The 70635-nt window shown below is 44.7% G+C and overlaps 5 protein-coding genes across 5 annotated transcripts; all 5 read left to right on the plus strand.

Moving 5' to 3' along the window:
• Positions 1-473: 473 nt before the first annotated feature.
• On the plus strand, positions 474-4116 carry LOC132591962 (vitelline membrane outer layer protein 1-like). The gene is made up of 3 exons (XM_060273297.1): positions 474-644; positions 1974-2071; positions 3825-4116. The coding sequence occupies exons 1-3, from the start codon at positions 474-476 to the stop codon at positions 4114-4116; spliced, it is 561 nt and encodes a 186-aa protein (XP_060129280.1).
• Positions 4117-17705: 13589 nt separating this feature from the next.
• Positions 17706-20855, plus strand: LOC118085376 (vitelline membrane outer layer protein 1-like). Its single transcript, XM_035115967.2, has 3 exons — positions 17706-17876; positions 19327-19424; positions 20564-20855. Exons 1-3 carry the CDS (start codon positions 17706-17708, stop codon positions 20853-20855), a joined length of 561 nt encoding a protein of 186 aa, XP_034971858.2.
• Positions 20856-31739: 10884 nt separating this feature from the next.
• Positions 31740-36807, plus strand: LOC132592038 (vitelline membrane outer layer protein 1-like). The gene is made up of 3 exons (XM_060274005.1): positions 31740-31910; positions 33026-33123; positions 36510-36807. Exons 1-3 carry the CDS (start codon positions 31740-31742, stop codon positions 36805-36807), a joined length of 567 nt encoding a protein of 188 aa, XP_060129988.1.
• Positions 36808-50151: 13344 nt separating this feature from the next.
• On the plus strand, positions 50152-56022 carry LOC132592039 (vitelline membrane outer layer protein 1-like). The gene is made up of 3 exons (XM_060274006.1): positions 50152-50322; positions 51860-51954; positions 55728-56022. The coding sequence occupies exons 1-3, from the start codon at positions 50152-50154 to the stop codon at positions 56020-56022; spliced, it is 561 nt and encodes a 186-aa protein (XP_060129989.1).
• Positions 56023-56376: 354 nt separating this feature from the next.
• LOC132592040 (vitelline membrane outer layer protein 1-like) lies at positions 56377-67353 on the plus strand. The gene is made up of 3 exons (XM_060274007.1): positions 56377-56381; positions 65795-65926; positions 67062-67353. Exons 1-3 carry the CDS (start codon positions 56377-56379, stop codon positions 67351-67353), a joined length of 429 nt encoding a protein of 142 aa, XP_060129990.1.
• Positions 67354-70635: the final 3282 nt, after the last annotated feature.

Genomic DNA, 70635 nt, shown 5'->3' on the forward strand with positions numbered 1-70635 from the left:
GGTTCTGAGATGAACTGCGAGTGAAGCCTATTCCCCCCTGTCCTTGGGGGGCGGGGATTTGCAAGGATAATTACCCTCAAACATCCTTGTTTTTCCTTCGCCAACAGTCTCCCATTGCCATGGGGTCTGCTTCCACTAAGACAGAACGGAACTGGAAGCCGCACATTTTAGTTACTTAGCTTATATAAGCCAATTCCTGCCACCCTGCCTTGCCTTTCTGTTTGAGGAATTGATCTAGCCCCAATGTCCGGCAACTCTGAGTTGTTTATTGAAATCAGAAGTGTAGTCAGAAAAGCCATTAATTGATTTTACTCATCAAACAGAAGTGATCACACTTCCCTTCAGGGGGAAACACAAGATTTGGGAAGATTTTGAGCAGAGGAGAGAGAACCACAATTTCTGGGGAATAAATTCTCAAGGCTGTTATTCTTCCATTCAGTTTTTGCAGCTCGATCTGGTGCAGTCCACCTTCCATGGATCTCTCTATCAGTGCTGTGGTCTTCCTGTTCCTCACCTACCACCTCTGTGAGGCAGGTGGTCGAAGCTATAATTCAATCCTCATGGTGCCCAATGGCGGGAAGTGGGGAGAATGGGGAAAAATTCAAATCTGTCCCTCAGGATATGCATTCGGATTCGCATTGAAGGTAAAGGCTTCTCTATATCTTCTTTTTGATACCCTGACCCCAAGGAGTAGTATAATAGTATAGTATAGTATAATATAATTAATATAATATAATATAATATAATATATATATTTCAAGTTGCTTCCCATCTTTCTTTCAGGGGCTGCTCTTGATGATAGGGGGAGGTACTCTGTACTCTCTCCCCCTTACAATATATATTTCAAGTTGATTGCCATCTTTCTTTCTGAACCTATTGCCTGTATATTGCTGCCTGCAAGGTTCTTTGAAGTGTTGACTGCCATGCTTAAAGATTTAATAGCTCTAAAAAGTCTCCATGCCACTTTGTCTATCCACAATGGAGAGGCTTAGAGCAAATTGGATTTTACATAAAAGAAAACTACCATGAATCTGGATGGTCTAGAGCAGGCATCCCCAAACTTCGGCCCTCCAGATGTTTTGGACTACAATTCCCATCATCCCTGACCACTGGTCCTGTTAGCTAGGGATCATGGGAGTTGTAGGCCAAAACATCTGGAGGGCCGCAGTTTGGGGATGCCTGGTCTAGAGGAAAAAAGGGACAAGGATACAGACAAGTTTGGAGTGCAATGAGCTGGCAATATTGTGGTCAGGTTTATCTCCCTGAAAGGTGAGCGCCCAATTGGCAAATGCAGACTAAACTGTTAGTGTGAAAGCAATCTTGGTCAGTTCTGGTGCTTTCTAGGAGGGTTGCCATACATCCAGATTTTCCCTGAAATGTCCAGGATTTCAACAACTTTCCCCAAAAAAGCTCAACAAGTTTTTGTGTCCGGGTTTCACTTCTTGAAATAATATGGCAACCCTAACTTCACAAACTGGAGGAAACCTGCTGTGGAATATGAAGACATAAGAGAGGGATGGAGGGTGCCTCAGCCAGTCATTATCAAGATCAATTTTTTCTTATTAAATTTGCTTACTTGGGGCCATTGGACTGGTTGCACCAAAAAGCTACTGTCTTTTGGTGCAGCTGGGAATGTAAACCTTAATCCATAACCAGTTAATACTTGTACACAAGTAGGGGCCTGTAAGCTACGGTATTACTTTGGAAAATTTAGACTGCAGACGCAGTCTGAATGGGAGTGTTGTCAGAGTCCAAGTTCGGTTAACTACAATAACAACCCCCCTTTTGTATCATACATAATATCTTTTTTCTGTTTTGTTTTCTACATGGGTACGATTTCTTGTTTCTTCAGTTTTGTGTCTGGTCTTACTCTGTACACTTGTAATTTTTTTATTTTTCAATAAAGGATATAAAACAGAATCATAGCTTGCAAAAACAGCTTTATTGCAGTCTCTTTCTCTCTTTTCCACCAGGTACAGGGAAAACAAGGTATGTCTACTGATGATACTTCCCTCAATGGCATCCGTCTCCATTGCAGTAGGGGTGACGTTGTACAATCTACCGTCGGACCGTGAGCATCTTCTTGGCTTTTCTCTGTTTTGTTTGGAAAGTGATGGTGTGAGGGGCTGGCTGAAATCTATTATGCTTCAGCACCAGGGCAGGATAATATCAGGTCAGGGTCTATCAGCCTCATTCTCAGCTCTCGGAGCCTAAGGATACCAACTCTAGGTTGCCTTCCGAATTTTAGAGGGACCCAAGCCCCACATAACAAAGAGGAAAGAGACTGCAACAACAGAGTACAAAGGTCAGGAAAAGCAGAGTTTCTTCCTGAGGACCAGACATCCCAAGGAAAGAGAGAGCAAGAGGAAACCGCCATCTATCCTGAGAGTGGGGAACCTCAAGTCCAGGGGTCAAATGTGGTCCCCTAGGCTTCTCTGTCTGGTCCTCATGAATATCTGTGACTGTTACAGATATCCCAGCTCCTTTGATGACCACACAATTGTTTTGGTACCAGAGATGCTCTGTAACATATTCAAGCAAGACCCCAGCCCCCAGTCTCCAATGCAACACAGAAGACAATTGCTAGGGCTGGTTAGATGTCCTCATGCCACCCCATTTTGTCTATCTTGGATAGACGATAAATCTACTTGTCAGAGCATTTCGGCTTTGAAACCCCAACCACCTCAGTGGTGGACTGGTGGTAGAAAGCAAAAAAGATATCACATACTGTTGTATAATATTAATATTAATAGTACAGATAACTACAATATATATATAAGAGAACTACAATACAGTGGTACCCCACAAGACGAATGCCTCATGCAACGAAAAACTCACAAGATGAAAGCGTTTTGCATTGCGCGAGGCGTCTCGCAAGACGAAGTTTCCTATGACCGCGCTTCACAAGATGCAGGGCCGTCTTGAGCAGATCGCGCGCCCTGGTGCTGAGGGGCTGAGATCGCTTCGCCGCCCGCCCCGCCCTCGCAGGGCGCAATTGGTTTCTGTGCGGCTTTGCCAGCCCCGTGCCATGCTGCACTGCGCCACCGGGGGTCTACGAAGAGCCGGCCCTGACAAGATGAATAGGAACGCATTAACTAAATGGGTAGACGGGGTAAACCAAGAAAATTTTAAACCATGCTTTGCAAGATGAATTTTTTGCTATACAAAGCAACTCACAGAACAAATTATTTTTATCTTGCAAGGTACCACTGTATCTTGTAATCAATTTTAGGCACTTACCAGCATCTGTTTTCATGAAAATTGGGGAATAACCTATACGTTTCAATGACAGATTTTTTTAAAAAAAAATGTTTAAAAGTAGGAACTTTTCACATAGAGATTTACCAAGCAAGACCTCAATATTTACAAGGAACCAAATTAGATTTCAAATTACCTCATCATACCACAACTTTTTAACACCCCTCAAATCAGGATTTTTAAAGATGGAAAATTCAACACGCCCTAATATTAGGGTTTAAAACCCCTTTAAAGATTCTTTAGCTCCATCCCTAGATTGTTCCAGGGGCAGATTGGGAGGGTGTGGTGTGGGTGACCCCTGGGTGGCACAGGGCAAATCCACCTAATCCAGGGCTCACAACACACAGCCCTTCTTATAAGCTGAGGTTTGGGAGACATACTATACCTGATGAGGTCTACAAAAGACACCTTTAAAAAAATCTAAGGAGGCAACTGCCCTCTTGACTTTCGTGTGGAAAGCAATTCATTCCAATTTAGGTCATATTTCCAGAGGAGGCAGACATTACCACATTGTCTCTTTTCTTTTCTTTTCTTTTCTTTTCTTTTCTTTTCTTTTCTTCTTGCAGGTTGGGAGAGTGGACAAAGATTAAGGAATGCCCCAAGGACTACCTGGTTTCCTTCGCTCTCAGAGTGGAAGACGATCAAGGGATGTCTGATGATACGGCAGCCAACAACATCCAGTTCAACTGTGGAGATGGGACTGGACTGGAGGGCGAGGGACTGGACTTCGGTACTTACGGCCCGTCGAGCAAGCGCTGCAAAACTGGTTCCATCTGCGGGATCCAAACAAAGGTGGAGATAGGTTCAAGTAATGATGAAACAGCACTTAATGATGTCAGGTTCTTCTGCTGTGACTGAATCACCTGGGCTTCATCCTGCTACAACACAGCTGCCTGTTTTCTAATGGTTTGTTGGCATGAAACTTAACCAACAATAAATGTTAACGAAAGAGTTGCGTGTACCTTTTGAAGCTTTGTCCCTTCCTGATCTCGATTCCTTAGGCCTGCATGAATTGGTTTTGGATAGGAGGCCAATGCGAAGTTAAAGAGGGTACCATCCTAGAGCCGTAGTGTGATATCTTTAGCCCATTGATCTAGCCAGGCCCACCAGCCTCTCAATTTGTCCCATGAGGTTTCTTTGGACAAATCACACCCACTTGCCAATCACCAGCCATCTCAGGCACAGAGATCTCTCATGACTGATCTAAGAACCATGCGGTGAGATTTGAGGATTTGAAGGAATCTTTGCACCAAGCATAGCAGCCAACTCCTTTGCCTCCCCCATAAACTATTTGAGGGGGTCATGCCTCCACCCCCCCCAAGTTGATGGGCATTGCCATTTGAATGGTGTGCATTACATGATCAATTATGTGGGGCAGAGCTTACCTGCCTCACCCAAAATTGTATTCAAGTCGGCACCCCTGGCACCAAGCGCCACCAAGAGCCCAAAGTGCAAGCAGAGTCTTATCCCGAATTTTAGCACTCTGCCCAACAGTGCTAAGCTCAGAGATACCTGTAAGCCTCGGGCTGCTATTTGAGAGTAGAAGGCAACATTTCCACATATTCCTACTCCAGACAAATTTATTGAAAGATATAATGAAGTTCATTTATGAATCACCGGAATACCAAATCTTGTAACAATATAGACTATGTATGTTATTTTCTCTTACAGAATTCCTTTTGAGTATTTCTCTCATACACAAGTACAGGAGAGACATCTTTCTATAATACTTTGGTTGATTGCCTATTCTGTTCTTTCACCAATGAAAAGGAAATGAAATAAAATTAAGAATAGGTGTGTCCCCTCTTATCAGCTGTGAGAGGAGCAGGAAGAGGAGATACAGGCAGCATGTATGTCAGAGTGTGTGTGAGCAAACAAACGAGGGGTGGCAAGGTGAAACATTCACCTCTTGTGGTCATGGCAGACAGAAGTGGGTTAGGAGGAGCTGCTTCTCATAGTGCTCAGCCCTAGGAAGATGCAGAGGTCACCTGGTTAAGAGGCGGGAAAGGCCTCAGAATGCAGCAAGCCGGAAGTTTGCACAACTGCTTACTAAAATGAAATGAAGAGGTGGGGGAAGAGATGTTGCCAAAAGAGAACCGGGGCCTAGGAGGCCCTCTAAGAAACATAGGAGTGCTCCCTAAAATGCACTAATGTTTGGTTGTAATTACTTTGTGCTGCTCTGGGCAAACACATTTAATCAATAAAATAGAAATCTCAGTAGAAGCAGCCCCCCATCATTAAAAAGCATAGAATCATAGAGTTGGAAGAGACCACAAGGGCCATCCAGTCCAACCCCCTGCCAAGCAGGAAACACCATCAAAGCATTCTTGACATATGGCTGTCAAGCCTCTGCTTAAAGACCTCCAAAGAAGGAGACTCCACCACACTCCTTGGTAGCAAATTCCACTGCTGAACAGCTTTTACTGTCAGGAAGTTCTTCCTAAAGTTTAGGTGGAATCTTCTTTCTTGAAGTTTGAATCCATTGCTCCGTGTCCGCTTCTCTGGAGCAGCAGAAAACAATCTTTCTCCCTCCTCCATATGACATCCTTTCATATATTTGAACATGGCTATCATATCACCCCTTAACCTTCTCTTCTCCAGGCTAAACATACCCAGTTCCCTAAGCCGTTCCTCATAAGGCATCATTTCCAGGCCTTTGACCATTTTGGATGCCCTCCTCTGGACACGTTCCAGCTTGTCAGTATCCTTCTTGAACTGCGGTGCCCAGAACTCGGCACAGTACTCCAGGTGAGGTCTGACCAGAGCAGAATACAGTGGTACTATTACTTCCCTTGATCTAGATGCTATACTCCTATTGATGCAGCCCAGAATTGCTTTGGCTTTTTTAGCTGCTGCATCACACTGTTGACTCATGTCAAGTCTGTGGTCTACCAAGACTCCTAGGTCCTTTTCACATGTACTGCTCTCAAGCCAGGTGTCACCCATCCTGTATTTGTGCCTTTCATTTTTTTTGCCCAAGTGTAGTACCTTACATTTCTCCTTGTTAAAATTCATCTTGTTTGCTTTGGCCCAGCTGTCTAATCTGTTAAGGTCATTTTGAAGTGTGAACCTGTCCTCTGGGGTATTAGCCACCCCTCCCAATTTGGTGTCGTCTGCAAACTTGCCCAGGATGCCCTCAAGCCCATCATCCAAGTCATTGATAAAGATGTTGAATAAGACTGGGCCCAAGACAGCAACTGTTTCAATAGTGAAGCATAAGACAATATGAAGTTGAATATACAACATCACTAAAAAGTATACAGCCACATCTAAAACGCTGAGGATTCAAAGGTTCACTTTTAAAACATCGGACAATAATGACCACAAAGTTGGCACCAGGGGGGCCTTTCCAGGGAAGGCATTTCAGAACCAGGCTGACACCATCTATGAGACCCTCTATCCAGGAGCACTGGAAGAGAGCCTCTGATGGTGATTTTGGGGTCCAGGTAAGTACACCTGGGAGGAGGTGATCCTTGAGGTAAGCTGCTCCCAGGCCATTTAAGGAGTAGACAATAAATCACTAGTGCAATATAGTGAAATGGTCCACAAGCCCTTTAAGAGTCTTGATACCCTATGTGGAACTTTCTGTGGTCTTTTCAAAGTTACCCCACCTATAACTCACTGCAGTTAGTCTAACAGGAAGATCATGGATAATGGACACAAGACTACCTCCAGCCCGGTAAGGTTATAGTGTATCAGATTAAGCTGATAAAAATTCATTTGCCTGGATGATTCATTTAAGCAAACAATGGGTGAAATGGACAGTTCAGCAATTTGTTTCAGTGCTTACCTTCAAGCAGCAGTTAGTTTCAGCAGTTAGCTTTGGTAGTTGGATTTTCCAGTTTTGCGTGTTCAGACCCAGAGACCTCGCAGCTAAATAAATTGACACTTGACTCAAATTTCAGTTCGGTTTTTGGCAGAATTTAAGCCATGACTTTATTGATTACAGAAAGAGAGTGGTTGCATAGGCTCTGGTTCGACTAGCTCACTGCACTCTTGCAGGCAGTGCTGACCCAGGTCCCCAGCATTGGTCAACAAAGGTGAACACCCGGATAGGCAAAAAGCCAGGAACAGACTATGTTCACCACCCAGATGTCCCCCTGGACTCAGGCACGGGCACAACCCACTCTCAGGGGTTGACCAAACCATTTGAGTCCCTGGATTCCTTTAACGGAATACCTTTCACATGGGGATGGCGAGAGCGTTCTCCCATCCCTATCACCTGAACCAGTGCCTATCCACCACACAAGCACCCGCGCTTGCCGCCAACCACTCACACCTGTAACTAATCCATTAACCCCACTGACACAGAGGTCAGCCACAAATCATTCCCAATCACACTCACACATTTATTAGCAAAAATATGTAGAAGATAAAGAAATAATAGAGTGTATTCTTTTTAGAAACAGCAGTGTGAAATTCATCTAGTCCCACCCCATGCAATGCATGATGTAGGGCTCAAACCCATGACCTTGGGATTAAAAGTCTCATGCTCTCCTCTACGCCAGGCATGTACAACATGTCAATCATGAGCCCCCAGTTGACCGCGGGGTTGTTTCTGGTCAATCACAGGGCCTTTCTCTGCAACCTCAGATGCAGCAGCTCAGGTGCAGGAGGCGGGCTTAGTGTAGTTTTCCTTCATGGGAAAGGGGGTGGCTGCCGGAGACAGATGGAGGCACGAGGAGGAGCCGCGTGGGAAGCCTCCCTTTGACGGGGGAGGGGGGGAGAGTGATCGCATGCTGGTTTGGGGGTGGGGGTAGGAGAAGCTTTGCATGGGACAGCTCCGCAGCCCAATGGGTTTGAGGGGGGGAGAGAGAGAGAGCGCTGCTGGGGGGGGGAGAAAGGGCTGCTTTGGGGCGAGAGAAAGACAGATAGGTGCCAGCCCACCCTGCATCCATCCCTGCCCCCATGGGGGAAGCAGCCAATACCCGCCTGCCCACTGTGCACCCAACTCTTGGTGATAGAGCACTGCCTGTTTTTGATAATGGATCATAGAGCAGCAAGTTGCCAAATCCTGTTCTAACGCAAAGTGCACAGTACTGGTCTTTGGCACTGACATGATGTCCTCACCCTTCCGATAGCCCTCCCCCCTCCCACAGGTAAATGGGTTCTGGTTGTGGAGGCACTTCCTAAAAGGCTGCTGGTAATGGGGGGTGAAGAAGGGACAGGACAAAGAAGATTTCATAGCCTTCCCAATGCTCTGCTTTGTGATGGCTCAGAGAAGGTGTTGCTCAGGACAGAGAGTTCATACACTTCATTGTCCTGCCCCCTTTAAATCCCCTGCTCACATTCATATTTCATCACTCGGCTTAAGGAAGCTCTCATTCTGCCTGGCAGCTGAGAGACAGTAAGTAGAACTACATTGCTCTGCTCTAAGAAGTTTGGTAAGGGAAGACAAGGGTTGCAACATGGCCAGAATTTCAGAGGCCTGATCAGTAGTCAGTAACCAGTGGGGATCCAGTCAAGCATTTGTGTTAGTGGTATTAGGCCCTTGTTTTTGTGAAAAGTGTACCCCGCTTTTCACAAAAGATTTCAGGGTATTTAACGATGCATTCATTTTGAAGTGTTGCAAATGTATGGCAGCATTCCCCAACCTTATGATCTCTAGATATTCGGGACTACAATTCCCATCAGCTGGAACCACCACCATGTTGGCTGGCTGGGGATGGATGGGATTTGCAGCCAGAGCACATGGAATTCACCAGGGTGGGAAAGGTTGGCCTAAGGGATACTGCAAGGCTATGAAATATATCTACTCCCCTGTGTTGTCTTATCCCTCTCCCACCAACATTAGCCTTTAGTAAGCCCAGCAGAATACTGGTGCCTGCAGAAGCTCACTGGTATCTCCCACTGTGCCCTGCAAAGCCATGGGAAAGAGGACCAGTTCATCCCTTAGGAGCAGTTTCCAACTGTTTTTCAAACTGGTGCTCTGGTGTGGAATTAATAATGCTGTGAGTTTGCTATAATAAATTCCAAGATGCTGAAGGATGGGTTGGTGGGAAGGTAGTTGGCTCTGCTAAGAGCCTACGGCATTAGGCAGAGACAGAAATAAGGAAAACTCACCCACCTTCAGTTAGGCACAAGTCTTTAGGTTTATGCACACATTACACTGGGGAGAGGTGTATCCTTTCTCTACACTTATACAAGTGCTTGTGTGAAAGAGTGTACACTGATTGATTTGTACACCTCACCTACGGTATCTGAAGAAGTGTGCATGCACACAAAAGTTCATACCAATGACAAACTTTGTTGGTCTCTAAGGTGCTACTGGAAGGAATTTTTCTATTTTACTTTGATTTTGTTTCAATGGCTGACCAACATGGCTACCTACCTGTAACAGATACACAGAATTACACTTACAGGAATGCACTGAGGGGACACCCCTTGAGGTGAAAAATGAGAGCTGGTTGGAGCAAAAAGACAAATGTAGAGGAAGTACTTTCCTCCTTTTATTTATTTTTGCTTTCTACTTGCTAGTACACATCTGCCAAATAAATTGTGATGATGGCAAGCAGCAGAGTGGAGTCTCCTGTCAATTCTATTTAAATGTTATACATGTCTTCACTTTAAATTATTTTACTTTATTGAGCCGATTGGAAGTATGCTGATTGGAAGTATGCATCTGTTTCAAGTTAAATAACTGCTTTGCCACTCACCACGGCCTGATTATCGGACCAGAAACAGAGCTGCCAGTCTTTGAACTCCATGGTCCAGATGTGCACTGCCACTACAATGGGGGAAAACTCAAGAAAGGTTAAATCATGGGTAATGGCTGCCAGTGCTCAGGCCACCACTGAGCGTGCCAACAGCCATGGAAATGAAGCCCCAAACCCAACGACCAACACGTCCGAATGGACCTGGAAATCGAATTGCAGATTCAAAGTATCCTGCCACAAGGATACGCCATTGAACTCCCTCAGGAATTCAAGCCACATCTCGATATCTGCCCTGACCTCACTGGGCAACTGTACTCGAGGATGGGGTGACCGCAGGCCTGTAGAGAGTCTGATTAAGCGTGCACAAAAGGGGCGACCAGGGGCTACCACCCTGCATGCGAAATTCAAATGGCCCAACAGGGACTGAATCTGCCGCAGAGTAACTTTTTCCCATGGCAAAAATCCATAATGCTGTCACACAAAGCCACCAATTTTACTTCAGGCAAAGCGGAAGTTACTGCAACAGTATCCAACTGAATTCCAAGGTAAGACAACCTCGTGACTGGGCCTTCAGTTTTATCAGCTGCCAATGGAACACCTAACTCCTCAGTTAGGTCGTTAAAAGCATGCAATAGTAGCAAGCATTCATCCGAATCGGCTGCAGAACGTAGTAAATAGTCATCGAGGTAATGGGTCACGCTCCTAAAACTTGTCTTGGTACGCAAGGCCCAGTCCAAAAATGTACTGAAGGCTTCAAAGGCTGCACAGGATATAGAGCAGCCCAGAGGCATAGCCTTATCCACATAATACGCTCCATCTAACTGGAGCCCAAGCAACTTAAAATCATGCGGATGCACAGGAAGTAAGCGATAGCAGCTTCCACATCACACTTTGCCAAAAGTGCACCTTTCCCAAAACTCCTTATCAACTTAACTGCTTGGTCAAAAGTGGCATACTTGACAGAACACAACTCAAGAGGGATAGCATCATTTACTGATGAACCCTGTGTGTAAGATTAATAATGAATTAAGCAAAATTCCCCACGGGCCTTTTAAAGGGGAAAAGAAATCCGGGTAGGGAAGGCACTCAAATGGACCAGCTATCCTACCCAAAGCCAGTTCCTTCCTGATCTTTTGCTTTGCAACATCAGGCATCTTTGCGGAAGGGATTTTGAGCAGAAGGGATCCTGGTGGCCTGACATAGAAAACTCTCATTGTAGCTTATAGCTGCCGCCTCACTGGCCAATGCAAAAGTCTTTTGCACCAAAGATTGATAAATTCAAATTTAGGTGCAAACTTCTCTTGGGGTAAGCTGCAGAAATAACCCCAGCAAATACTTGAAAAGCATCAAGCCACTTCTCAAAGGTTCTCTCCATTTTAAGGGAGCTGGCCTTGCCCGATGCAACCTGCTTGTCCTTGTCTGGAAATTCAGTAGGGGGAAGGAGTTTGAAAATATCCACATAACGACAGTTGAGTATCCTATTTCACATCCTGGATGGCAAATGTGCACCTGGAATAATATCCCTGACAGCATTGGTCAAAACTTTAACGTCTTTGACCAGTTCACCATCAATGCATTCGAGAGGAAGGCCATACCTGGCCCTGTGCGTGATGGCTCTACGCTGCCATGCCCACCTGGGCAGGCCCGAAGCCCCCTCACCATGACCCCAATACAGACCCAGAACCACGTCTGAATCGTCATCGGAGGTCTGAGAAGATGTACCAGTAGAAGAGGAGGAATCACCATCTCTGTGCCTCTTGGCCCTGTGTGTGGAGCGATGACTCCTCTGCTGCTTGCCGCCAGATGAAGGGACTCTAGGCACTGGGAGATCCTCCTCTGAAGACTGGATGCTGAGCGCCTCCCTCGAAGGAGGCGACTGAGCCTGCCCAGAACTAAAAACATGTGAGGAGCTTGGCTGGGAAGATCCCTCACATGCTGTGCAAATTAAGGCCCTGAACTCCCAGACCCCGGGGGTGCCAACTGCAAACGAGGCAGACCAGACCGGAAGGCCCGTTGTATCATGGCCCCCATACTCCTAGTACGACTCACTAGGGCTAGCTGGGACTGGGATCCTGGAAGGCTGAAATTAGGAGAGCAAGGCCCCGGAAGGGTCATAAGCCTCACTCCCTTCACTCACATCTGAAGGACCATGAGCCTCAAAAACAGTGGAAGACGTGGAGGGGCTGGACTGAGAATCAGGCTGCCTCCCAAATTACTAAACCAAAGACTCAAGTTCCGGATTAAATCTTGACATGGCCGCAGGGTCTGAACCAATATCAGTCATGATTGCACCCAAGCGATCCAGCATATGCTGAGGAACCGCTGGGGCCGGCGCTGAATGCAATGACTGAGATGGGCCTCTAATCACCCATTTTGAAGGGAGAGCAGGACTGGGATTCCTCTTAATAGGCATCTTGATCCCTTCTTTACTAAGCTGGGGGGGGGTTTACTGAAACGTACACACAATAATAAAAGCACTCTGGTGATCAAGGTGGCACTCCCGCCAAAACAAGATGGTGCTCTTACCAAACAACCAGCTGGGGATAAACCTCCCCCAACTCAGAAAGGAGGACAAAATGGCGATCGGGCTTAAAGGGGGGGGGGTTCCCTAGGAAATTTCCCACCAGCCCCGGAGCAGAACGGGCAATGGAAAATTTGCTAATCTATCAGAGAGGGAACTCTCAAAAACGATACCCAAAGCGACCAGCTGGACAGAACAGCCCAGACAATGAAACCCACAAATCACCCGATAAATTCAAACCCCCGAAGCTGCAGCCCCAGCCAGAACTGAGAATAAAAAGCTGTTGTGCAAAGAGCAAAGGCAAAGTTAAGCAGGTAGCGCTTATGGGGCAAAATCCCCGTGGGGCGAAAGCCCCTCCAGGGGGAAAGGAAGGGAACTAATAATAATTAACAAAGGAGGGGAAGAAAACAATTGGAAGGAATTAAGGGAAAGAAGGGATAAGGGAAAGAAATGGCCAGGACGATCCGTTAAAGGCAAGTCTCTCTCGGCTGCACAGAGGACACATAGAATCATAGAATAGAATAGAATCATAGAATCATAGAGTTGGAAGAGACCACGAGGGCCATCCAGTCCAACTCCCTGCCAAGCAGGAAACACCATCAAAGCATTCCTGACAGATGGCTGTCAAGCCTCCGCTTAAAGACCTCCAAAGAAGGAGACTCCACCACACTCCTTGGCAGCAAATTCCACTGCCAAACAGCTCTTACTGTCAGGAAGTTCTTCCTGATGTTTAGGTGGAATTTTCTTTCTTGTAGTTTGAATCCGTTGCTCCGTGTCCGCTTCTCTGGAGCAGCAGAAAACAACCTTTCTCCCTCCTTTATATGACATCCTTTTATATATTTGAACATGGTTATCATATCACCCCTTAACCTTCGCTTCTCCAGGCTAAACATACCCAGCTCCCTAAGCCGTTCCTCATAAGGCATCGTTTCCAGGCCTTTGACCATTTTGGTTGCCCTCTTCTGGACACGTTCCAGCTTATCAGTATCCTTCTTGAACTGTGGTGCCCAGAACTGGACACAATACTCCAGGTGAGGTCTGACCAGAGCAGAATACAGTGGTACTATTACTTCCCTTGATCTAGATGCTATACTCCTATTGATGCAGCCCAGAATTGCATTGGCTTTTTTAGCTGCTGCATCACACTGCTGACTCATGTCAAGTTTGTGGTCAACCAAAACTCCTAGATCCTTTTCACATGTACTGCTCTCAAGCCAGGTGTCTCCCATCCTGTATTTGTGCCTTTCATTTTTTTGCCCAAGTGTAGTACTTTACATTTCTCCTTGTTAAAATTCATCTTGTTTGCTTTGGCCCAGTTGTCTAATCTGTTAAGGTCATTCTGAAGTGTGATCCTGTCCTCTGGGGTGTTAGCCACCCCTCCCAATTTGGTGTCATCTGCAAACTTGCTCAGGATTCCCTCAAGCCCATCATCCAAGTCATTGATAAAGATGTTGAACAAGACTGGGCCCAAGACAGAACCCTGTGGCACCCCACTAGTCACTACTCTCCAGGATGAGGAGGAGCCATTGATGAGCACCCTTTGGGTTCGGTCAGTAAGCCAGCTACAAATCCACTGAATGGTAGCATTGTCTAGCCCACATTTTACCAGCTTCTTTACAAGAATATCATGGGGCACCTTGTCAAAGGCCTTGCTGAAATCAAGATAGGCTACATCCACAGCGTTCCCTTCATCTACCAGGCTTGTAATTCTGTCAAAAAATGAGATCAGATTAGTCTGACATGACTTATTTTTCAGGAACCCATGCTGACTTTTAGTGATCACAGAGTTTCTTTCTAGGTGCTCACAGACTGTTTGCTTAATGATCTGCTCTAGAATCTTTCCTGGTATTGATGTCAGGCTGACTGGGCGGTAATTGTTTGGGTCCTCTCTTTTCCCCTTTTTGAAAATAGGGACAACATTTGCCCTCCTCCAGTCTGCTGGAACTTCGCCTGTTCTCCAGGAATTTTCAAAGATTATTGCCAGTGGTTCTGAAATCACCTCTGCCAGTTCTTTTAATACTCTTGGATGTAGTTCATCTGGCCCTGGAGACTTGAATACATCTAAACTAGCCAAGTATTCTTGACACGCTGTTAGCTTGTTCCGAATGCACAGGCCGAAAGAGGAAGGTCTGGGTCATGTGGATGGGTATATATAGGTCCCTCGATCCGTTTGGACCCATTGGCCAGATTGAACCCAACATCGAGGGACCTACCAATCAGGTGTTGTGACTGACCAATCTTACCCACCCACAACATAGGAGGTCGGTCTCCAGGTCTCACCGCAACATGTGCCCTCTTTTAGGGAAGACACGATTTCTAGCGTCAATAATCCGTTTTAGAAATTAAAGGTCATGGATGTACTCAAATGTAGAACACTCCCTCGAGCAATGGGACTTCCTTTCCTCTGTTTGCATCCTCTGCAGAACCTCAAAATGTGCTCCAAAGGGTTGGGGAACCCCACAGAGCTGATTTTTAGATTGTGTGTGTGAGGAGCTGGCAGAGGAAGAAAAGAAACGATAAGTCCCATGGTACAAACAGATTTCTGATGTCCATGTGAATGGATCATTGTTTCATTATCCTCCACCTTTGTTTTTAAATTCCCAAACTTTGCTTCCAGAATGTCCATCCATATATTCATATGCTCCTGTTTAGACATCAATTGCAGAGACATTTCTTCCTTCAAAGCATTCACTAAAGCTGTCCACTGGAGTGCTTTTCATTCAGAGTAGGAACCATGTTTTTCAGGTCTGCTTCCCTGTTGGGATGTGCCCTTAAGTGACTTCCATTCAAAGAAAAGTAGTGGGCAATGTTGCTTTCATTCGTTGAAGTGGTGCTTGCTGAATTTCCACACCTACCCTGTTTCTCATATTTTAAGACATACCCATAAAATAAGCCATAGCAGGATTTTTAAGCATTCAAGGAATATAAGCCATACCCCGAAAATAAGACATAGTGATAGGCGCAGCAGCAATGCCGGCTGCGGCAGGAGGAGGAGGAAAAAATAAGACATCCCTTGAAAATAAGCCATAGTGTGTTTTTTTGAGGAAAAAATACATATAAGACATGTCTTATAATATGAGAAACACGGTAAAGGCGCAAAGTGTGGTATATCTTGGCCCATTTTTATGGCTAGTAGGGATAGTCATTTCTGCATCAGGATAGGAAGCGCTTGCCTCATGCCACCATCTCCCCACTCCCCTTAAACATTTTTAAAGACTTTGCAGCTCAACATTGGCCTTTCTTCCTCATGATTGTTTGTATCATCCAACAGGTCTTTGCAGGTCTCTAATAAACCTCACAGTGTGAGGCATCCTGTAAAAGTCTGAAGGGTAGAATCATAGAGGTGGAAGAGACCACAAGGGCCATCCAGTCCAACCCCCTGCCAAGCAAGAAACACCATCAAAGCATTCCTGACAGATGGCTGTCAAGCCTCCGCTTAAAGACCTCCAAAGAAGGAGACTCCACCACACTCCTTGGCAGCACATTCCACTGTCGAACAGCTCTTACTGTCAGGAAGTTCTTCATAATGTTTAGGTGGAATCTTCTTTCTTGTAGCTTGAGTCCATTGCTCCGTGTCCGCTTCTCTGGAGCAGCAGAAAAGAACCTTTCACCCTCTTCTATATGACATCCTTTAATATATTTGAACATGGCCATCATATCAGCCCTTAACTTTCTCTTCTCCAGGCTAAACATACCCAGCTCCCTAAGCTGTTCCTCATAAGGCATTGTTTCCAGGCCTTTGACCATTTTGGTTGCCCTCCTCTGGACACGTTCCAGCTTGTCAGTATCCTTCTTGAACTGAGGTCCCCAGAACTGGACACAGTATTCCAGGTGAGGTCTGACCAGAGCGGAATACAGTGGTACTATTACTTCCATTGATCTAGATGCTATACTCCTATTGATGCAGCCCAGAATTGCACTGGCTTTTTTAGCTGCTGCATCACACCGTTGACTCATGTCAAGTTTGTGGTCTACCAAGACTCCTAGATCCTTTTCACATGTACTGCTCTCATGCCAGGTGTCTCCCATCCTGTATTTGTGCCTTTCATATATATTTTTTTGCGCAAGTGTAGTACTTTACATTTCTCCCTGTTAAAATTCATCTAATTTACTTTGGCCCAGTTTTCTAATCTGTTAAGGTCATTTTGACGTGTGATCCTGTTCTCTGGGGTATTAGCCACCCCTCCCAATTTGGTGTCATCTGCAGCTGAGGGTGAAATTCTGCAGTTCTGGTATTCTGTGGACATATCTACATCACAAAGTTATATCAGATTTCTGATTTTTTGGCCTTGAAATGATGTCCTCACCCTTCTGCCAGGTCTCTCCACTCCCTCTGGGAAATGGCTTCTGCTTGTGCAGGAACTTTGTAGAAGCCACTGGTAAGAGAGGTGAGGAAAGCACAGGACCAGGAAAACTTCACTGCCCTCTCCATCTGCTCTGTTCCGTGATGGATCAGTGGAGCATGGGAGTTGCATTGCTTAGGACAGAGAGTTGCTACATTTCCTTGTCCTGAACCCTTTAAATTCCCTGTTCACAGTCATGTCTCTTCACTCACTAAAACAGAATTGGAGGGAGTTTGCATAGGAGAGACATTTTAGCAAGGGCAAAGGGTGGGTAAGAAATGCACATTTTATTAGTTTTTTCAATAATATTTTTATTAGTTTTCATTTACAATCCAATAATAGCCTCATTATAACAATACCATTTTATAATACAATTATTAATATCAATCCTTCAAATATCGAATTATATAATTTAGATAAAGTAGCCTCCCATGTGCTAGAATTGATGGCTTGATTATTTGCTTTATTTCTGAATTCCAAAATCTTATTAATTTTCATTGCATTCCAGTCATAATAATAATAATTCCCTTATACAACAACTGCAATATTAATAATTTCTATTCTCTTCTTGTTGACACATTAAATGATTTATAAAAGTACAAGTGAGGAACTCAAACTGTAAGATATTATATTATTTTATTATTATCTTTCTGTTTGGGGTGGGACAAATGTTTTGTCAGGGTGGGTAGTAGTGGGTTGTAGCATAACTGTTTCTTGTTTTGTTTCTACTTTTATTATTTTGTTAAGTTATTGTATAGTTTGTATTTGCTTTTAAATGGGAATGGGTCAGGGCTGCCTGGGGGAAACACAAGATTCAGGAAGATTTTGAGCAGAGGAGAGAGAACCACAATTTCTGGGGAATAAATTCTCAATGCTGTTATTCTTCCATTCAGTTTTTGCAGCTCGATCTGGTGCAGTCCACCTTCCATGGATCTCTCTACCAGTGCTGTGGTCTTCCTGTTCCTCACCTACCATCTCTGTGAGGCAGGTGGTCGAAGCTATAATTCAATCCTCCTGGTGCCCAATGGCGGGGAGTGGGGAAAATGGGGGAAAATTGAATACTGTCCTTCAGGATATGCATACGGATTCTCATTGAAGGTAAAGGCTTATCTATATCTTCTTTTTGATACCCTGATCCCAAGGAGTAGTATAATATAATATAATATAATATAATATAATATAATATAATATAATATAATAGTATAGTATAGTATAGTATAGTATAGTATAGTATAGTATAGTATAATTAATATAATACAATATAATATAATATATATATTACAAGTTGCTTCCCATCTTTCTTTCTGAATGCATTGCATGTATGTTGCTGCCTGCAAGGTTCTTTGAAGTGTTGTCTATCCACAATGGAGAGGCTTAGAGCGAATTGGATTTTACATAAAAGAAAATTACCATGAATCTGGATGGTCTAGAGGAAAAAAGGGACAAGGATACAGACAAGTTTGGAGTGCAATTAGCTGGCAATATTGTGGTCAGGTTTATCTCCCAGAAAGGTGAGCGCCCAATTGGCAAATGCAGACTAAACTGTTAGTGTGAAAGCAATCTTGGTCAGTTCTGGTGCTTTCTAGGAGGGTTGCCATACATCCAGATTTTCCCTGACATGTCCAGGATTTCAACAACTTTCCCCAAAAAAAAGCTCAACAAGTTTTTGTGTCCGGGTTTCACTTCTTGAAATAATATGGCAACCCTAACTTCACAAACGGAAGAGTCCAAGTTACAGGTAGGTAGCCGTGTTGGTCTGGATCGAAGTAAAATAAAAAAATTCCTTCAGTAGCACCTTAAAGACCAACTAAGTTTTTATTTTGGTATGAGCTTTCGTGTGCATGCACACTTCTTCAGTGAAATGGAAGTTTCCAGGCACTTATGTAGAGAAGGGGTGGGGAGGGGTGGGGATGGGGAGGGGGGATCACTCAGAAGGGTGGTGGAAATGGGTGATTGACTGACTGATAGCTGTTGATGACCGGAAACGACTGCAAATGGTTTTGTATGAAAAAGCAAGGGTTGAGATGGCTGAAGATCGCTTATCATGTATAATGAGATAAGAATCCGATATCTCTGTTCAAACCAGGTCCCTCCATGGTTTTGAGCTTGGTGATAAGTTGCAATTCAGCAACTTCTCTTTCCAGTCTATTTCTGAAATTCTTTTGTAGTAAGACAGCTACTTTGAGATCTTGTATAGAATGTCCTGGGAGATTGAAGTGTTCTCCTACTGGTTTTTCTGTCTTCTGGTTCCTGATGTCAGATTTATGTCCATTTATCCTTTGGCGTAGGGTTTGGCCTGTTTGTCCAATATAGAGAGCTGAAGGGTCCAAGTTCGGTTAACTACAATAACAACCCCCCTTTTGTATCATACATAATATCTTTTTTCTGTTTTGTTTTCTACATGGGTACTATTTCCTGTTTCTTCGGTTTTGTGTCTGGTCTTACTCTGTACACTTGTAATTTTTTTATTTTTTAATAAAGAATATAAAACAGAGTCCCAGCTTGCAAAAACAGCTTTATTGCAGTCTCTTTCTCTCTTTTCCACCAGGTACAGGGAAAACAAGGTGGTACTACTGATGATACTTCCCTCAATGGCATCCGTCTCCATTGCAGTAAAGGTGAAGTTGTACAATCTACCGTCGGACCGTGAGCATCTTCTAAACTTTTCTCTTTTTTGGTTGGAAAGTGATGGTGTGAGGGGCTAGCTGAAATCTATTATGCTTCAGCACCAGGGCAGGATAATGTCAGGTCAGGGTCTATCAGCCTCATTCTCTGCTCTCGGAGCCTAAGGATACCAACTCTAGGTTGCCTTCTGAATTTTAGAGGGACCAAAGCCCCACATAACAAAGAGGAAAGAGACTGCAACAACCAAGTACAAAGGTCAGGAAAAGCAGAGTTTCTTCCTGAGGACCACACATCCCAAGGAAAGAGAGAGCAAGAGGAAACCACCATCTATCCTGAGAGTGGGGAACCTCAAGTCCAGGGGTCAAATGTGGTCCCCTAACTTCTCTGTCTGGTCCTCATGAATATCTGTGACTTTTAGGGGTCAGGACCTCAGGCAGGAAGGAGAGGCAGGCTGAGCAAAAAAGCTGTATGAAAAGGCCAAGACCTACCTAACCAGTGGCTGTGCCTTCCTGAGAGAAAGTTGAAGCTCTCCTTCCTGCTGGGGGCACTGGCTTAAAAAATCAATGCCTCCACTCAACAGCTGTTTAGCAGAGACCTTGATCCTGTGGGGTGCAGATGCTGCTTTGCCAGTGGCTTTCTTGCAGGAAAGTCACTACCACTTAAGTGAGTGGATCCCATTCTGGGTTGGTGCTGGTCACTCAACTTCATGAAGGAGTAGCAACACCCCACAGAATCAGGTCGTTCTGCTTAATATCTGTTAGGCAGGGGAGTAAATCCTGCATAGCACTGATGCACCCTGACCTTAAACAAACCCCATTCTTAACAGAATATTAGGGTTTAAAATCCCTTTAAAGATTATTTAGCTCCATCCCTAGATTGTTTCAGGGGCAGATTGGGAGGGTGTGGTGTGGGTGACCCCTGGGTGACACAGGGCAAATCCACCTAATCCAGGGGTCACAACACACAGCCCTTCTTAGAAGATGAGGTTTGGGAGACATACTATACCTGATGAGGTCTACAAAAGACGCCTTTAAAAAATCTAAGGAGGCAACTGCCCTCTTGACTTTCGTGTGGAGAGCAATTCATTCTGATTTGGATCATATTTCCAGAGGAGGCAGACCTTACCACGTTGTCTCTTTTCTTTTCTTTTCTTCTTGCAGGTTGGGAGAGTGGACAAAGATTCAGGATTGCCCCAAGGACTACCTGGTTTCCTTCGCTCTGAGAGTGGAAGCCAATCAAAAGATTGGTGATGATACGGCAGCCAACAACATCCAGTTCAACTGTGGAGATGGGACTGGACTGGAGGGCAAGGGACTGGACTTCGGTACTTACGGCCCGTGGAGCAAGCGCTGCACCGCTGGTTCCATCTGCGGGATCCAAACAAAGGTGGAGATAGGTTCAAGTAATGATGAAACAGCACTTAATGATGTCAGGTTCTTCTGCTGTGACTGAATCACCTGGGCTTCATCCTGCTACAACACAGCTGCCTGTGTTCTAATGGTTTGTTGGCATGAAACTTAACCAACAATAAATCTTAACAAAAGAGTTGTGTGTACCTTTTGGAGCTTTGTCCCTTCCTGATCTCGATTCCTTAGGCCTGCATGAATTGGTTTTGGATAGGAGGCCAATGCAATGTTAAAGAGGGTACCATCCTAGAGCCGTAGTGTGATATCTTTAGTTCATTGAACTAACCAGGCCCCCCAGCCTCTCAATTTGTCCCATGAGGTTTCTTTGGACAAATCACACCCACTTGCCAATCACCAGCCATCTCAGGCACAGAGATCTCTCATGACTGATCTAAGCACCATGCGGTGAGATTTGAGGATTTGAAGGAATCTTAGCACCAAGCATAGCAGCCAACTCCGAGGGGCCGTGGTCCTTTGCCTCCCCCATAAACTATTTGAGGGGGTCATGCCTCCACCCCCCAAGTTGATGGGCATTGCCATTTGAATGGTGTGCATCATGTGATCAATTATGTGGGGCAGAGCTTACCTGCCTCCCCCCATATTGTATTCAAGTCGGCACCCCTGGCACCAAGCGCCACCAAGAGCCCAAAGTGCAAGCAGAGTCTTATCCCGAATTTTAGCACTCTGCCCAACAGTGCTAAGCTCAGAGATACTTGTAAGCCTCGGGCTGCTATTTGAGAGTAGAAGGCAACATGTGCACATATTCCTACTCCAGACAAATTTATTGAAAGATATAATGAAGTTCATTTATGAATCACCGGAATACCAAATCTTGTAACAATATAGACTATGTATGTTATTTTCTCTTACAGAATTCCTTTTGAGTATTTCTCTCATACACAAGTACAGGAGAGACATCTTTCTATAATACTTTCGTGGACTGCCTGTTCTGTTCTTTCACCAATGAAAATGAAATGAAATAAAATTAAGAATAGGTGTGTCCCTTCTTATCAGCTGTGAGAGGAGCAGGAAGAGGAGATACAGGCAGCATGTATGTCAGAGTGTGTGTGAGCAAACAAACAAGGGGTGGCAAGGTGAAACATTCACCTCTTGTGGTCATGGCAGACAGAAGTGGGTTAGGAGGAGCTGCTTCTCATAGTGCTCAGCCCTAGGAAGATGCAGAGGTCACCTGGCTAAGAGGAGGGAAAGGCCTCAGAATGCAGCAAGCCGGAAGTTTGCACAACTGCTTACTAAAATGAAATGAAGAGGTGGGGGAAGAGATGTTGCCAAAAGAGAACCGGGGCCTAGGAGGCCCTCTAAGAAACATAGGAGTGCTCCCTAAAATGCACTAATGGCTGGTTGTAATTACTTTGTGCTGCTCTGGGCAAACACATTTAATCAATAAAATAGAAATCTCAGTAGAAGCAGCCCCCCATCATTAAAAAGCATAGAATCATAGAATCATAGAGTTGGAAGAGACCACGAGGGCCATCCAGTCCAACCCCCTGCCAAGCAGGAAACACCATCAAAGCATTCTTGACATATTGCTGTCAAGCCTCTGCTTAAAGACCTCCAAAGAAGGAGACTCCACCACACTCCTTGGTAGCAAATTCCACTGCCGAACAGCTCTTTCTGTCAGGAAGTTCTTCCTAATGTTTAGGTGGAATCTTCTTTCTTGAAGTTTGAATCCATTGCTCCGTGTCCGCTTCTCTGGAGCAGCAGAAAACAATCTTTCTCCCTCCTCCATATGACATCCTTTCATAGATTTGAACATGGCTATCATATCACCCCTTAACCTTCTCTTCTCCAGGCTAAACATACCCAGTTCCCTAAGCCGTTCCTCATAAGGCATCGTTTCCAGGCCTTTGACCATTTTGGTTGCCCTCCTCTGGACACGTTCCAGCTTGTCAGTATCCTTCTTGAACTGTGGTGCCCAGAACTCGGCACAGTACTCCAGGTGAGGTCTGACCAGAGCAGAATACAGTGGTACTATTACTTCTCTAGATCTAGATGCTATACTCCTATTGATGCAGCCCAGAATTGCTTTGGCTTTTTTAGCTGCTGCATCACACTGCTGTGTCGGAGAACCAGCCGACTCTTAGGTGCGAGGAAATCATGAGACGAGAGTCAAGAGTTTCAGATTGAGAGCATGAGCAGAGTGCGCTGACTGCCTCTCAGCCTCAGCTCCTTTATTAAGGATCCTTTCCTCGTAAAAAACATTAACCTTTTAACCTATACATGACTCATGCAAACAAGGAAGATGTGTAAACCGACAGGCTGGCGCCAGTGGTCCTGTGGTAAATCACTTGATTGATTACCCCCCAATAAACCTGTGCCTTACACAGAGAACTCCATTTGTACATTCCCACAGAGTATTTCCTGTGTACATTCCCACAGAGTATTTCCTGTGTACATTCCCACATCACCTCTTTCTTTTTATTTTTAAGCAACAGGGTTAATCAACTCATCGGAAGCCTCGATAGGGAGTCGCTGATACCTCGCAACGAAGGCTCCACGTGAAATTCCACGTGAAATTCCAGTGGAGGGGCGTGCAGCCTGAAACCAGGTCATGCATTGACCAAAGAGGGAGGGTAAACATTGAATGCAGCAACATAACATAACCAAGCCACAGGCTAATCCTATAAGCGTCAAAAGTGTTTTCCTGATCCAGGCACCGTTAGGCAACCAAGACAGCAGCCATTCCCATGGATCAAAACCCACGGCAGGTTGCAAGGGCCGTGCAGCCACCAAGTTCTCCATTTCTTGTATAATATGAGTAATGTCAGGACCATTATCTTGCACATACATGCAACAATGACTATGTATTAAGGCACATACGCCTCTTTTCGAGGCTAAAATCACATCCTGTAATTCTGTATTGATCAATTTCATGCCTTTAACTGTGTCGTTGAACAAAGCCTCTGTCCAGTTAGCTAAGTGATGCAAATCTCTATAATTCATTTTGCTACTCCTAATAATGGCAAAATACTACAAGCTATCTGAGTATCAATATATTGTGTTATAGGGGCATTGACTTCGTGTTTATTGCGCAAGCGGGTGTGAGGAAGAGCATCTAACTTATACACCAGTGGTATCACTACCCCTAGAGTGCAAGTCCCTGAAAAAGCAGAGGGAATCTCTTTCTATTCTTTCTTACCACACAAAAGCCACAGATTTGATTGTAACACGCATGTGGATCTCCAACTCTTCTTCATCCAATCAAACCATGAATGAAAATCACGGCATGTAGCCTGTTGGTAATATGTCATGTATCTGGTAACATTATTAATTGTTACCTTGGGCCTGCCGCTTTGGGTAGTGACGTTAAGAAAACAAGAGCTACCATTAACATATAAGTCCAATTACAATAAGGATAAGGACCTAAAAATCTGCTACTATCGTGATTAAAACGAAAACATCGTGGAGCTACTTCTAATAATGATAATATAACAGGGGGTGAACTAATACGATTATCTCTCATATTATTACTAATTCTAAAAGAATCATTAATAGGAATACCATGCAGTAATATACCCAAATGGTGTGACTGCGGGGGAATATGTAAGCAAATCCAACAATCAGAATAGTTAAGCAATTTCGCAAACTGAGAAATATCCTGTACATAGGTATTATTATTCCATATGGAATGATAAGAGTCAGGTCTTTGATACTTCTGTAAAATGGCAGCACGCCTAGAGCGATTATGGCTTGCAGATCGAATAAATGGAAGGTGATCTTAACGGAGTGCAGCCATATTTAGAACACGATGCCGCCAGGTGCAATGATGTTTCAGACCGGGTGACAGGTGCTGTCCTCCAGAAAGAGTGTAGAAAGGTCTGCCTCCTCCCTTTGCGGCATCTGCGACTGAATGGGCTGAAGAAGAAGCTGTAGATGATTGCCAGGGTCGTACACAGCGTGCTGGCACCCACAGAGGGTCCCCATCGATGGCATACCCACGTCCCCAGGTAATCAGCGGTACAGGGCCACGCCATGCTGGATCCGGAAGTTTCCTGAAAGACACAAGGGGACGAGGCAGCTCCTCCTCTTTTCTAAAATGTAATTCTGCTGGAGGAAGCTGCTTATAATGTGGATATAAAAGATTAAAAAGCACTTGATGCACAATATAAGATATTTCAGCAATAGGAGCGTTCTTTCCACTTAGTTGTGGAAAAAGCAGAGATTTAAAAGTTGAATACGCTCGCTCAACAATTGCTTGTCCTGTAGAATTAAAAGGAATACCATGAGTTAATTTCACATTCCACAATTTACAGAAATCAGAAAATCGCTTAGAAATATACGCAGGGCCATTATCCGTTTTGATGCTGCTAGGCTTTCCCATGACTGAAAAACAGCGCAGAGTGTGCTGTATTACGTGCCTGGCTGTCTCCCCTTTTAAGGGCGTCGCCCAGTTGAAGCCCGAAGACGTGTCCACCGTGAGGTGCAGTCTTGAAAAAAGAGGCTAACAACGGGGTGAGAGTGACATCCATTTGCCAAATTGAGAGAGGGGCAATCCCTCTGGGATTGACAGCATCAAAAGGAAACATGGTAGGGGCTTTAGAACAAGAAAAACATTGCGAGATAATGTCTCGTGCCTGAGAAATTGGCATTTGAAAAGACTTGGCTAGAACCTTGGCAGATTGATGAAAGGTGGCATGGCTCAGCAGAGGGTCAGAAAACAAAGAAAAGACCTGCTCTTGCTTCAAAGCGAGAGACAATTGCAACAAAATCATCATCCAGAGTAGGGTAATGTATGCCACTGACAAGAATGTTAGAAATCTGGAGACATACTGAATACAAACAATCAGGTTAAACTTCACATTCAGAAACAGATCAAATGCCAAAATCACCACAGCCAATTCAGAACGCTGAGCGGATTTCTGCTCCGTAGTAAATCTTGTTTTCCAGGCCCCCTCCTCCCTCCACACAACCACCCCCCTCGTCTTTGTCCCATCTGTGAAGAGGGTGAGAGCAAAGGGGATAGGGGAGGGGGAGCACAGGGAACGGAGGGAATAGGAGACAGAGGAAAGAAAAATCAATGCCACAGCACATTGTCTTCCCTTGATAACAACGTCCATAACAGCTGCTGGAGAAGTATAGACATTTCGCAGTGGTGCATGGGGCAGGTGTAGCCATTCAACAAGACAAACGCGAGACTGAAAAAATTCTGCAGGCCTGTAGAGAACAGCTGTGGGCAGCAATTTTGTGGCAAAAACAGCCAATGACAATAGTCCTGTGGAATCCAGGCGATCCACCATAGATTTTTGCAAATGGTGATAAATCGTTGCCAGGGCTGATTCGTTGCCAGGCATATCCTGGGTTACCGGTGTGATGTCTGCCGATTGCTTGTGTCCTTTCAGGGCATTGTACAAAGGTGATAGTACACACATTGGTAAGTCTATGTATGATTTTGCCCAATTCGAATGTCCTAACAGCAGTTGTAAATCCACCAGCCAGAGTACAGCTGGAAAATGCAGCTGTGGTATCAGGGGGGGGTGCTGCTTGTTGCGTATCCTTGTGTTCCAGGTATGTGATAGGCAGGGTGCGTTGAATTTTTTCCGGGGCGATTTTAAGCCCTGCAGAGGTGAGATCCTCTGTCAGCTGGTGCACCCATGTTTCAGGAATGTCTTTAGCGGCAAGCAATTTTGCTGTGTGGGATTCAGAGCCGATTGATTGACAGGCTTTTAACATGTCGGCTATTGCCACATTAGGTGTAGCTACCAGCGGGCGCAAAGCTTGTTTACAGTCATCATTGGCATTATCAAAGGCTAATTGTCTGATGATTACTTCTTGCGCTGCTGTATCTTGAACCTGGCGTCTAAGGGTATTGTACAGTCTATCTATGAAAGCGCCATAAGGTTCAGTGGGTCCTTGCTGCACGCTCCCCCATTGCCCCCCTTTTTCTAACTTCACAGGAGGGACAGACATCAAAGCCTCCTGGGCAGCTGAATTTGTGGCGTCCCAGTACTGAGGATCCAGAGCCAATTGCTGCGCAGTTGTTAAAAAATTCCCAGCTCCTGTGAGACCATCCAGGACGTCTGCAGGAGTTAACAGGACAGGGGGAGGTGCGCCTGCTACCAGAGCTGCAAAGGCATTGGCATGTGCTGCCAGTGTAGCATTATTCAAATTTGTTTGGATATCATGGACCCAGCGTTGACAAGCCCAGGTCCAACTTTGCATAAAAACCATCATTTGATTTGGTTTGAGCACTGTTCTAGCCAGTAATTTAATATCCTCTGGCAATAATTGCTGTTGAAAAATAGTGCCAAAGAGACCAAGAGTATACGGGGAATGCAATCCATTGTCTCTTACTGACTGATACAATTCTTTGATGTATCGGAGTTCAAATTGCTCGTGCCGTGGTGCCCCGCCCCCGGGTACAATCACAGGATAAGCAGCTGACATTTCAGTAGAATCAAAAGCCAGCACAGGAGCTGCTGCTTTAAGAGATTCCTGGAGCTTTGTAGTATTCCCCCCCTCCTGCTTCACAGTGGGCCTGGTACTTTGAAATGCAGGCAAAACCTGAGAGACATAAGCTGGAGGGGGTGGGGTGGCAGACAAAGAGAGTTGCTGTTTTCCTGGCGGAGTTAAATTAGGTGGGTCCGGACCAGGGGGCATGGGGGCAGGCAATGCTGGATAAACAGAAGGCTTCAGTGGGGGAGGCGTGCATGCGGGCGGTGCAGAGGGGAGGCTTGAAGCAGCTGCCAGAAAGATATTCTTTGGCGTCACTAGTGCCAAGCATGCTCTTATTTTTCCCCACGTAATTAAGACACGTACTCCAATGCTGGGATGAGCATGAAAATGTTCACCAAGTTTGTCCCAAAAATCTAATTCCCAAGTTCCATCCTCCGGAAACCATGGACAGTGCTCATTAGCAGTATGAATAAAAGCAATAAGATCGTCTTCTGAGGCATGCTGATTGTTAGAAGTCAGCAGGTATTTTAAGTCTTTAAGAAAACGTTTCTGTGGCACAGAAAGCGAAGTGCCCATTGTAAATGCAGGAAGAGAAAGATAAGCAATAGCTGGGAGCCAACTCACCGGGGATCCTAAGATGAGGTAGACGTCTGAACCCTTGCCGGGCGGGTGAGTAGCTGATGCAGGACCACGACGTGCGTCCTTTCAACAATGGCGTAGAACTTTTTAGCCTCACACGGGGCACCACTTGTCGGAGAACCAGCCGACTCTTAGGTGCGAGGAAATCATGAGACGAGAGTCAAGAGTTTCAGATTGAGAGCATGAGCAGAGTGCGCTGACTGCCTCTCAGCCTCAGCTCCTTTATTAAGGATCCTTTCCTCGTAAAAAACATTAACCTTTTAACCTATACATGACTCATGCAAACAAGGAAGATGTGTAAACCGACAGGCTGGCGCCAGTGGTCCTGTGGTAAATCACTTGATTGATTACCCCCCAATAAACCTGTGCCTTACACAGAGAACTCCATTTGTACATTCCCACAGAGTATTTCCTGTGTACATTCCCACAGAGTATTTCCTGTGTACATTCCCACACTGCTGACTCATGTCAAGTCTGTGGTCTACCAAAACTCCTAGGTCCTTTTCACATGTACTGCTCTCAAGCCAGGTGTCACCCATCCTGTATTTGTGCCTTTCATTTTATTTGCCCAAGTGTAGTACCTTACATTTCTCCTTGTTCAAATTCATCATGTTTGCTTTGGCCCACTTATCTAATCTGTTAAGGTCATTTTGAAGTGTGATCCTGTCCTCAGGGGTGTTAGCCACCCCTCCCAATTTGGTGTCGTCTGCAAACTTGCTCAGGATGCCCTCAAGCCCATCATCCAAGTCATTGATAAAGATGTTGAATAAGACTGGGCCCAAGACAGCAACTGTTTCAATAGTGAAGCATAAGACAATATAAAGTTGAATATCCAACATCACTAAAAAAATATACAGCCCTGTATAACCCTGAGGATTCAAAGGTTCAAACATCGGACAATAATGACCACAAAGTTGGCACCAGGGGAGCCTTTCCAGGGGAGGCATTTCAGAACCAGGCTGACACCATCTATGAGACCCTCTATCCAGGAGCACTGGAAGAGAGCCTCTGATGATGATATTGGGGTCCAGGTAAGTACACCTGGGAGGAGGTGATCCTTGAGGTAAGCTGCTCCCAGGCCATTTAAGGACTTTAATCGTCAAGAGCAGTTCCTTTGAACGGGAACCAGACATGACTGGGAGCCAGAGTAGACAATAAATCACTAGTGCAATATTGTGAAATTGTCCACAAGCCCTTTAAGAGTCTTGATACCCCATGTGGAACTTTCTGTGGTCTTTTCAAAGTTACCCCACCTATAACTCACTGCAGTTAGTCTAACAGGAAGATCATGGATAATGGACACAAGACTACCTCCAGCCCGGTAAGGTTATAATGTATCAGATTAAGCTGATAAAAATTCATTTGCCTGGATGATTCATTTAAGCAAACAATGGGTGAAATGGACAGTTCAGCAATTTGTTTCAGTGCTTACCTTCAAGCAGCAGTTAGTTTCAGCAGTTAGCTTTGGTAGTTGGATTTTCCAGTTTTGCATGTTCAGACCCAGAGACTTCGCAGCTAAATAAATTGACACTTGACTCAAATTTCAGTTCGGTTTTTGGCAGAATTTAGGCCATGACTTTATCGATTACAGAAAGTGAGTGGTTGCATAGGCTCTGGTTCGACTAGCTCACTGCACTCTTGCAGGCAGCGCTGACCCGGGTCCCCAGCATAGGTCAACCAAGGTGAACACCCAGATAGGTGAAAAGCCAGGAACAGACTATGTTCGCCACCCAGATGTCCCCCTGGACTCAGGCACGGGCACAACCCACTCTCAGGGGTTGACCAAACCATTTGAGTCCCTGGATTCCTTTAACGGAATACCTTTCACATGGGGATGGCGAGAGCGTTCTCCCATCCCTATCACCTGAACCAGTGCCTATCCACCACACGAGCACCGGCCGGCGCTTGCCGCCAACCACTCACACCTGTAACTAATCCCTTAACCCCGCTGACACAGAGGTCAGCCTCAAATCATTCCCAATCACACTCACACCTTCATTAGCAAAAATATGTAGAAGATAAAGAAATAATAGAGTGTATTCTTTTTAGAAACAGCAGTGTGAAATTCATCTAGTCCCACCCCATGCAATGCATGATGTAGGGCTCAAACCCATGACCTTGAGATTAAAAGTCTCATGCTCTCCTCTACGCCAGGCATGTACAACATGTCAATCATGAGCCCCCAGTTGACCCCGGGGTTGTTTCTGGTCAATCAGCTCTTACTGTCAGGAAGTTCTTCCTAATGTTTAGGTGGAATTTTCTTTCTTGTAGTTTGAATCCATTGCTCCGTGTCCGCCTCTCTGGAGCAGCAGAAAACAATATTTCTCCCTCCTCCATATGACATCCTTTCATATATTTGAACATGGCTATCATATCACCCCTTAACCTTCTCTTCTCCAGGCTAAACATACCCAGCTCCCTAAGCCGTTCCTCATAAGGCAATGTTTCCAGGCCTTTGACCATTTTGGTTGCCCTCTTCTGGACACGTTCCAGCTTAGCAGTATCAGTATTTTTTTTTGCCCAAGTGTAGTACTTTACATTTCTCCCTGTTAAAATTCATCTTGTTTGCTTTGGCCCAGTTGTCTAATCAGTTAAGGTCATTCTGAAGTGTGATCCTGTCCTCTGGGGTGTTAGCCACCCCTCCCAATTTGGTGTCATCTGCAGCTGAGGGTGAAATTCTGCAGTTCTGGTATTCTGTGGACATATCTACACCACAAAGTTATATCAGATTTCTACCAAGTGAACTGTCAGGCTGAGGACCCGCATGTGGCTCCAGAGTGACAGTTTGCCCAACCCTGTTCTAAAGCAAGATGTACGGTCCTGGTCTTTGGCCTTGAAAGGATGTCCTCACCCTTCTGCTAGGTCTCTCCACTCCCCCTGGGAAATGGCTTCTGCTTGTGCAGGAACTTTGTAGAAGCCACTGGTAATAGAGGTGAGGAAAGCACAGGACCAGGAAGACTTCATAGCCTTCTCCATCTGCTCTGCTCTGTGATGGATCAGTGGAGCATGGGAGTTGCGTTGCTCAGGACAGAGAGTTCCTACATTTCCTTGTCCTGAACCCTTTAAATTCCCTGTTCACAGTCATGTCTCTTCACTCAGTTTATGGACTCTCTCCTTCTGCCTGCAGGGTTGCAAGTCTATGAAACAGAATTGGAGGGAGTTTGCATAGGAGAGACATTTTAGCAAGGGCAAAGGGTAGGTAAGAAATGCACATTTTAGTTAGTTTTTTCAATAATATTTTTATTAGTTTTCATTTACAATCCAATAATAGCCTCATTATAACAATACCATTTTATAATACAATTATTAATACCAATCCTTCAAATGTCGAATTATATAATTTAGGTAAAGTAGCCTCCCACGTGCTAGAATTGATGGCTTGTTTATTTGCTTTATTTCTGAATTCCAAAATCTTATTAATTTTCATTGCATTCCAGTCATAATAATAATAATTCCCTTATACAACAACTGCAATATTAATAATTTCTATTCTCTTCTTGTTGACACATTAAATGATTTATAAAAGTACAAGTGAGGAACTCAAACTGTAAGATATTATATTATTTTATTACTGTATTATCTTTCTGTTTGGGGTGGGACAAATGTTTAGTCAGGGTGGGTAGTAGTGGGCTGTAGCATAACTGTTTCTTGTTTTGTTTCTACTTTTATTATTTTGTTAAGTTATTGTATAGTTTGTATTTGCTTTTTAAGGGGAAAGGGTCAGGGCTGCCTGGGAGGGGTTTCCCTCTAGGGGGAAACACAAGATTCAGGAAGATTTTGAGCAGAGGACAGAGAACCACAATTTCTGGGGAATAAATTGTCAAGGCTGCTATTCTTCCATTCAGTTTTTTGCAGCTCGATCTGGTGCAGTCCACCTTCCATGGATCTCTCTACCAGTGCTGTGGTCTTCCTGTACCTCACCTACCGCCTCTGTGAGGCAGGAGATAGGAAGTATAATTCAGTCCTCACGGTGCCCAATGGCGGGAAGTGGGGAGAATGGGGAAAAATTGAATTCTGTCCTTCAGGATATGCATCAGGATTCCTAGTGAAGGTAAAGGCTTCTCTATATCTTCTTTTTGATACCCTGATCCCAAGGAATAGTCTCTCTCTCTCTCTCTCTCTCTCTCTCTCTCTCTCTCTCTCTCTATATATATATATATATATAGTTGATTGCCATCTTTCTTTCTGAACCAGTTCCTGTATATTGCTGCCTGCAAGGTGCTTTGAAGTGTTGACTGCCATGCTTAAAGATTTAATAGCTCTAAAAAGTCTCCATGCCACTTTGTCTATCCACACTGGAGAGGCTTAGAGTGAATTGGATTTTACATAAAAGAAAATTACCATGAATCTGGATGGACTGGCGGAAAAAAGGGACAAGGATACAGACATGTTTGGAGTGCAATGAGCTGGCAATATTGTGGTCAGGTTTATCTCCCTGAAAGGTGAGCGCCCTATTGGCAAATACAGACTAAACTGTTAGTGTGGAAGCAACCTTGATAAGTGCTTTCTAGGAGGCTTGCCATACATCCAGATTTTGGGTGACATGTCCAGGATTTCAACAACTTTCCCCCAAAAGCTCAACAACATTTTCGTGTCCAGATTTCACTTCTTGAAATAATATGGCAACCCTAACTTCATAAACTGGAGGAAACCTGCTGTTGAATATGAAGACATGAGAGAGGGTGCCTTAGCCAGTCATTATCAAGATCAATTTTTTCTTATTAAATTTGCTTACTTCGGGCCATTGGACTGGTTGCACCACAAAGCTACTGTCTTTTGATGCAGCTGGAAATGTAAACCTTAATCCATAACCAGTAATACTTGTACACAAGTAGGGGCCTGTAATTATGAACAGATAACTGCTAATTCAGGTTGCAAGCTAGTAGTTTGGAAAATTCAGACTGCAGACGCAGTCTGAATGTGAGTGTTGTCAGAGTCCTGGTTCAGTTAACTACAATAACAACCCCCCTTTTGTAACATAAAACAATATCTTTTTTCTGTTTTGTTTTCTACATGGGTACTATTTCTTGTTTCTTCGGCTTTGTGTCTGGTCTTACTCTGTACACTTGTAATTTTGTACTTCTTATTTTTCAATAAAGAATATAAAACAGAGTCCCAGCTTGCAAAAACAGCTTTATTGCAGTCTCTTTCTCTGTTTTCCACCAGTATGCTGTACCACAAGGTTTTGATGGTGATGACACCGGCCTCAATGGCATCCGTCTCCTTTGTAGTAGTGGTGAAGTTATACAATCTAGCGTCGGAATGTAAGCATCTTCTTGATTTTTCTCTTTGTTGCTTGGAAAGTGATGGTGTGAGGGGCTGGCTGAAATCTATTATGCTTCAGCACCAGGGCAGGAATATGTCAGGGTCTATCAGCCTCATTCTCAGTTCTCGGAGTCTAAAGATACCAACTCTAGGTTGCCTTCTGAATTTTAGAGGGACCCAAGCCCCACATAACAAAGAGGAAAGAGACTGCAACAACCGAGTACAAAGGTCAGGAAAAGCAGAGTTTCTTCCTGAGGACCACACATCCCAAGGAAAGAGAGAGCAAGAGGAAACCATCATCTATCCTGAGAGTGGGGAACCTCAAGTCCAGGGGTCAAATGTGGTCCCCTAACTTCTCTGTCTGGTCCTCATGAATATCTGTGACTGTTAGGGGTCAGGACCTCAGGCAGGAAGGAGAGGCAGGCTGAGCAAAAAAGCTGTATGAAAAGGCCAAGACCTACCTTTACCAGTGGCTGTGCATTCCTGAGAGAAAGTAGGCACAATACTGAAGCTCTCCTACCTGCCAGAGGAACTGGCCTAAAAGATCAATGCCTCCACTCAACAGCTGTTTAGCAGAGACCTTGATCCTGTGGGGTGCAGGTGCTGCTTTGCCAGTGGCTTTCTTGCAGGAGAGTCACTACCACTTACAGAGCTGGTTACATCATAGACAATTAAATGAACAGTTTAAGGAAGACAGTAAGAAAGGTTTTAGTTATACAGTTTCAAACTTTCAAAAAGAGATAGTCAAGAGTGATACGAAATTACTTTAAAAAAATTTATAATCTCCTACTTTATGGGGAAACGTTAGATGAAGTATGTTTCCGAGCACATTTCAAAGTGTTGGTGCTGACCTTTAAAGCCCTAAACGGCCTTGGTCCAGTATACCTGAAGGAGCATCTCCACCTCCATCGCTCTGCCCGGACACTGAGGTCCAGTGCCGAGGGCCTTCTGATGGTTCCCTCGCTGCCAGAAGTCAAGTTACAGGGAACCAGGCAGAGGGCTTTTTGGTAAGTGGCACCCACCCTCCCACCAGATGTCAAAGAGAAAAACAACTACCAAACTTTTAGAAGACATCTGCTGCCAAGGAGTGTGTTGGAGTCTCCTTCTTTGAAGGTCTTTAAGCAGAGGCTTGACAGCCATCTGTCAGGAATGCTTTGATGGTGTTTCCTGCTGGGCAGGGGGTTGGACTGGTCTCTTCCAACTCTATGATTCTATGATTAATCTTTTTGGATGCAGAGAAGGTCTTTGATAACATATCCTGGGAATTTATTAATGGATATTGGACAATTGTGTATAAGAGGAATTATAGCGATATATTCTAATCGAAAAGCAAAATTAATAGTAAATAATGTAGTAACAGAAAATATTGAGATTACGAAAGGTACAAGACAGGGATGTCCATTGTCACCATTGTTATCCATCTCGGTTCTGGAAGTCTTCCTAAAGACCAGACACCCCCAAACTGCGGCCCTCCAGATGTTCTGGCCTACAACTCCCATGATCCCTAGCTAACAGGACCAGTGGTCAGGGATGATGGGAATTGTAGTCCAAACATCTGGAGCGCCGGAGTTTGGGGATGCCTGCTAAGGACTATAAGGGAAAATGAGAAAATAAAAGGAATTTCAGTGGGCAGAAAAGAGTATAAAGCCTTTGCAGACGACTTGGTATTGACAGTGGAAGACCCATTATGCAGTATTAATGAGGTATTAGAAGAAATTGAACAATTCGGACAAGTTGCAGGTTTTAAATTAAACAAAAAGAAAACTAAAATGTTGGCTAAAAATGTGAAACAAGATTTGGTGGATAGGTTGCAACAACAGACTGGTATAGAAATAGTCAAAAAAGTAAAGTATTTCGGAATTTGGTTAACGTCAAAGAATAGAGATTTATTTCAGAACAATAATACACAGGTGTGGAATGGAATAAAGAGAGATCTGGAAGTATGGGGAAGGATGAAACTATCCCTATGGGGTAGGATATCGGCTATTAAAATGAATGAGCTACCAAAAATGTTATTTTTATTTCAATCAATTCCAATAATCAAGGGGGCAGCGATATTTAAGGAATGGCAAAAAATGATTTCAAGATTTATCTGGTAGGGGAAGAAACCAAGAATTCAATTTAAATTATTAACAGATATTAAAGAAAAAGGGGGCTTTGCCTTGCCAGACTTGAAAATATACTATGAAGCATCATGCATTTGTTAGTTAAAGGAATGGATATTGTTAAAAAATACAGATTTGTTGGACTTAGAAGGTTTTGATAATAGGTTTGGTTGGCACGGATATTTATGGTATAATAAAACAAAGGTTCATAAAGGATTTGGCAACCATACATTCTGAAGATCTCTATTCGAAGTTTGGGATAGGTATAAAAGCCTATTAGAAGGTAAAACACCTTGGTAGTTATTACCCTTGGAAGTTATGAGTGTGAAAAAGATAAATATGAGTGAAAAATGGGTTACATGTGAAAAACTGATAAAAGAGGAAGGAAAAAAATGGAAAATGAAATTGTATGAAGACGTTAAGGAGTACGTAAATGATTGGTTGCACTATCACCAAGTCACTGAAATGTTCAAAGAGAATTTAAAAGAATTGGATTTGATCATAATAAATTAAAATTTGAAATTGAAATACTTAGTAATAGTTGTAAAATATTGTCCAAAATGTATAAAATGCTGTTGGAATGGCACTTGAAAGATGAAGAAGTAAATTTGGTCATGATACATTGGGCCAAAGATTTTGGATATAATATACTGTTAGAGGATTGGGAGAAATTGTGAAAAGGAGTAAAATTTACTGCTTGTAATGTTTGAAAATGATGTATAGTATATAACACCAGTGAAATTAGCCAAAATGTATAAAACAGGTAATAAATGTTGGAAATGTAAGGAAAAAGAAGGAACGTTTTGTCATATGTGGTGGGAATGTAAGAAAGTGAAAAACTTCTGGAAAATGATATATAATGAGATGAAAAAGATGTTAAGATATACATTCATTAAAAAAAACCCCAGCTTTTCTACTTGGTATTGTAGGAGAGGATATTAGAAGACAAGATTTAAAAAAACTGTTTTTGTATGTGAAACAAGAAGAATTACCGAAGATAGAAGAATGGCAGACGAAGTTAATGGACTACACAAAATTGGACAAGATGACAGGGAGAATTCAAAACCGGCGGGACCAATTGGTTATTGTTTATTAAAAGTAATAGTGAATTAGGGGACACAAGGATAAGTTAGGAGGATTGTAAATCTTTAGACGGTTTGATGGAAGTACAAAAAAAAATATCGTACTGTATAAGATATGAATGAATGTTAAAGGATGTCTCCAATTTCGAATTTCCAGAGAGGCAGACATTACCATATTGTCTTTTTGATTTTTTGCAGTTGGGGAGGGTGGGGAGAGGTTAGGAAATGCCCCCGCAAGGCCTACCTGGTTGCCTTCTCTCTGAGAGTGGAACCCGACAAAGGGAAACTACGTGATGATACAGCAGCCAGCAACATCGACTTCAACTGTGGAGATGGGACTAGACTGGAGGGCGACGGATTTGATATCGGTGAATACGGCCCGTGGAGCAAGCGCTGCCCCGCTGGTGCCATCTGCGGGATCCAAACAAAGGTGGAGGGTTTAGTTGCAGGTGATAACACAGGACTTAATGATGTCAAGTTCTTCTGCTGCGACTGAATCACCTGGGCTTCATCCTGCTACAACACAGCTGCCTGTGTTCCAATGGTTTGTTGGCATGAAACTTAACCAACAATAAATCTTAACAAAAGAGTTGTGTGTACCTTTTGGAGCTTTGTCCCTTCCTGATCTCAATTCTTTAATCCTGCATGAATTGGTTTTGGATAGGAGGCCAATGCAATGTCAAAGAGGGTACCATCCTAGAGCCGTAGTGTGATATCTTTAGTTCATTGATCTAACCAGGCCCACCCGTCTCTCAATTTGTCCCATGAGGTTGCTTTGAACAAACCACACCCACTTGCGAATCACCAGCCATCTCAGGCACAGAGATCTCTCATGACTGATCTAAGAACCATGCGGTGAGATTTGAGGATTTGAAGGAATCTTAGCACCAAGCATAGCAGCCAACTCCTAGGGGCCGTGGTCCTTTGCCTCCCCCATAAACTATTTGAGGGGGTCATGCCTCCACCCCCCCACTTGATGGGCATTGCCATTCAAATGGCGTGCATCATGTGATCAATTATGTGGGGTGGAGCTTACCTGCCTCCCCCCATATTGTATTCAAGTCGGCACCCCTGGCACCAAGCACCACCAAGAGCCCAAAGTGCAATATTTTCTATTTCTATTTATTTATTTATTTGGATTTTTATTCTGCTTTTGGCCCCATCCACGCATGGAAGATTGGCCACATTCCAATCTAACCCTTGGGGTGAAATTGCTTCCCTGCTCCTGTCATATAGGGATTGACAAATGGATATATTATGTTATATTCTTCTGAGTCCTGAAGCACAGCAATCAAAACTATGGTTAGAGAGCAGTGGAGCAGTGGATCCATGATCACATCTGTGGTCCCAAAGTCTCAGGTGGCCAGAATAGAAGGCTTCCCCTCTTCCGTTTGCTGCACTGGTAAACGGCTGTTGTAGACGAGTGACCCAGACTGCCACCCTCTTGGCAGAATGTGGCAGCTTTGGATCTAGTGGAATCATTGCCTGGTCTGCACCACCCCAACCTCATTCCTGTAATATCCTGGACTTCATTGTTCCTACTACTGGATACCTTTACTCCTCCAAACAGCAAATCTCAGGAGACAGGATTGCTCTTTCATTTATGATGTCACTGAGCTGGATCCATCTCGCCATTTTTCTAAGTGGAGAAGTTATTAAAAAATGGGGTTTTTAATTTTTTTAAAAAAATATCAGTTTTAAATTCAGACATTTAGAGTTTGATCAAACCTACCCAAGCACTCAGATCAAAGTATTGTGTTAGAGTGGAATGCTTAATCCAGGGATCTCATCGGGAAACCATTAATATTTTTTAAAAAAACTGAAAGAGGACAAACTGGAAGAGACACAGATGCAGAAAGGGAAAGCAACAGAGGGAGGGAGAAAGAAAGAAAGAAAGAATGAAAGAAAGAAAGAAAGAAAGAAAGAGAGAAAGAGAGAGGGGGGGGGGGAAGGTACACATATTCCTACTCCAGACAAATTTATTGAAAGATGGAATGAAGGTCATTTATGAATCACTGGGATACCAAATTTTGTGACAATAAAGACTATGTATGTTATTTTCTCTTTCAGAATTCCTTTTGATTATTTCTCTCATACACAAGTACAGGAGAGACATCTTTCTATAATACTTTCGTTGATTGCCTATTCTGTTCTTTCACCAATGAAAATGAAATAAAATAAAATGAAGAATAAGTGTGTGCCTTCTTATCAGCTGTGAGAGGAGCAGGAAGAGGAGATACAGGGAACATGTACCATATTTTTTTTGCTCCATAAGAGGCACTTTTTTCCTCCTAACAAGGATGGGGAAATGCCTGTGCGTCTTATGAAGTGAAGGGTACCCGCTGCGTGCGGCTCTCGCTCAAGCAAAGCTAGAGCCATGCGCAGTGGGTACAGTACCTTTTTTAAAAAATAAATAAAACAACCTTTATTTAAAATTATTTAGAATTAGAATTATTTAGACAATGCACTCACAAACATACTAAAAAGATAATGACCATACAAACCATTTAAAATATAAAAGATATAACATTGAAAAGAAGAAGAAAAACTGAGAAAAAAATAAAAAAAATCAAACTGATAACCAAAAACAATAACGTAAATAAAACAATATTTGTAATATATCCAAATCATAATTATAACAAAGCTAACATGAAAATCTTAATCATCAGACAGAAGAAATTTTTTATAATGATGACAAATAAAAATAAGCAAATTAAATCTTCATTCAAAAAGTCATTCATGCTTAACCCACTGTTCTTTCCAAGTTCTAGTCTTGTTCACCTTAACCATTTGTTCTGTTAAAAAAAAGCGTGATTACCCTCCCCCCTGCCCTCCGCCCCTGTTGACTTCCAGTCATTCCTATATGTTGATTATAGTTCTTTCTTCTGATGCATACTTAATTCACTTTTTTCCTTTCCTCTAATTTCCTTGCCCTTCATACCTCTGCCACAAGATTCGCTTATCCTACCCTATTTTTCATATATGATTCAAAGGATTCCCAATTTTTACCCGCTTTTTCCCTTCCCAATCCTTTAGAAATCCCATTTTGAATAGCCAAATTTTTATATCCCACTAATTTCATCTGCCAATCTTTAGGCACAGTACCTAAGCGGCTCTCTGCCCGCCCGCTTTACAGCATGCCAGGAGGGCTTCTCCCAGCTCGTTGTAAAGCGGGTTGACCCCGAGCCACTTATCCACTACGCACAGCTCTCCAAGCCAGAGCCGCTCGCAGAGGGAAACCGGCTCTCGGGGGAGTAGCTGCGGTTGCCCCTGCGAGAGCCAGTGGCAGGATCAGTGCCCTAAAGGGGCTCCTTTCGGGGCGCTGATCCTGCCATCGCTTCTCGCAAGAGGAGACTTGGTAGGTGCAGAACTTCCTCCCCCCTCTCCCTCCCTCCCTCCTCCCTCCCTCCCTCCTCTTTCTTTCACTCTCTCTCACCCCTCCCTCCCTCCCCCCTCTCCTTCCTTCCTTCCTTCCTTCCTTCCTTCCTTCTCTCTATTTCTCTACCCTCCCTCCCTCCCCCTCCTCCCTTCCCTCTTTCTCTCCTCTCTCTCTCTTTCACCCCTTCCTTCCTTGTCTCTCTTTCTTTCTCTTTCTCACCCCTTCCCTCCCTCCTTCATTCCTTCTTCTGAGCCGTTGAAGGCTTGCTAGAAAAAAAGTCCCCCATGTTTGCTTCCTCTAAAAACTAGGTGTGTCTTATGGAGCGAAAAATATGTCAGAGTGTGTGTGAGCAAATTAGGGGTGATAAGGTGAAACATTCACCTCTTGTGGTCATGGCAGACAGAAGTGGGTTAGGAGGAGCTGCTTCTCATAGTGCTCAGCCCTAGGAAGATGCAGAGGTCACCTGGCTAAGAGGAGGGAAAGGCCTCAGAATGCAGCAAGCCAGAAGTTTGCACAACTGCTTACTAAAGTGAAATGAAGAGGTGGGGGAAGAGATGTTGCCAAAAGAGAACCGGGGCCTGGCGAATGCCCCACTTCATAGGCCCCTAGGGGGCCCTCTAAGAAACATAGGAGTGCTTCCTAAAATGCACTAATGGCTGGTTGTAATTACTTTGTGCTGCTCTGGGCAAACACATTTAATCAATAGAAAAGAAATCTCAATAAAGCAGCCTCCGCATTCCAGCATTAAAAAGCAACAGTTTCAATAGTGATGCATAAGACAATATAAAGATGAATATACAACATCACTAAAAAGTATACAGCCATATCTAAAACGCTGAGGATTCAAAGGTTCAGTTTTAAAACATCGGACAATAATGACCACAAAGTTGGCCTTTCCAGGGAAGGCATTTCATAACCAGGCTGACACCATCTATACAACCCTGTATCCAGGAGCACTGGAAGAGAGCCTCTGATGGTGATATTGGGGTCCAGGTAGGTACACCTGGGAGGAGGTGATCCTTGAGGTAAGCTGCTCCCAGGCCATTTAAGGACTTTAATCGTCAAGAGCAGTGCCTTGAACGGGAACCAGAAATGACTGGAAGCCAGAGTAGACATAAATCACTAGTGCAATATAGTGAAATTGTCCACAAGCCCTTTAAGAGTCTTGGTACCCTATGTGGAACTTTCTGTACTCTTTTCAAAGTCACCCCACCCATAACTCACTGCAGTTAATCTAACAGGAAGTTCCTGGATAATGGACACAAGACACCTCCAGACTATCAGATTAAGCTGATAAAAATTCATTTGCCTGGATGTTTCATTTAAGCATATAATGGGTGAAATGGACAGTTCAGCAATTTGTTTCAATGCTTACCTTCAAGTAGCAGTTAGTTTCAGCAGTTAGCTTTGGTAGTTGGATTTGCCAGTTTTGCGTGTTCAGACTCAGAGACCTCCCCGCTAAATAAACTGACACTTGACTCAAATTTTAGTTTGGTTTTTATCAGAATTTAGGCCACATCTTTATTGATTACAGAAAGTGAGTGGTTGCATAGGCTCTGGTTCGACTAGCTCACTGCACTCTTGCAGGAAGCGCTGACCCAGGACACCAGCATAGGTCAGCCAAGGTGAACACCTGAAGAGGCGGGTGGAGTGGAGTGGAGACGCGAACCCAGTTCCCAAGATTACGAGTCTACCGCTCTTAACCCCTACACCCCACTGCCTCCCAGTGGTAGTAAATGTAAAGGGACCCCTGACCATTAGGTCCAGTCGTGTCTGACTCCAGTTGCGGTGCTCATCTCACATTATTGGCCGAGAGAGCCGACATATAGCTTCCAGGTCATGTAGCCAGCATGACAAAGCCACTTCTGGCCAACCAGAGCAGCACACGGAAATGTCGTTTACTCTCCCGCTGTAGCGGTTCCTATTTATCTACTTGCACTTTGACGTGCTTTCGAACTGCTAGGTTGGCAGGAGCTGGGACCAAGCAACGGGAGGTCACCCCGTCGCGGGGATTCAAACCGCCGACCTTCTGATCAGCAAGCCCTAAGCTTAACCCACACCGCCACCTGCATCCCAGTGGTACTAGCTGCCCCAATAAGGAAAGAATGAGGTGCAAGGTCACTGGCTAGCAGGCCACACACTGCTAGTGGCTTATACATTACTGCAGCAAATTGATGCCACTTTAACAGGGTCCCACCCTTGTAGATCAGGAAGGTACCATCCTCAGGTGGGCGAAGTGACAAATGTCTCTTGGCATCTTTCACTGTACAAGGGCTGGGCTTACCAGTGGCAGGCGGCCTCATCAAGGCACCTCTTCCCAACTGGTCCATTTTGGAATTTCAAATAGTGAGCACCAGCTCAGAATCAGACAGCTGAATCTCCTGCAAAAGCAAGCCCCTGCAAAAGCAATACTCCAGCGCCCCTTTCCCCACATGCAGTGCACCAAAATATTCTATTGAAAAAGCTGCCGAAAAGAGTCCTGCCTCATAAATAGACCAGCAAACTAGTGTCAACGTGCTGCGCACAGCGCATAAAATGTCAAATGTGACTAGCCTCCTACCTGGCGACTTTGGTGGCTGCAACCTGGCCCAACCCTCAAGAGCCTTGCACACCACAAACTATGCACAAGGGTCTCTGGAATGAAGGGACTTACAGAAAAAATGAAATGGCGGAAGACTGAACACGGATGGACTTCACAGTATGACCCATAAACCACAGGTGAGCCAAATACTGCAAATGCTGCGCTCTAAAGGCTTATTTTTTTTTTTAAAATAAAAAGACCACCCAGGCCTTCTTATAAGACCTCAATGTAGAAGGAGAAATAGATGCTAGTACTCCCTGAAGGACTCGCTGCTGCCAAGGTTCCAAAGCTGAACTGGGTAATAGTCCGGAAACTGCTGGGCATCGGAAGCCAGCGATCTGAAGCGCTCCATCTGAAAACGGGATAGGGCGCCAGCAATGAAATGGGCAGGAAATACAATATTAAACCCGAGGCACTGCAGCAGAAATGTGTGTAAAAGTGCAGAGACTCTACTGGAGCAGAATGACTGTTTTGCCAAAATGCTCACCATGGCCTTATTATCGGACCAGAAACAGACCCGCAGGTCTTTGAACTCCGTGGTCCAGATGTGCACTGCCACTACAATGGGGGAAAAACTCAAGAAAGGTTAAATCATGGGTAATGGCTGTACCCTGCCAGTACCCAGGCCACCCCTGAGCACACCAACGGCCACAGAAATGAAGCCCCAAACCCAAGGAACCAGCAGCGTCCGAATGGACCTGGAAATCGAATTGCAGAATCAAAGTATCCTGCCACAAGGATATGCCATTGAACTCCCTAAGGAATTCAAGCCGCATCTTGAGATCTGCCCTGACCTCGCTGGGCAACTGTACTCAATGATGGAGTACAGGGAGAGTCTGACTAAGCGTGCGCAAAAAGGGCTACCAGGGGCTACCACCATGCACGCGAAATTCAAATTCCCCAACAGGGACTGAATCTGCCGCAGAGTAACTTTTTCCCATGGCAAAAATCCATAATGATAGCCCTCTCACCGTGACCCCAATACAGACCCAGAACCACGTCTGAATCGCCATCGGAGGTCTGAGAAGACATACCAATAGAAGAGGAGGAATCGCCATCTCTGCGCCTATTGGCCCTGCGCTTGGAGCGATGACTCCTCTGCTGCTTGCTGCCAGAAGAAGGGACTCTAGGCACTGGGGGATCCTCCTCCAAAGACTGGATGCTGAGCGCCTCCCTCAAAGGACCAAATTTTAGCACAAGCATAGCAGCCAACTCCTAAAGGCCGAAGTCCCTTTGCTTCCCCCATAAACAATTTGAGGGGGTTACGCCTCCCCCCCCCAAGTTGATGGGCATTGCCATTCAAATGGCGTGCATCATGTGATCAATTATGTGGGGCGGAGCTTACCTGCCTCCCCCCATATTGTATTCAAGTCGGCACCCCTGGCACCAAGCACCACCAAGAGCCCAAAGTGCAAGCAGAGTCTTATCCAGAATTTTAGCACTCTGCCCAACAGTGCTAAGCTCAGAGATAAGCCTCGGCTAATATTTCGGAGTCTGGCTTTCTGAATGTGTGTCTGCCTGACTCTTTCTCTCTCTGTGTGTGTGACTGTTGATTTTATTTATTTTCTATTTCTATTTCTTTCTTTATTTGGATTTTTATTCTGCTTTTGGCCCCATCCACCCATGGAAGATTGGCCACATTCCAATCTACTCCTTGGGGTGAAATTGCTTCCCTGCTCCTGTCATATCGGGATTGACAAATGGATATGTTATTTTCTTCTGAGTCCTGAAGCACAGCAATCAAAACTATGGTTAGAGAGCAGTGGAGTATTGGATCCATGATCACATCTGTGGTCCCAAAGGCTCAGGTGGCCAGAATAGAAGTTCTCCCCTCTTCCGTTTGCTGCACTGGTAAACGGCTGTTGTAGCTGAGTGACCCAGACTGCCACCCTCTTGGCAGAGACGCGAACCCAGTTCCCAAGATTACGAGTCTACCGCTCTTAACCCCTACACCCCACTGCCTCCCAGTGGTAGTAAATGTAAAGGGACCCCTGACCATTAGGTCCAGTCGTGACTGACTCCAGTTGCGGTGCTCATCTCACATTATTGGCCGAGAGAGCCGACATATAGCTTCCAGGTCATGTAGCCAGCATGACAAAGCCACTTCTGGCCAACCAGAGCAGCACACGGAAATGTCGTTTACTCTCCCGCTGTAGCGGTTCCTATTTATCTACTTGCACTTTGACGTGCTTTCGAACTGCTAGGTTGGCAGGAGCTGGGACCAAGCAACGGGAGGTCACCCCGTCGCGGGGATTCAAACCGCCGACCTTCTGATCAGCAAGCCCTAAGCTTAACCCACACCGCCACCTGCATCCCAGTGGTACTAGCTGCCCCAATAAGGAAAGAATGAGGTGCAAGGTCACTGGCTAGCAGGCCACACACTGCTAGTGGCTTATACATTACTGCAGCAAATTGATGCCACTTTAACAGGGTCCCACCCTTGTAGATCAGGAAGGTACCATCCTCAGGTGGGCGAAGTGACAAATGTCTCTTGGCATCTTTCACTGTACAAGGGCTGGGCTTACCAGTGGCAGGCGGCCTCATCAAGGCACCTCTTCCCAACTGGTCCATTTTGGAATTTCAAATAGTGAGCACCAGCTCAGAATCAGACAGCTGAATCTCCTGCAAAAGCAAGCCCCTGCAAAAGCAATACTCCAGCGCCCCTTTCCCCACATGCAGTGCACCAAAATATTCTATTGAAAAAGCTGCCGAAAAGAGTCCTGCCTCATAAATAGACCAGCAAACTAGTGTCAACGTGCTGCGCACAGCGCATAAAATGTCAAATGTGACTAGCCTCCTACCTGGCGACTTTGGTGGCTGCAACCTGGCCCAACCCTCAAGAGCCTTGCACACCACAAACTATGCACAAGGGTCTCTGGAATGAAGGGACTTACAGAAAAAATGAAATGGCGGAAGACTGAACACGGATGGACTTCACAGTATGACCCATAAACCACAGGTGAGCCAAATACTGCAATTAGTGGATGGCGACTCTGTACCATCGCTTGTCAAATGCTGCGCTCTAAAGGCTTATTTTTTTAAAAAAATAAAAAGACCACCCAGGCCTTCTTATAAGACCTCAATGTAGAAGGAGAAATAGATGCTAGTACTCCCTGAAGGACTCGCTGCTGCCAAGGTTCCAAAGCTGAACTGGGTAATAGTCCGGAAACTGCTGGGCATCGGAAGCCAGCGATCTGAAGCGCTCCATCTGAAAACGGGATAGGGCGCCAGCAATGAAATGGGCAGGAAATACAATATTAAACCCGAGGCACTGCAGCAGAAATGTGTGTAAAAGTGCAGAGACTCTACTGGAGCAGAATGACTGTTTTGCCAAAATGCTCACCATGGCCTTATTATCGGACCAGAAACAGACCCGCAGGTCTTTGAACTCCGTGGTCCAGATGTGCACTGCCACTACAATGGGGGAAAAACTCAAGAAAGGTTAAATCATGGGTAATGGCTGTACCCTGCCAGTACCCAGGCCACCCCTGAGCACACCAACGGCCACAGAAATGAAGCCCCAAACCCAAGGAACCAGCAGCGTCCGAATGGACCTGGAAATCGAATTGCAGAATCAAAGTATCCTGCCACAAGGATATGCCATTGAACTCCCTAAGGAATTCAAGCCGCATCTTGAGATCTGCCCTGACCTCGCTGGGCAACTGTACTCAATGATGGAGTACAGGGAGAGTCTGACTAAGCGTGCGCAAAAAGGGCTACCAGGGGCTACCACCATGCACGCGAAATTCAAATTCCCCAACAGGGACTGAATCTGCCGCAGAGTAACTTTTTCCCATGGCAAAAATCCATAATGATAGCCCTCTCACCGTGACCCCAATACAGACCCAGAACCACGTCTGAATCGCCATCGGAGGTCTGAGAAGACATACCAATAGAAGAGGAGGAATCGCCATCTCTGCGCCTATTGGCCCTGCGCTTGGAGCGATGACTCCTCTGCTGCTTGCTGCCAGAAGAAGGGACTCTAGGCACTGGGGGATCCTCCTCCAAAGACTGGATGCTGAGCGCCTCCCTCAAAGGACCAAACCTGCCCAGAACTAAAAACATGTGAGGAGCTTGGCTGGGAAGAAGATCCCAACCACGTGCTGAGCAAATTAAGGCCCTGAACTCCCAGACCCCTGGGGTGCCAACTGCGAAGGAGGCAGTCTGGACCGGAAGGCCCGCTGCATCATGGCACCCATACTCCTAGTACGACCCCCTAGGGCTAGCTGGGACTGGGATCCTGGAAGGCTGCAATTGGGAGAGCAAGGCCCCAGAAGGGTCATAAGCCTCACATCTGTAGGACTATGAGCCTCACAAACAGTGGAAGACGTGGAGGGGCCGGGCTGATCATCAGGCTGCCTCCCAAATTGCTGAGCCAAAGACTCAAGCTCCGTATTAAACCTTCTCATGGCCGCAGGGTCTGAACCAATATCAGCCATGATTGCTCCCAAGCAATCCAGCGTAATCTGATGAATCGCTGGGGCCGACGTTGAACGCAATGCCTGAGACGAGCTTCTAATCACCCTTTTTGAAGGGAGAGCAGGACTGAGATTCCTCTTAATAGGCATCTCGATCAAAATGTACACATAATAATAAAAGCACTCTGGTAATCCAGATGGTGCTCCTGCCAAACCAGCTGGGGCTAAACCTCCCCCAACTCAGAAAGGAGGACAAAATGGTGATAGGGCTGAAAAGGGGGGGGGGGTCTTGGCCCTAGGAAATCCCCCACCAGCCTCCGAGCAGAACGGGTAATGAAAAATTTGCTATTCCATCAGAGAGGGAACTCTCAAAAACGATACCCAAAGTGATCAGCTGGACAGAACAGCCCAGACAATGAAACTCACAAATCACCCGATAAATTCAAACCCCCGAAGCTGCAGCCGCAGTCAGAACTGAGAATAAAAAGCCGCTGCACAAAGAGCCCAAAGGTAAAGTTAAGCAGGCAGCGGCAAGCTCCGCAAACCGGGAGCGCTCAGGGGGCAAAAACTCTGTGGGGCGAAAGCCCCTACAGGGGGAAAGGAAGGGAAAGGAATAATAATTAACAAAGGGGGGAAAGAAAACAATTGGAAGGAATTAAGGGAAAGAAGGGATAACGGAAAGAAATCACCAGGATGATCCGTCAAAGGCTGCACAGAGGACACGCTGTTAGCTTGTTCTGAATGCACGGGCCGAAAAAGGAAGCTCTGGGTCTCGTGCATGGGTATATATAGGTCCCTCGATCCATTTGGACTGTGCCCCATTGGCCCGATTGAACCCAACATCGAGGGACCTACCAATCGGGTGTTGTGGCTGACCAATCTCACCCACCCACAACACAGGAGGTTGGTCTCCACGTCTCACTGCGGGTGGCGCTGTGGTCTAAACCACAGAGCCTAAGGGCTTGGCGATCAGAAGGTTGCCGGTTCGAATCCCTGCGATGGGGTGAGCTTCTGTTGCTTGGTCCCTGCTCCTGCCAACATAGCAGTTCGAGAGCACGTCAAAGTGCAAGTAGATAAATAGGTACTGCTCCCGCGGGAAGGTAAACGGCATTTCCGTGCACTGCTCTGGTTCGCCTGAAGCGGCTTAATCATGATGGCCACATGACCTGGAAGCTGTATGCCGGCTCCCTCGGCCAGTAAAGTGAGATGAGCACCGCAACCCCAGAGTCATCGGTCAGGGGTCCCTTTACCTTTACCTTTAATAGGCCTTACAGTGTGAGGCTTCCTGTAAAATTCTGAAGGGTACTATGAAGCTGAGGGTGAAATTCTGCACTTCTGGTATTCTGTGGACATATCTATACCACAAAGTTACGTCACATTTCTATCAGGTGAACTGTCATGGCTTCAACTGAATGGTTTTGTGAACAGCAGATTGATGAGAGAACTGTAACTCTCCCTTTGAGAAAACTAATCCACATACAGTGGAGCCACAGTTATCAAGATACAAGACACCTTCTTTTCACTCTCTCTGACAGCCTCTTCTGTATGTGTCACCCTCCTTTTCCCCTTTCCTCCATTCCTAGCGGTTTCCCATGAGAAGAAAACATTACTTTTGCTGGAAGTCTGAACTCCCTGCTTGAGGACTTATGGCCATTAGGGAGAGGACCCGCATGTGGCTCCAGAGTGACAGTTTGCCCAACCCTGTTCTAAAGCAAGATGTACGGTCCTGGTCTTCGCCTTGAAATGATGTCCTCACCCTTCTGCTAGGTCTCTCCACTGCCCCTGGGAAATGGCTTCTGCTTGTGCAGGAACTTTGTAGAAGCCACTGGTAAGAGAGGTGAGGAAAGCACAGGACCAGGAAGACATCACAGCCCTCTCCATCTGCTCCGCTCCGTGATGGATCAGTGGAGCATGGGAGTTGTATTGCTTAGGACAGAGAGTTCCTACATTTCCTTGTCCTGAACCCTTTAAATTCCCTGTTCACAGTCATGTCTCTTCACTCAGTTTATGGACTCTCTCCTTCTGCCTGCAGAGTAATTGGCAGCTGAGAGACGGTAAGTAGAACTCCAAGTGAGGGCAAAGAAAGGCAAGGCTTTCAATGTAGCCAGAATGATGTAGGCCTGGTCAACTGTCAGACTTGAGTGAAGTAGAGCTGGGTGGGTTTCAGCCAAGTATTCTTGTTCTTGGTATTAGGCCCTTGGTATTACCCCACTTTTCACACAAGTTTTTAGGGTATTTAAATATGCATTTCTTTTGAAGGGTTGCAAGTCTATAAAACAGAGTTTGCATAGGAGAGACATTTTAGCAAGGGCAAAGGGTGGGTAAGAAATGCACATTTTATTAGTTTTTTCAATAATATTTTTATTAGTTTTCATTTACAATAGAATAATAGCCTCATTATAACATTACCATTTTATAATAGAATTATTAATATCAATCCTTCAAATATTGAATTATATAATTTAGATAAAGTAGCCTCTCACGTGCTAGAACTGATGGCTTGATTATTTGCTTCATTTCTGCGTTCCAAAATCTTCTTAATTTTCATTGCATTCCAGTCATAATAATAAGAATCCCTTATACAACAACTGCAATATTGTCCATAAGCTTTAATTAGCTTGTGTTTAAGTAAACAAACTTACCGGTCCAGTTGCGCTTCCGGACGTAAATCTTCCTTTTCAGCAGAGCGTTTTGCGCCACGGCAAAGAGTAAGGGTGAGTCAGCTAGAGTCATAAATTCAGGAACTCTGGAGGACGTTGCAAACTCAAAAGACTTTATTTACAGAAAATATAGCCTGGAGATAAGGCAGACATCCTTCATCTCTTGCCAAGTAGAAACTTAAACAAAACTTTGCCTCAGCGCACAATCTTGAGGCATGATTACAGCCACCAAGAGAAAAACCACTCCTAAGAGAAAAAAACGCTACTACCGGTAAGAGAATGAGCACATGTAAGGAACTGACTATTTATACAGGCTGTCTTACATTCCCAGATGTTTCATGATGCTCAGCTGCTCAGTGTTCAGAGCGATTAGTATAACTTAACCCTTTAATACCAACAAATATTAAAAATTTCTATTCTATTCTTGTTGACACATTAAATGATTTATAAGAGTACAAGTGAGGAACTCAAACTTTATGATATTGTATTATTTTATTATCATCTTTCTGTTTGCGGTGGGACAAATGTTTAGTCAGGGTGGGTAGTAGTTTAATTTTAGCATAATTGTTTCCTGCTTTGTTTCTACTTTCATTATTTTGTTATGTTATTGTATAGTTTGTATTTGCTTTATAAGGGGAAAGGGTCAGGGCTGCCTGGGAGGGGTTTCCCTCTAGGGGGAAACACAAGATTCAGGAAGATTTTGAGCAGAGGAGAGAGAACCACAATTTCTGGGGAATAAATTGTCAAGGCTGTTATTCTTCCATTCAGTTTTTGCAGCTCGATCTGGTGCAGTCCACCTTCCATGGATCTCTCTACCAGTGCTGTGGTCTTCCTGTTCCTCACCTACCACCTCTGTGAGGCAGGAGATCGGAAGTATAATTCAGTCCTCACGGTGCCCAATGGCGGGAAGTGGGGAGAATGGGGGAAAATTGAATTCTGTCCCTCAGGATATGCATCTGGATTCTCATTGAAGGTAAAGGCTTCCCAAGGAGTAGTCACTATAATATAATATAATATAATATAATATAATATAATATAATATAATATAATATAAATGTCAGGGGATTCTTGCGACTACTCTCGAGTAACGACGCTCCTCATGTTACTTTTCCACAACGTGTTTATTGGTGCCTCTATTTACAGTGAGCTAGGTGCAGAAACATGTCTTCTTACTCCAATGCAGAATCTGGAAGTGCCCCCCGGCGCGAACGCCCCCAACATAAATGTCGCGGGACACTGAATCTCCTCCCCTTTCTTCTCTTTCGTAATTCCGGAACCGGATGAAAGGGTCTGCGGTCCATGTTTTCCCTCTCCCCATTTTCCCCTTCTCTCTCCTCCCGCCTGTGGAGTCTGGGCTCTTTCCTCCTGCCTGAGCCCTGGCACTCTCTCTCCGTGTCCTGACTAGCCTCCCCCGAGCCTGTGCTTCCTTCGCTGCTCGGGGAGGGGCTGCTCTTGATGATAGGGGGAGGTACTCTGTACTCTCTCCCCCTTACAATATATATTTCAAGTTGATTGCCATCTTTCTTTCTGAACCTATTGCCTGTATATTGCTGCCTGCAAGGTGCTTTGAAGTGTTGACTGCCATGCTTAAAGATTTAATAGCTGTAAAAAGTATCCATGTCACTTTGTCTATCCACACTGGAGAGGCTAAGAGTGAATTGGATTTTACATAAAAGAAAACTACCATGAATCTGGATGGACTGGAGGAAAAAAGGGACAAGGATACAGACAAGTTTGGAGTGCAATGAGCTGGCAATATTGTGGTCAGGTTTATCTCCCTGAAAGGTGAGCACCCTATTGGCAAATACAGACTAAGCTGTTAGTGTGGAAGCAACCTTGATAAGTTCTGGTGCTTTCTAGGTGGGTTGCCATACATCCAGATTTTCCTTGACGTGTCCAGGATTTCAACAACTTTCCCCCCAAAAGCTCAACAACAGTTTTGTGTCCAGATTTCACTTCTTGAAATAATATGGCAACCATAACTTCACAAACTGGAGGAAACCTGCTGTTGAATATGAAGACATAAGAGAGGGATGGAGGGTGCCTTAGCCAGTCATTAGCAACATCAATTTTTTTCTTATTAAAATTGCTTACTTGGGGCCATTGGACTGGTTTCACCACAAAGCTACTGTATTTTGGTGCAGCTGGGAATGAAAACCTTAATCCATAACCAGTTAATACTTGTACACAAGTAGGGGCCTGTAATTATGAACAGATAACTGCTAATTCAGGTTGCAAGCTAGTAGTTTGGAAAATTCAGACTGCAGATGTAGTCAGAGTCCAAGTTCGGTTAACTACAATAACAACCCCCCCCTTTTGTAACATACAAAATATCTTTTTTCTGTTTTGTTTTCTACATGGGTACTATTTCTTGTTTCTTTGATTTTGTGTCTCGTCTTACTCTGTACACTTGTAATTTTATACTTTTTATTTTTCAATAAAGAATATAACACAGAGTCCCAGCTTGCAAAAACAGCTTTATTACAGTCTCTTTCTCTCTTTTCCACCAGCCATCAGTAGAAGATTTTGATGGTGATGCTACCGGCCTCAGTGGCATCCGTCTCCATTGCAGTAGTGGTGAAGTTATACAATCTAGAGTCGGACTGTAAGTATCTTCTTGATTTTTCTCTTTGTTGCTTGGAAAGTGATGGTGTAAGGGGCTGGCTGAAATCTATTATGCTTCAGCACCAGGACAGGATAATGTCAGGGCCTATCAGCCTCATTCTCAGCTCTCGGAGTCTAAGGATACCAACTCTAGGTTGCCTTCTGAATTTTAGAGGGACCCAAGCCCCACATAACAAAGAGGAAAGAGACTGCAACAACAGAGTACAAAGGTCAGGAAAAGCAGAGTTTCTTCCTGAGGACCACACATCCCAAGGAAAGAGAGAGCAAGAGGAAACCACCATCTATCCTGAGAGTGGGGAACCTCAAGTCCAGGGGTCAAATGTGGTCCCCTAACTTCTCTGTCTGGTCCTCATGAATATCTGTGACTGTTAGGGGTCAGGACCTCAGGCAGGAAGGAGAGGCAGGCTGAGCAAAAAAGCTGTATGAAAAGGCCAAGACCTACCTTTACCAGTGGCTGTGCCTTCCTGAGAGAAAGGAGGCACAATACTGAAGCTCTCCTTCCTGCCAGAGGAACTGGCCTAAAAGATCAATGCCTCCAATCAACAGCTGTTTAGCAGAGACCTTGATACTGTGGGGTCCAGGTGCTGCTTTGCCAGTGGCTTTCTTGCAGGAAAGTCACTACCACTTAAGTGAGTGGATCCCATCCTGCATGGTGCTGGTCACTGGACTTCATGAAGGAGTAGCACCACAACACAGAATCAGGTCATTCTGCTTAATATCTGTTAGGCAGGGGAGTAAATCCTACATATCACTGATGAACCCTGACCTTAAAAAAAACCCCATTCTTAAGAGAATATTACGGTTTAAAACCCCTTTAAAGATTCTTCAGCTCCATCCCTAGATTGTTCCAGGGGCATATTGGGAGGGTGTGGTGTGGGTGACCCCTGGGTGGCACAGGGCAAATCCACCTAATCCAGGGGTCACAACACACAGCCCTACTTAAAGTTGAGGTTTAAGTAGAGCTGGACCATAAAGAAGGCTGATCGCCGAAGAATTGATGCTTTTGAATTATGGTGCTGGAGGAGACTCTTGAGAGTCCCATGGACTGCAAGAAGATCAAACCTATCCATTCTTAAGGAAATCAGCCCTGAGTGCTCCCTGGAAGGACAGATCGTGAAGCTGAGGCTCCAATACTTTGGCCACCTCATGAGAAGAGAAGATTCCTTGGAAAAGACCTTGATGTTGGGAAAGATGGAGGGCACAAGGAGAAGGGGACGACAGAGGACGAGATAGGGGACGACAGAGGACGAGATGGTTGGACAGTGTTCTCGAAGCTACGAACATGAGTTTGACCAAACTGCGGGAGGCAGTGCAAGACAGGAATGCCTGGCGTGCTATGGTCCATGGGGTCACGAAGAGTCGGACACGACTAAACGATTAAACAACAACAAACATACTATTGCATTAGGAACAAAACGAGAGAAAAAGTAAAGATGGAAATTTTAAAAAAATTATGGAGAATGAGAAAAAGCTAATTAAAAATCCAAACAATGTGAAAATAAATCAGAATATCAAAATGTTACAAAGTCAGTTTGCAATGATTATTAATCAAGAAGTGAAATGGAATATAAAAAGAATGAGACAGAAATTTTTTGAATTTGCAAATAAATCAGGCAAATGGCTGGTGTGGCAAATCAAAAAAAGGAAATCCCAAATTAAAATTAATAAAATAACCTTGGAAGGAAAAGAAGTAGAGAATCTGAAAGAAATTAGGAATGGATTTTAAAATTTTTATAGACAGTTATATAAAAAAGCTGGAAAGGGAAATATAAGCAGAATTGAAGAATATCTAAACAAAAAGAAGTGCAACAAATTCCATCAGAATAGAAAGAGCGACTGAATGAGTTAATGGAAATTGAAGAAATTTAAAATGCAATAAAAGAATTAAAAAGTGGAAAGGCGCCAGGACCAGATGGATTCGCTGCAAAATATTATAAAGAACTGAAACATACCCTGCTTGTACCGTTAGAAGAAGTTATGAATAATATATTAAAGAATGGAGAAATACCAGAAACATGGAACATGGAAAGAAGCAAATATCACATTAATACCCAAACCAGACTCTGATTCATTGTAAGTTAAAAACTATTGGCCGATTTCATTATTAAATAATGATTATAAATTATTTGCAAGTATTTTGGCAAATAGATTGAAAAAAGTATTGAATGAAATAATACATACAGATCAAGCAGGCTTTCTTCCTGGCCGACAGATGAAATATAATATAAGGAATGTGGTGAATATCATTGAATATTTGATGGCCAGGAATGAAAAGTAAGCGACATTAATCTTTTTGGATGCAGAGAAGGCCTTTGATAATATATCCTGGGAATTTATGGTAAAGAATTTGGAATTAATGGATATTGGACAATTGTTTATAAGAGGAATTAAAGCGATATATTCTAATCGAAAAGCAAAATTAATAGTAAATAATGTAGTAACAGAAAATATTGAGATTACGAAAGGTACAAGACAGGGATGTCCATTGTCACCATTATTATCCATCTCGGTTCTGGAAGTCTTCCTAAAGACCAGGCATCCCCAAACTGCAGCCCTCCAGAAGTTTTGGCATACAACTCCCATGATCCCTAGCTAACAGGACCAGTGGTCAGGGATGATGGGAATCGTAGTCCAAAACATCTGGAGGGCCGAAGTTTGGGGATGCCTCCTAAAGACTATAAGGGAAAATGAGAAAATAAAAGGAATTTCAGTTGGCAGAAGAGAGTATAAAGCCTTTGCAGACGACTTGGCATTAACAGTGGAAGACCCATTATGCAGTATTAATGAGGTATTAGAAGAAATTGAACAATTCGGACAAGTTGCAGGTTTTAAATTAAACAAAAAGAAAACTAAAATGTTGGCTAAAAATGTGAAACAAGATTTGGTGGATAGGTTGCAACAACAGACTGGTATAGAAATAGTCAAAAAAGTAAAGTATTTTGGAATTTGGTTAATATTTAATATTTAATATTTGAGTAATATTTACTGATTGTAATGTTTGAAAGAAAATATAAAGAAAATGATGTATTGATGGTATATCACACCAGTGAAATTAGCCAAAACGTATAAAACAGGTAATAAATGTTGGAAATGTAAGGAAAAAGAAGGAACGTTTTATCATATATGGTGGGAATGTAAGAAAGTGAAAAACTTCTGGAAAATGATATACAATGAGATGAAAAAGATGTTAAGATATACATTAATTAAAAACCCAGCTTTTCTACTTGGTATTGTAGGAGAGGATATTAGCAGACAAGATAAAAAAAACTGTTTTTGTATGTGACGACGGCATTAAGAGTACTATTGGCACAGAGATGGAAACAAGAAGAATTACCGATGATAGAAGAATGGCAGACGAAGTTAATGGACTACACAAAATTGGACAAGATGACAGGGAGAATTCAAAACTGGCGGGACCAGAGGTTCTTGAAGGACTGAACTAAATTTGAGAATTATTTGAAAAACAATTGTAAACAACAAATTATGCTAGTAGGTTTGCAAGAAGTTTTGTAAGGAGAAATACATGAAATATTATAGAGAACATTTAGGAATATAAAAATTGGTTATTGTTTATTAAAAGTAATAGTGAATTACGGGACACAAGGATAAGTTAGGAAGATTGGAAAACTTTAGATGGTTTGATGGAAGTACAAAAAAAATATTGTACTGTATAAGATATGAATGAATGTTAAAGGATGTATCGAATTTCCAGGGAGGCAGACATTACCATATTGTCTTTTTTTTTTTTTGCAGGTGGGGAGAGTGGAAAGAGGTTAAGAAATGCCCCTCCAAGGCCTACCTGGTTGCCTTCGCTCTGAGAGTGGAAGACGAACATGGGAAAATTGATAATACAGGAGCCAACAACATCGAGTTCAACTGTGGAGATGAGACTAGACTGGAGGGCAACGGACTGGACTTCGGTAAATACGGCCCGTGGAGCAAGCGCTGCACCGCTGGTGCCATCTGTGGGATTCAAACAAAGGTGCAGGGTTTAGTTGACCTTGATAACACAGCACTTAATGATGTCAAGTTCTTCTGCTGCGACTGAATCACCTGGGCTTCATCCTGCTACAACACAGCTGCCTGTGATCTAATGGTTTGTTGGCATGAAACTTAACCAACAATAAATCTTAACAAAAGAATTGCGTGTACCTTTTGGAGCTTTGTCCCTTCCTGATCTCAATTCCTTAAGCCTGCATGAATTGGTTTTGGATAGGAGGCCAATGCAATGTTAAAGAGGGTACCATCCTAGAGTCGTAGTGTGATATCTTTAGTTCATTGAACTAACCAGGCCCACCAGCCTCTCAATTTGTCCCATGAGGTTGCTTTGAACAAATCACACCCACTTGCCAATCACCAGCCATCTCAGGCACAGAGATCTCTTATGTCTGATCTAACCACCATGCGGTGAGATTTGAGGATTTGAAGGAATTTTAGCACAAGCATAGCATCCAACTCCTAAAGGCCGAGGTCCCTTTGCCTCCCCCATAAACAATTTGAGGGGGTTACGCCTCCCCCCCCAAGTTGATGGGCATTGCCATTCAAATGGCGTGCATCATGTGATCAATTATGTGGGGCGGAGCTTACCTGCCTCCCCCCATATTGTATTCAAGTCGGCACCCCTGGCACCAAGCACCACCAAGAGCCCAAAGTGCAAGCAGAGTCTTATCCAGAATTTTAGCACTCTGCCCAACAGTGCTAAGCTCAGAGATAAGCCTCGGCTAATATTTCGGAGTCTGGCTTTCTGAATGTGTGTCTGCCTGACTCTTTCTCTCTCTGTGTGTGTGCCTGTTGATTTTATTTATTTTCTATTTCTATTTCTTTCTTTATTTGGATTTTTATTCTGCTTTTGGCCCCATCCACCCATGGAAGATTGGCCACATTCCAATCTACTCCTTGGGGTGAAATTGCTTCCCTGCTCCTGTCATATAGGGATTGACAAATGGATATGTTATTTTCTTCTGAGTCCTGAAGCACAGTAATCAAAACTATGGTTAGAGAGCAGTGGAGTATTGGATCCATGATCACATCTGTGGTCCCAAAGGCTCAGGTGGCCAGAATAGAAGTTCTCCCCTCTTCCGTTTGCTGCACTGGTAAACGGCTGTTGTAGCTGAGTGACCCAGACTGCCACCCTCTTGGCAGAATGTGGCAGCTTTGGATCTAGTGGAATCATTGCCTGGTCTGCACCACCCCAGACTCATTCCTGTAATATCCTGGACTTCATTCTTCCTACTACTGGACACCTTTACTCCTCCAAACAGTTAGGATTGCTCTTTCATTTATGATGTCACTGAGCTGGATCCATGTCGCGATTTTTCAAAGTAGAGAAGGAATTAAAAAATTGGTTGTTGTTGGGTTTTTTTTATAAAAATATCAGTTTTAAATTCAGACATTTAGAGTTTGATCATGAAAACTGAGTGCATGATCAAACCTACCCAAGCACTCGGATCAAAGTATTGTGTTAGAGTTCAATGCTTCATCCAGGGATCTCATCGGGAAACCATTAATATTTTTTAAAAAAACTGAAAGAGGACGAACTGGAAGAGACACAGATGCAGAAAGGGAAAGCAACAGAGGGAGGGAGAAAGAAAGAAAGAAAGAAAGAGAGAGAGAGAGAGAGAGAGAGAGAGAGAGAGAGAGAGAGAGAGAAGAAAGTTGGGGAAATGTGAAGGACGGAAACAAGGGACCAAGCAAGATGGAGGTTAATAAAAAAGACAAATTTATTGAAAGATGGAATGAAGTTCATTCATGAATCACTGGGATACCAAATTTTGTGACAATATAGACTATGTATGTTATTTTCTCTTTCAGAATTCCTTTTGATTATTTCTCTCATACACAAGTACAGGACAGACATCTTTCTATAATACTTTCGTTGATTGCCTATTCTGTTCTTTCACCAATGAAAAGGAAATGAAATGAAATGAAGAATAAGTGTGTGCCTTCTTATCAGCTGTGAGAGGAGCAGGAAGAGGAGATACAGGGAGCATGTACTGTATTTTTTTTGCTCCATAAGATGCACCTTTTCCCTCCTAAAAGGGGTGGGGAAATGCCTGTGCGTCTTATGAAGTGAAGGGTACCCGCAAAGCGAGAGCCATGCGCAGTGGGTACAGTACCTAAGCGGCTCTCCGCCTGCCCACTTTACAGCATGCCAGGAGGGCTTCTCCCGGCTCGCTGTAAAGTGGGCCTACCCAGAGCCGCTTACCCACTGCATGCAGCTCCCGCTCAAGCAAAGCGGGACCCGTGCACAGTGGGTATGGAACCTAAGCGGCTCTCAGTCTGCCCACTTCAAAGCGGGTGGACCCAGAGCTGCTTATCCACTGCGCGCACCTCTCCAAGCCAGAGGGAGAGTAGTCGCAGTTGCCCCTGCGAGAGCTGGGGACAGAATCAGTGCCCCAAAAGGGCTCCTTTCGGGGCGCTTTCGGGGCGCTGAATTTATCACCTGATAAATTCAAACCCCCGAAGCTGCAGCCGCAGTCAGAACTGAGAATAAAAAGCCGCTGCACAAAGAGCCCAAAGGTAAAGTTAAGCAGGCAGAGGCAAGCTCCGCAAACCGGGAGCGCTCAGGGAGCAAAAACTCTGTGGGGCGAAAGCCCCTGCAGGGGGAAGGAAAGGAAAGGAATAATAATTAACAAAGGAGGGGAAGAAACCAATTGGAAGGAATTTAGGGAAAGAAGGGATAACGGAAAGAAATCACCAGGATGATCCGTCAAAGGCTGCACAGAGGACACGCTGTTAACTTGTTCTGAACGCACGGGCCGAAAGAGGAAGCTCTGGGTCTCGTGCATGGGTATATATAGGTCCCTCGATCCATTTGGACTGTGCCCCATTGGCCCGATTGAACCCAACATTGAGAGACCTACCAATCGGGTGTTGTGGCTGACCAATTTTGTTGTTGTTTAGTCATTTAGTCGTGTCCGACTCTTCGTGACCCCATGGTCCATAGCACGCCAGGCACTCCTGTCTTGCACTTGACCAATCTTACCCACCCACAACACAGGAGGTTGGTCTCCACGTCTCACTTTGGGTGGCGCTGTGGTCTAAACCACAGAGCCTAAGGGCTTGGCGATTGAAGGTCGCCGGTTCGAATCCCTGCGATGGGGTGAGCTTCTGTTGCTTGGTCCCTGCTCCTGCCAACATAGCACTTCGAGAGCACGTCAAAGTGCAAGTAGATAAATAGGTACTGCTCCGGTGGGAAGGTAAACGGCGTTTTCGTGCACTGCTCTGGTTCGCCAGAAGCGGCTTAGTCATGCTGGCCACATGACCTGGAAGCTGTATGCCGGCTCCCTCGGTCAGTAAAGTGAGATGAGCACCGCAACCCCAGAGTCGTCGGTCAGGGGTCCCTTTACCTTTACCTTTAATAGGCCTTACAGTGTGAGGCTTCCTGTAAAATTCTGAAGGGTACTATGAAGCTGAGGGTGAAATTCTGCACTTCTGGTATTCTGTGGACATATCTATACCACAAAGTTACATCACATTTCTATTAGGTGAACTGTCATGGCTTCAACTGAATGGTTTTATGAACAGCAGATTGATGAGAGAACTGTAACTCTCCCTTTGAGAAAACTAATCCACACATACAGTGGAGCCACAGTTATCAAGATACAAGACACCTTCTTTTCCCTCTCTCTGACAGCCTCCTCTGTATGTGTCACCCTCCTTCTCCCCTTTCCTCCATTCCTAGTGGTTTCCCATGAGAAGGAAACTTTACTTTTGCTGGAAGTCTGAACTCCCTGCTTGAGGACTTATGGCCATTAGGGAGAGGATGTGGCTCCAGAGTGACAGTTTGCCCAACCCTGTTCTAAAGCAAGATGTACGGTCCTGCCAAACTGGAACACCTTGGTATAGACCCACATCTACTGACACTGATACAAAATTTGCACTCTAATAACCAAATATATATTAAAGTTTCAAAAGATGGTAGACTTGCAGGACCAATTTTCAACAATCGAGGAGTTAGGCAAGACTGTGTCCTGGCACCTACTCTATTCAATCTATTCTTATCTGTTTTACCATCATTTCTTCAGAATGTAACCTCTCATATTCCTTATTTAAACAATATCCCACTTTTTTTATTACTATATGCAGATGATGCAGCAATTATCTCACTTTCTTCTTTGGGTATTAAAAAATTACTTAAGGGCTTTTCAAACTTCTGCTCCCTTAATAATTTAAAAATCAACTATGATAAGACCAAAATTATGCAGGTTACAAAAAGAGGGAACCCAAAAAACTATAAAATCAATGGACATCTAATACAGGAAGTGAAGCATTTCAATTACCTGGGGATTATATTTAAAAATAATATGAACTGGAACACACACATCTGTGCGGCAATAGCTAAGGTTAAAGGGACAGCCCACCATATCAAATCTTATTTTTTTCTCCTGAAGGAAACAGATACATTCCAGCAGTACTGCAAGTAATTGACATGAAACTTTGTGCCCAACTTTTATATGGCACCCCACTGTGGATTTCAGGTGACCTTAAGATGCTGGATAAATTTCATGCATCCCTTCTGAGGTCATTACTAGGACTCGCAAATTCTGTAAAATATGAATCAATATGCTGCGAGCTGGGAATATTGTCTTTATCAGCAAGAGCATGGCTGAGGACCATGAAATATTGGATCTTCCTGCATTACAGAGCCCTATCCCCTAACTCTCTCCTGTATGATCTTTTAAGTGATAATATAATCTACAATCTATCATTGATTTGTAGGAGAAAATTGAATTTGATAGGGCTTAACTTAATTGACTTTGAAAATTCTGATCCCAAAGACATCTGGGAAATTATTAGGAAGACTCTTATAGGAAAAAGTGTTCTCTCCACGCTTGAGGTTGCAAACCGCAGCACCTGTTCTCCTCTCCATTTAAATCTCCCTCTATGCAGAGATTTTCAAAAGGGATACATGACAAATTTGAAAAACCACGAACTGTGTAGGCTGTTTATGCTGGCCAGATTTAATATGTTTCCCTCGATGATGGTGAGAGGAAGATATTTGGGTCTCCCAGAATCAGAGTGTCTCTGCAAATGCAGTAAACGGGAACCTGATACTTTGGAGCATATTTTCTTTTCTTGTGAATTTGGAATTCATGCCAGAAGACAACTATTAGAGGCCTTGCAACTCAATTGGCTGATTTCCAAGCTACCAACTGTTCAGGTCCTACTATCGGACAGGGATGATTAAATTACTACAGCGGTAGCTAAACTTTTGAGAGCTGTCCATGCAGAAAGGCTGGGCCATTACAAAGAGAGTTAGTGCTCCTTAATTGGTAGGTGATGTGGCAGTGTTAAGTTGTAGTATTTATATATATCTATACTCTTCCTGGAGTTAAGGAACTGACTGGGATAAGCCTCGCTCAACTGAGTCTGTATTTTATATAATCTCTATATAAATTTTATGTGATAATGTGTGGTTTGATATGCCTAATAAAGGATATTTGTTTGTTTGATGTACGGTCCTGGTCTTTGGCCTTGAAATGATGTCCTCACCCTTCTGCTAGGTCTCTCCACTCCCCCTGGGAAATGGCTTCTGCTTGTGCCGGAGCTTTGTAGAAGCCACTGGTAAGAGAGGTGAGGAAAGCACAGGACCAGGAAGACATCACAGCCCTCTCCATCTGCTCTGCTCTGTGATGGATCAGTGGAGCATGGGAGTTACATTGCTCAGGACAGAGTGTTCCTACATTTCATTGTCCTGAACCCTTTAAATTCCCTGTTCACAGTCATGTCTCTTCCCTCAGTTTACAGACTTTCTCCTTCTGCCTGCTGAAAGACGGTAAGTAGAACTCCAAGTGAGGGCAAAGAAAGGCAAGGCTTTCAATGTAGCCAGAATGATGTAGGCCTGGTCAACTGTCAGACTTGAGTGAAGTAGAGCTGGGTGGGTTTCAGCCAAGTATTCTTGTTCTTGGTATTAGGCCCTTGGCATTACCCCACTTTTCACACAAGTTTTCAGGGTATTTAAATATGCCCAGAGTTTGCATAGGAGAGACATTTTAGCAAGGCCAAAGGCTGGGTAAGAAATGCACATTTTAGTTTTTTCAATAATATTATTAGTTTTCATTTACAATCAAATAATAGCCTCATCATAACAATATCAGTTTATAATACAATTATTGATATCAATAATTTAAATATCAAATTATATAATTGTCTAGCTCCGAAACGCCCTTGCATGGAGCCCGGACAGCCCCGTGGTTTTCCCTGGAGCTGAGGGTAATGACAATCGCTGAGACGGCTAGAGCAGTGTTTCTCAACCTTTTTTGGGCCACGGCACACTTGTTCTATGAAAAAAAATCCCGCGGCACACCAACTCTGTGCCGCCCTATATTTAGTTTAGTTTGGAGGGGAGACGTAAAGCATGCCACTGAAGAACTGCTGCACGGTAGCCAGGCGGACCCACCAGGCGCTCTCACCTGGGTTGGGGGGTGGCGAGGGGCCCTCTCCTCCCTATCTTTCCCTTTTTCCCTCACCTGGGGGGGCCTCCCTCCTTTTCCTCTTCTCCTGGGGCAGCTGGGGTGGCGACGGCTGCGGCGACGAGGCAGGGAGGTGCTGGGCTTCGGAGCTCTTCCCGGCCGCAGGCGGGCTCGCTGGGGGGCTTTAGCGGCTCCCCGCTTGATCCACCGGGCGATTCCGACGCCCACGCAGCTGCCGCGGAGCCCAGGGGTCCGGCGATCCTCCGGCCGGGCGCTTTCGTTGTCACTCCAGTGGGGTCGCGGGGGGGCCTCCAGCGGCTCCCCGGTCGATCCGCTGGGCTCGCTTGGCGCCCGCGTACCGGCGGCGGTTCCGGCGGTCCGGAGGCTAGGCTGGCGGCACAGGCACGCTGGTCGCTCTCAGGAGCTTCGCGCTGCCGTGCCGCGCGCCATCTTGCCTCGCCGGAAGTCCGTCAGTGCCCTTTCTCCTCGCCGCACGTGGCGGCACACCAGCCAGTGTCTCACGGCACACTACTGTGCCGCGGAACACCGGTTGAGAAACGTCGATCCCACCAAGTGGCGACGGCGACGGCGAAGAAGACTTTCTTCACCGCCTCTATTTGCATCTGCAGAAAATAGTAGCAGGAGACTCTTTCAGGTGGTTCGCAATTTAATGGAACACCTTTACCACCGGGGACTGGTAAAGACCCCAAGATCTCCTGCAATGATTTTGCAAAGTTTTTTGCAGATAAAGTCGCTCAGATTTGGAAGGAGGTAGACACCACCATGGAAGCAGGGCTGGGGTGGAAGAGTGCTGGAGCATAGAATCAATTTCAGTCCGTTACCTCCAAGGATGTGGACAGGCTGCTTAGATGAGTGAAACCGGTCTCCTTGATCTTTGCGCATCCTGGCTAGTAAAAGCGAGCCTAGAAGGGCTGGGCGATGGGTTCTGCGGGGTGGTGAATGCTTCCCTCTGCGAGGGAGCCTTCCCAGACCCGCTGAAAGAGACGGTCATTAAACCGCTTCTTAAAAAAACATATTTAGACCCGGCCAATATGGCTAACTATTGCCCAGTCTCAAATTTACTATTCTTGGGCAAGGTGATAGGGCGGGTGGTTGCTGAACATCTCCAAGTACGCCTGGAGGATGTGGACCATTTGGATCCCTTCCAATCGGGATTCAGGCCTCACCACGGGACTGAAACTGCCTTGGTCGCACTGGTCAATGATCTCCGGCAAGCTAGGGACAAAGGTGAGAGCTGTTTCCTAGTTCTGCTGGATCTCTCAGCGGCCTTTGACCATAATATCCTTCTGGACCGTCTAGAAGGGCTGGGTGCTGGGGGCACTGTTATACAGTGATTCCGCTCCTTTCTCCGGGGCTGTGTCCAGAAAGTGCTGTTGGGGGATGAGTGTTCAGACCCCTGGGCACTCACTTGTGGGGTGCCTCAGTATTCCATTCTCTCCCCCATGCTTTTTAATATCTATACGAAGCCGCTGGGAGAGATCATCAGGGAGTTTGGACTGGGTTTTCATCAGTATGCAGATGACACCCAGCCCTACCTCTCTTTTAAATCAGAACCAGTGAAGGTGGTGAAGGTCCTGTGTGAGTGCCTGGAGGTGGTTGGAAGATGGATGGCAGCTAACGGATTGAGGTTGAATCCTGACAAGACAGAAGTACTGTTTTGGGGGGACAGGGCGTGTTGGGGGTGGGTGTTGGGGACTCCCTGGTCCTGAATGGAGTAACTGTGCCCCTGAAGGACCAGGTGTGTAGCCTGGGAGTCATTTTGGACTCTCAGCTGTCCATGGAGGCGCAGGTTAATTCTGTGTCCAGGGCAGCTTTTTCCCAGCTCCATCTGGTATGCAGGCTGAGACCCTACCTGCCCGCAGACTGTCTCACCAGAGTGGTGCATGCTCTGGTTATCTCCTGCTTGGATTAGTGCAATGTGCTTTATGTGGGCTACCTTTGAAGGTGACCTGGAAACTGCAATTAATCCAGAATGCGGCAGCTAGACTAGTGACTGGGAGTGGCCACCGGGACCACATAACACCGGTCCTGAGATATCTACATTGGCTCTCAGTACGTTTCCGAGCACAATTCAAAGTGTTAGTGTTGACCTTTAAAGCCCTAAAAGGCCTCGGTCCAGTATTCCTGAAGGAGCATCTCCACCCCCATCGTTCAGCCCGGTCACTGAGATCCAGCACCGAGGGCCTTCTGGTGGTTCCCTCATTGCGAGAAGTGAGGTTACAGGAAACCAGACAGAGGGCCTTCTCGGTAGCGGCACCCGCCCTGTGGAACACCCTTCCATCAGAGAGGTCAAGGAAATAAGCAGCTACCATATTTTTCGCTACATAAGACGCACCTGACCAAAAGATGCACCTAATTTTTAGAGGAAAGGGGGAATGCCCTGGTTTTTTTTAGGATCAGCTCAGAGTTGTGCAGCTTCTTTTGCAAAGGGGGAAAGCGCCGTTTTGGGGAGATCAGCTCACAGCTACTGTCTTTTGATAATAATAATAATAATAATAATAATGTTACAGTATCAATGATATATATATATATATATATATATATATATATATATATATATATATACTATATTTATATAGTTAATTTACTTAATTTAATTTACTTTCTTCATATTCCTAGAGCTCTGTTGCATCAGAGAGGAGAGACGGTTTGTCTACATATATACTGAAATAAACGGTAAGTGATTCCCATTTCCTTACATTGTCCTCCAAATTTGTTTCTTTCAATATTTCGTGTTTTCTAGCTACATTATAGTAGGATATTATCTTTGTTAAGTGAAAGTTATAAAAAAAAAGAAGAAGAAGCAAGTACCTACGGTATAAAATTATATAAAACTGTATAAAACAGTGTGTGCGATTGAAAACAACTATAATATGGATAAGTCTAATTTAGGTTGTGAAGGAACAGGGGTAGGGGTAGGATTAGGGGTGGGGGGAGGGGAAGGGGATTTTGTATGTAATCGGTATTTTGTTGTTGTGCCTTGTTTTTGCCTTGTTGGTTTTCGTTCTTTTTTAATTGTTGTATATGCACAAATTATTAATAAACTTTATTTTTTTTAAAAAAAAAGCTACTGTCTTTTGATGGAGCTGGGAATGTAAACCTTAATCCATAACCAGTAATACTTGTACACAAGTAGGGGCCTGTAATTATGAACAGATAACTGCAGTCTGAATGTGAGTGTTGTCAGAGTCCAAGTTCGGTTAACTACAATAACAACCCCCCTTTTGTAACACACAACATCTCTTTTTTCTGTTTTGTTTTCTACATGGGTACTATTTCTTGTTTCTTTGATTTTGTGTCTGGTCTTACTCTGTACACTTGTAATTTTGTACTTTTTATTTTTCAATAAAGGATATAAAACAGAGTCATAGCTTGCAAAAACAGCTTTATTGCAGTCTCTTTCTCTCTTTTCCACCAGGTACAGGAAAAACAAGGTAAGAATAAAGATGATACTTCCCTCAATGGCATCCGTCTCCATTGCAATAAAGGTGCAGCTGTAGAATCTACCGTTGGACCGTGAGCATCTTCTTGATTTTTTTCTTTTTTGTTTGGAAAGTGATGGTGTGAGGGGCTGGCTGAAATCTATTATTCTTCAGCACCAGGGCAGGATAATGTCAGGGTCTATCAGCCTCATTCTTAGCTCTCGGAGTCTAAGGATACCAACTCTAGGTTGCCTTCTGAATTTTAGGGGGACCCAAGCCCAACATAACAAAGAGGAAAGAGACTGCAACAACAGAGTTCAAAGGTCAGGAAAAGCAGAGTTTCTTCCTGAGGACCACACATCCCAAGGAAAGAGAGAGCAAGAGGAAACCACCATCTATCCTGAGAGTGGGGAACCTCAAGTCCAGGGGTCAAATGTGGTCCCCTAACTTCTCTGTCTGGTCCTCATGAATATATGTGACTGTTAGGGGTCAGGACATCACGCAGGAAGGAGAGGCAGGCTGAGCAAAAAAGCTGTATGAAAAGGCCAAGACCTACCTAACCAGTGGCTGTGCCTTCCTGAGAGAAAGTAGGCACAATACTGAAGCTCTCCTTCCTGCCGGAGGCACTGGCATAAAAGATCAATGCCTCCACTCAGCAGCTGTTTAGCAGAGACCTTGATCCTGTGGGGTGCAGGTGCTGCTTTGCCAGTGGCTTTCTTGCAGGAAAGTCACTACCACTTAAGTGAGTGGATCCCATTCTGGGTTGGTGCTGGTCACTGGACTTCATGAAGGAGTAGCAACACCACACAGAATCAGGTCGTTCTGCTTAATATCTGTTAGGCAAGAGCAGCAGATCCGAGAAGGCACAGATGACCCCAATTCTTAAGAGAATATTACGGTTTAAAACCCCGTTAAAGATTCTTTAGCTCCATCCCTAGATTGTTCCAGGGGCAGATTGGGAGGGTGTGGTGTGGGTGACCCCTGGGTGGCACAGGGCAAATCCACCTAAACCAGGGCTCACAACACACAGCCCTTTTGAGAAGTTGAGGTTTGGGAGACATACTATACCTGATGAGGTCTACAAAAGACACCTTTAAAAAATCTAAGGAGGCAACTGCCCTCTTGACTTTCGTGTGGAAAGCAATTCATTCCAATTTGGATCATATTTCCAGAGAGGCAGACATTACCACGTTGTCTCTTTTCTTTTCTTTTCTTTTCTTTCTTTGCAGGAAGGGGAACTGGACAAAGATTGAGGAATGCCGCAGGGGTCTCCTGATCTCCTTTGATCTAAGAGTGGAAGGCCCACAATTGATGCTTGATGATACAGCAGCCAACAACATCCAGTTTAGCTGTACAGATGGGACTAGACTGGAGGGCAAGTCCACCAACTTTGGTACTTACGGCCCATGGAGCAAGCGCTGCACCACTGGTGCCATCTGTGGGATCCAAACAAAGGTGGAGGCTTCAGCTCAAGTTGATAGCACAGCACTTAATGATGCCAAGTTCTTCTGCTGCAACTGAATCACCTGGGCTTCATCCTGCTACAACACAGCTGCCTGTCATCTAATGGTTTGTTGGCATGAAACTTAACCAACAATAAATCTTAACAAAAGAGTTGCGTGTACCTTTTTGGAGCTTTGTCCCTTCCTTAAGCCTGCATGAATTGGTTTTATATAGGAGGCCAATGCGAAGTTAAAGAGGGTACCATCCTAGAGCCGTAGTGTGATAGCTTTAGCCAGGCCCACCAGTCTCTCAATTTGTCCCATGAGGTTGCTTTGAAAAAAATCACACCCACTTGCCAATCATCAGCCATCTCACGCACAGAGATCTATTTTTTTCTGATCTAAGCACCATGTGGTAAGATTTGAGGATTTGAAGGAATCTTAGCACCAAGCATAGCAACCAACTCCTAGGGGCCGAGGTCCCTTTGCCTCCCCCATAAACTATTTGACTCACGCCTCCCCCCAAGTTGATAGGCATTGCCATTCCAATGGCGTGCATCTTATGATCAATTATGTGGGGTGCAACTTACCTGCCTCCCCCCATATTGTATTCAAGTCGGCACCCCTGGCACCAAGCACCACCAAGAGCCCAAAGTGCAAGCAGAATCTTTTCCCTAATTTTAGCACTTTGACCCAACAGTGCTAAGCTCAGAGATACCAATAAGCCTCGGGCTGCTATTTGAGAGTAGAAGGCAACATTTGCACATATTCCTACTCCAGGAGTGTGGAGGAGGAGGATGTAAATGCCTTTACTCTTAAAGTGCAAGCAGCATTTCATTTACCTTCATGACTCTGCTTGCTCTTGGAGAGCAAAGATTAGGGAAAGGGATCTCTGGCTTTCTGAATGTGTATATGTATACTTGTCTGCCTAACTGCCTCTTTCCCTCTCTATGTGTGTGCGCCTGTTTATTTTATTTATTTTCTATTTTTTTATTTATTTCGATTTTTATTCTGCTTTTCGCCCCATCCACCCATGGAAGATTGGCCACATTCCAATCTACCCCTTGGGGTGAAATTGCTTCCCTGCTCCTGTCATATAGGGATTGACAAACGGATATGTTATTTTCTTCTGAGTCCTGAAACACAGCAATCAAAACTATGGTTAGAGAGCAGTCGAGTAGTAAAGGTAAAATGTAAAGGACCCCTGGATGGTTAAGTCCAGGCAAAGGCGACTATGGGGTTGCGGCGCTCATCTTGTTTTCAGGCTGTGGGAGCCAGTGTTTGTCCACAGACAGCTTTCTGGGTCATGTGGCCAGCATGACTCATCCGCTTCTGGTGCAACAGATACCATGACAAAAACCAGAGCCTGCGGAAATGCTGTTTACCTTCCCGCCGCAGCGGTACCTGTTTATCTACTTGCACTGGTGTGCTTTTGAACTGCCAGGTTGGCAGGAGCTGGGACAGAGCAACGGGAGCTCACTCCGTTGCGGGGATTCAAATAGTGGATCCATGATCACATCTGTGGTTCCAGATGCTCAGGTGACCAGAATAAAAGTTCTCCCCTCTTCTGTTTGCTGCACTGGTAAATGGCTGAATAAATGGCTGTTATAGCTGAGTGACCCAGACTGCCACCTTCTTGGCAGAATATAGTAGCTTCCTTCCTTCCTTCTCTCTCTTCCCTCCCTCCTGCCTACCTTCCCTCTCTCTTCCTCTCTCTCTCTCTCTCTCTCTCTCTCTCTCTCTCTCTCTCTCTCTCTCTCTCTCTCTCTTTCTCTCTCTCCCCTTCCTTCCTTCCTTCCTTCCTTCCTTCCTTCCTTCCTTCCTTCCTTCCTTCCTTCCTTCCTTCCTTCCTTCCCTCTTTCTTTCTCTCTCTCTCTCTCTCCCCCCTTCCTTCCTTCCTTCCTTCCTTCCTTCCTTCCTTCCTTCCTTCCTTCCTTCCTTCCTTCCTTCCTTCCTTCCTTCCTTCCTTCCTTCTCTCTCCCGCCCTCACCGCTTCCTTCCTTCTTCTGAGCTGTTGAAGGCTCGCTAGAAAAGATTTTTTTTTCTTGTTTAACTCCTCTAAAAACTAGGTGTGTCTTATGGACTTGGTAGGACTATATGCCTGTGTGTGTGTGTGTGTGTGTGTGAGAGAGAGAGAGAGAGAGAGAGAGAGAGAGAGAGAGAGAGAGAGAGAGAGAGAGAGAGAGAGCAAACTAGGGGTGACAAGGTGAAACATTCACCTCTTGTGGTCGTGGCAGACAGAAGTGGGTTAGGAGGAGCTGCTTCTCATAGTGCTCAGCCCTAGGAAGATGCAGAGGTCACCTGGCTAAGAGGAGGGAAAGGCCTCAGAATGCAGCAAGCCAGAAGTTTGCACAACTGCTTACTAAAGTGAAATGAAGAGGTGGGGGAAGAGATGTTGCCAAAAGGGAACCCAGGCATGGCAAATGCCCCACTTCATAGGCCCCTAGGAGGCCCTCTAAGAAACATAGGATTGCTCCCTAAAATGCACTAATGGCTGGTTGTAATTACTTTGTGCTGCTCTGGATAAACACATTTAATCAATAAAGAAATCTCAATAGAAGCTGCCCCCACATCATTAAAAAGCAACAGTTTCAATAGTGAAGCATAAGACAATATAAAGATGAAAATACAACATCACTAAAATATACAGCCACATCTAAAACCCAGAGGATTCAAAGGTTCAGTTTTAAAACTTACATAACCAGGCAGACACCATCTATACCAGTGTTTCTCAACCTTTTTTGGGCCAAGGCACACTTGTTCCATGAAAAAAATCACGAGGCACACCACCATTAAAAAAGTTAAAAAATTTAACTCTGTGCCGCCCTATATTGACTATATAATCATGACTGTAAGAAACACTTGCCAATTGCTGTGTTGGTTGCAATCTCCTGTAATAAGGCTTCATAAGCCGCTGATTTCTCTACCAGCACAATCCTTTGCTCAGAAAGTTTCAGGTTGAGCTCATCCAGCCAGCTTCTTTAAGTTTGTCTAAAACCACCCTCCCGTGGTGGTGGCTGTTGAGAGCTGCACTCGCTCCGCGTCGTGACCCGGCCGGCTTCCTTTCCGGCGGGTTAGCGTTGTTTATTGGCGGCCGCCAGGCACGTGACAATGCAAATCGCCCTTCTCGTCGCCGCACGTCACGGCACACCAGCCAGCGTCTCGCGGCACACTAGTGTGCCGCGGAACAGCGGTTGAGAAACGCTGATCTATACGACCCTGTATCCAGGAGCACTGGAAGAGAGCCTCTGGTGGTGATATTGGGATCCAGATAAGTACACTGGGAGGAGGTGATCCTTGAAGTAAGCGGCTCCCAGGCCATTTAAGGAGTACACAATAAATCACTAGTGCAATATAGTGA

The sequence above is a fragment of the Zootoca vivipara genome, chromosome 4 (assembly GCF_963506605.1).
Source record: "Zootoca vivipara chromosome 4, rZooViv1.1, whole genome shotgun sequence".
NCBI classification, from domain to species: Eukaryota; Metazoa; Chordata; class Lepidosauria; order Squamata; family Lacertidae; genus Zootoca; species Zootoca vivipara.

Bases quoted from the DNA above. Each gene is read 5' to 3' on its own strand.
- LOC132592040 (XM_060274007.1), top strand. The intron at 65,927-67,061 runs GTGAGCATCTTC...CTTTCTTTGCAG, and splicing joins GTAGAATCTACCGTTGGACC to GAAGGGGAACTGGACAAAGA.
- LOC132592038 (XM_060274005.1), top strand. From the start codon at position 31,740: ATGGATCTCTCTACCAGTGCTGTGGTCTTCCTGTACCTCACCTACCGC. The intron at 31,911-33,025 runs GTAAAGGCTTCT...GTTTTCCACCAG, and splicing joins CATCAGGATTCCTAGTGAAG to TATGCTGTACCACAAGGTTT. The intron at 33,124-36,509 runs GTAAGCATCTTC...GATTTTTTGCAG, and splicing joins ATACAATCTAGCGTCGGAAT to TTGGGGAGGGTGGGGAGAGG.
- LOC132592039 (XM_060274006.1), top strand. From the start codon at position 50,152: ATGGATCTCTCTACCAGTGCTGTGGTCTTCCTGTTCCTCACCTACCAC. The intron at 50,323-51,859 runs GTAAAGGCTTCC...CTTTTCCACCAG, and splicing joins CATCTGGATTCTCATTGAAG to CCATCAGTAGAAGATTTTGA. The intron at 51,955-55,727 runs GTAAGTATCTTC...TTTTTTTTGCAG, and splicing joins ATACAATCTAGAGTCGGACT to GTGGGGAGAGTGGAAAGAGG.
- LOC132591962 (XM_060273297.1), top strand. From the start codon at position 474: ATGGATCTCTCTATCAGTGCTGTGGTCTTCCTGTTCCTCACCTACCAC. The intron at 645-1,973 runs GTAAAGGCTTCT...CTTTTCCACCAG, and splicing joins CATTCGGATTCGCATTGAAG to GTACAGGGAAAACAAGGTAT. The intron at 2,072-3,824 runs GTGAGCATCTTC...TTCTTCTTGCAG, and splicing joins GTACAATCTACCGTCGGACC to GTTGGGAGAGTGGACAAAGA.
- LOC118085376 (XM_035115967.2), top strand. From the start codon at position 17,706: ATGGATCTCTCTACCAGTGCTGTGGTCTTCCTGTTCCTCACCTACCAT. The intron at 17,877-19,326 runs GTAAAGGCTTAT...CTTTTCCACCAG, and splicing joins CATACGGATTCTCATTGAAG to GTACAGGGAAAACAAGGTGG. The intron at 19,425-20,563 runs GTGAGCATCTTC...TTCTTCTTGCAG, and splicing joins GTACAATCTACCGTCGGACC to GTTGGGAGAGTGGACAAAGA.